Source organism: Toxorhynchites rutilus, chromosome 3, assembly GCF_029784135.1.
Source record: "Toxorhynchites rutilus septentrionalis strain SRP chromosome 3, ASM2978413v1, whole genome shotgun sequence".
In the NCBI taxonomy this organism is placed as follows: Eukaryota; Metazoa; Arthropoda; class Insecta; order Diptera; family Culicidae; genus Toxorhynchites; species Toxorhynchites rutilus.
The window spans coordinates 207,481,602-207,553,690 of NC_073746.1; the positions used below are offsets into that span (position 1 = coordinate 207,481,602).

The following is a 72,089-nucleotide window of genomic DNA, read 5'->3' on the forward strand; positions in this document are numbered from 1 at the left end:
TGTCCCACAGTAACAAACTAGCGTGTCCTGTGGAAGATTCTATAATCGGTATTCCGTGCCCAGTACCCAGCGCTAAATTTACATTGCTCATTTGCCTTTTTCCTGCATTGCTAGGATTTTGGAATTTTTGGTCTGCACCTGTTGAATGAAGATAGAAATGTTTAGCTTACTTCCTTCTCCTATCGATAGAAGATAGTTATTGGAATCACTGGTGTCTCATCGACGTTGAATTGCCTTACTCGTGGAATGTATTTCTGCTGTACGTCTTCCAGTGAATCCTGGCGGAAGTTGCCTGGTACCCGAGTTGAGAGTTGTGGGTGGCGCTTTCTAAAACCAGCCAACTAATCTACTCCGGCTAATCGATTTTGGCTATTGAAAGTGTGATAATACCATTTCTTTCGGCCAAATTAAATATACGCCAGCTTCCGATTTATTTCGTTGTAACACCGTAGAACCGTTGTTCCATAGAGAAAACATAATCTACAAGCTCGTTCTCTTGTTCCGTCGTAAAAAATTACTAAATGATCCGAGCAGCTGGAGCTGCAAAGGACCTGCACAACGTAAATAACGTTTAAGTATTTCTCGCGGGACACAATGCGCTAAGGCTGCATGTCACACTGACGTGTCACACTTCACTGCTTCGATTACCGCGTTCAAGCTGGTCTGTGACCACTTTTTACGATCGGATGTTCTAGTATAATTTCGCACCATGATTCCACATCCAGCTATTTCCAACTTACAAATTTTGACAACTATATTTACAGGTTATGTTGATAAAATACCTGGTCATACTGCCCCAAGCAAGTATGCCCTTTTCGCCCCGCACATTTACGCTCAATAAAAATTAACTGATCTTTTACATGAGACGACAAAGCAGCGCCATAAATCAGTGGAAATGTCAGAAATAATACCAGTACGAATTGATATCACGATCAGAGTCATAATTTTCACTTCCCGCCGGACTTGTCGACTGACTTCTTCGACGCTTTCTGTTTGTTAAAGAATGTACCCTTATTTCCAGACGATTTCGAATCGCTAATCACCTTCGCTTCCTGCATGATCTTCGCCTTGACTGTCAGGACCACTCCAGACCCAACAAACAGTCATTAGCTCTTATTGAACTGGTCAGTTGAATAATAGTCGAACAATAACATTGAGTTCTCAACTAAACGAAACGCTAAACTATACGTTATTTGAAAGATTATTCAGGTCAAATTGAAGCTAATACGACCTCTGAAGTTGGAGACATGTCCCGCTCGCAACTCATCAACGTCATTACCATTGAAACAATTCGACCCTTCGGTCCTTCGATTCTCTCTTTTCCGTTTCCGTTTGCTACAGTTTGTTGTCATTGACGAGAAAAGTTTGTTGTCATTGCCAGTTAGTTGTCATTATTGGAGTCAGAAAAGAATAAAAATCCCCCATGAGATACCGTTCTGAATCATATTTCGGACGCTTAAGGCATATGATGCACAAAACAGACTTAAACTTCATGCGCAGGTATTATTCGGTTGATATTTTTAATAAATTAGTTCAATATGCTTTTTAGCTTTCTACTTTGGTACCTATTTGATTGAAAACATAAAAAAATCATCGAATAAAATGCTTTTCAAATGAAGCGAATAAAAGCGAATAAAAATCAAACAAACACTTAATCAAATTTCGGACAGATTGAATTCAAATTTCGGACACTTTATTTTATAATTTTTTGGACGAAAATTACATTACACTTGATTATATTTTATAGTCAACTGCGAAACACTTACCAAGCAATCACAGTAAACTGTTAACGATGATGAGAACTGATGAAATACGGGAGAAATTTAAATATTTATGAACGGGTAAATTCTACGTGCTCGCGCGAAAGAAACGTCAAACACGAACGATAATGAGTAGTGTTGTAAGATTTCTGCCGATTATGTTATAATTCAAATGTAGTTCTCATGTGAAATATAGTGAAACCAAGGGATTACTCTGAAGTAGCAATTGTGATATTAATTTTATAGTTATATCATCAGTGCATTAAGCATTTCAAGATATTAGAACAAAGTGTCCGAAATATGATGTTGTCTGAAATATGATTCAGATCGGTATGATGGCCCAGAAACCAATTACAAATTGTATGTGAATCAATGGTAATGCGCTGGCTAATTGAGCCAGAAAGGTCTGCATCGTTGAGCTGCCATACGCTGGCAAAACCAGAAGTTGCACTAGAGTAAAATTAGTACCTACTTATATGAAGGGCCATCCTTTGAGACCTAGCAAGTGATTGATTAGAAACTGAGCAAGTGATTGATTTCCAGACAATTTTAATACGTTGCTAAGAAAACAAACGTAGCGCTATAAATAAAAATAACAAAAACGCATTGTTATTAAAATAATAAATTTCCAGTAATCACACTCCTCTCAAAGTGATCATCATCATTCGTGGAACTATCTCGGAAGGTACATTCATGGATCGAAAAGCATCATAACGATCTAACCACTTTTTCAACAGATGAAATGCTTCCTGGTCTAGAAAAAAAAACTGATGAAACTTTGGTTTGAATCGATTTTTATCACATATTTGTACGCTTATATCGCTAAAATTCAAAACGTAATTAACAACAACAAACTGAGCAGTGCAACGAATAAAATTGATTGTAGGATTTTCATTTCTCACGGAGTATCGATTGATTATTTCTTTATGACGAATGACGAAACTAATTTCTTTTCAATAGATATAAATAACATTTGCCTACAGAAAGCCGCCCGATCGAGGAAACATTTTGCGAGAGCACGAAATGATGCAACAGAAAATAAAGATTGTGTTGTATTATTGTCACATTCGCTGCCTCAATTGAATTTTTTGGCTTCACATATGCCAGCACCTAAATTGCAAAAGAGTAGGTTGAAGAATAGGGAACATATTTTTCTTCGAACTTATTATTTACAGATGAATTCGGTAAAAAAAGGCAACAATTTCAATAAAATAAAAGCTTAAGCGATAAGAGGTATACAGAATATTTCCACATATAGATAATAAAAAACACATGTTATTTTATAATGTGCGGATAATAAAAGAAGTTATAAGAGAATATATGTCAGCTGAAGATCAAAACGCAAAAACAGATTACCAAACGTGAAATGTAATCAAAGTCGGTATTTATCAAATATATCAAAATGACCAACAAACAACTTCGGGCAGTTTTTTTTATCATTTTGAATATCTATTTTTTTAAATGTGTGCTTTCGTCATTCCTTATAGTAGTTTTAGCACAGTAATCGGTGGTCCGCGGTCTGAAGATACCGCGGGGTGATTTACCTTTTCAAATGAGTTTAGTTCTTGGGGAACTAAGTGCGGTTAAAATGCGATACATAATTCAATTTAATTACCAAAAAGAGTAACAAAAGTAAAACGGTTGGAAACAATTGCTTGAGCGGTTGCTAGTAAATAATATGAATTCATAACCGTCAAGTTAAAAGCTCATCATTTTTTACTGAATAGTTTTAAAATTATAGTTCTCTTAGATAGATACATGCTTCCTCCAATAATTGAGAATAGTCCTAGTCTGCTAAGAAAAGGGAAGCAATGTCGACATTGAATCGGTTTAGTAGAACTTGAGATATCGTGTACATCAGTTTGAAAAAAACTTGTTGCCGCATTAAAATGACTCTAACTCGATAAATAATAGGATTTTCCAAAATACCCTTCTAGGGTATATTCTTGAATGCATGTACTTCAAAAATATGAAGATTTTTTTTTTATTTTTTTCAAATTTTTAGACCAGAAAACTGCCTTAATGGAAAACCAGTAAGGTTGGACACCTATTAAAAATTACCATCTGCTGGTGATAATTATTTTAGGTGAACTTGTTACAATGGAATGATGAACAGTTGATATTAAACATAGAAAATCGTATGCTTCAGAGCACAAAACAAAATAATATTCAGTGAACAGTTCTATATGTACCGTGAAATCTGACTATACCATACACAAAGGTTACTGGGTTAGCCATATGAATTACAAAAATCTGTCATTGAGCCTCTAAGACTCTAAGACTAGTTGGTTGAGGGTCTTTCGAAAATGAATTATTTTAAATCACGTTTTTGAAATTATTTAGGCATCTGCTTAAGAAAATAGCGGTAGTTTCGTACGTACTCCTGAAACCTCCCTCCAGCTACAAGCTCCGCAGCGAAACGCAACCAGACATAAATGCAAATAATTCCGCCAGTAGTGAACAATTCATCCTCCGACTATGGTAAACGCAAAAAGCCGGTCGTACAGAGATTTGTTTTTCGTCTGGTGGGAAGTCTATGCTCAAATGGTCGGTGTTAAGTCAGAGGGGACCGAGTCGCAAAATTGAAAATTTCGAGTTATTAATTAAATTTGGTTAAGTATCATATAAGCTACATATCACATTTATCTGATTTGGAAAATCACATATACAGCAGGAATAAAGGGATCGAAATTGTTATGATTGTTCAATGAAAACCCCTCATAGTATGCAGTCAGAGCGGACGATGTAGGGGAAAAGGGGGGAATTTGCACCACCTAAGCAAAACGCCTAATATTTCCAAACCAATACGGTCTAAATAAAAAATGTCACATTGTATACTGAGCTACAATATATATATATATATATATATATATATATATATATATATATATATATATATATATATATATATATATATATATATATATATATATATATATATATATATACATATATATATATATATATATATATATATATATATATATATATATATATATATATATATATATATATATATATAAATGAATTTCTGTCTGTCTGTCTGATTCTTATGGTCTAGGAAATTACTGAACCGATCGACACGAAAATTGATATGTAGGGGTTTTTGGGGTCGGGAAAGGTTTTCCTGATAGTTTGAGACCCCTCCCCCCTCTCTAAGGGGGGGCTGCCATACAAATGAAACACAAATTTCAACATTACTCGAGAATTAATCAAGCAAATGCAACCAAATTAGGCATCTGGAGAATTTAGGGTGCAATAAATGATTCTATGGTAGTTAGATACTCCTCCCCCCCTCTCTAAGGGGGGGGGGGTCTGCCGTACAGATGAAATACAAATTTCTGCATTACTCGAGAATTAATCAAGCAAACGAAACCAAATTTGGCATGTGAAGGTTTTAGGGTGCAAGAAATGTTTTTACGGTGGTTAGATACTCCTCCTCCCTCTTTTAAGGGGGGGGAGTCTGTCATACAAACGAAACACAAATTTCTGCATTACTCGAGAATTAATCAAGCAAATTAAACCAAATTCGGCTTGTGAAGGTTTTAGGGTGCTATAAATATTTTTACGGTGGTTAGATACTCCTCCTCCCTCTCTAAGGGGGTGCCGCCATACAAATGAAACACAAATTTCTGCATGACTCGAAAACTAATCAAGAAAATACCAAATTTGGCATGCGAAGGTTTTAGGGGACACAAAACGTTTCTATGGCGAATAGACACTCCTCCCGTCTCTCTGAGGGGTGAGGGGTCACCCATACAAATGAAACACAAATTTCTGCGTAACTCGAGAACCAATCAAGCAAACGAAACCAAATTTGGCATGTGGAGGTTTTAGAGTGGACACTCCTACCCCTCTCTAAAGGGAGAAGAGGGGAGGGGAGAACCATGTTATTTGCAAGTGGTTTAAAAATCTTGAACGAGAAATGTGTCTGAAAATAATCAGATATTATAATAATGAGTTTTGATAGAAGTACTAGGAATTTTTTAGTAAAAGGGAAATTCAACGGGGTCGATTAGAAAATCAATCAATGAACAATTCTGCGATTGGACTCATGAACTTGCTCTTAGTAAGAAAACGTGAATGTTTGGATGTATTGATAACAAAAAAACTCATTTTGGGCGGGACGAAATTTGCCGGTTGGCTAGTATATCATAAAATAAAAGAGATGATTTTTGGACATTAAAATTTGATGCGGGGTGAATTGGACCGTCTGTGGGGTGATTTATGTGTGTGTTTCATTGAAAAAAAAATTCTTATGTTTATGTAAAGTATTTTGGAATAATGTTACAATCAGTAACAGTGTTCTGAGATCGATACCAGGTGTCTTGGCCAGATTCCAGACCAAAAAAATTGGATAGAGACCATCTCGAATTCTGCATGGATCTTTTCACTGTTTCTCGAGCATTTTCAAACACTTTCGATGCTTGGTCAAAGAAAATCCGTTCTCGATGGTCTGAACAGTTGATATTAAACATAGAAAATCGTATGCTTCAGAGCACAAAACAAAATAATATTCAATGAACAGTTCTATATGTACCGTGAAATCTGACTATACCATACACAAAGGTCACTGGGTTAGCCATATGAATTACAAAAATCTGTTATTGAGCCATCTCTAAGACTAGTTGGTTGAGGGTCTTTCGAAAATGAATTATTTTAAATCACGTTTTTGAAATTATTTAGGCATCTGCTTAAGAAAATAGCGGTAGTTTCGTCTGCGTTGCTCTTTCAAACTCTTCCTTCTTCCAGCGTTGTCTGCCCATCCTTTTTTGTAATTCAGCGGCATCTGGAATAAATTGGACCAAAGAAAAGCCTCAAATCTGTAGGACCAATTCTCCCCACAGAAACGTGACCATGTTACCCCACACAACATGCAAAAATTAAAATGCAATTAATTCCATTTATTGTTATCAGACTGACAGTTTCGCTACATAAAATTGTTCCTCTTCTGTAGATAAACAGAACTTTACTGCACAATACGCGAAACGTTTGTTTAGTCAGCGGGAAAAACCTTAAAACCACGATCGTAAAACTCACATTTTTTGACAATCAAAGTGCTTGTTGTGTTCATGCTACCGTTTCCTTCCACCTGTCGAATTTTACCAACGTTTTTTTACGTTAGGTACATACGGTTCAACAATAAAAGGAGATGACATTATAAAAAATCCAAGTTGAGCCATACTTTTTGAGATAAAGGGGTGGTCCAAATCACTCCGTATGTCCAACTCACTCCGTGTTACCCGACCATTTAGCATGGCGAAATGGCTCTATATCATGTGCAGACAGAGTGGACTATGTGTCAATCATTTGTATATTGAATTTAAACAATTTCCAAGCGCCGAATTCAAACCAACAAAACTTTTTCTTGAAACTAATAGGCACCTTGTTGAAATGGTGCATTTTTTTGTTTTTAGGCGCTGAAATTCGCGTTGACTTCACTGAGAGGCAGGGTTGCCATAACAAAACCGGTGTGAATAAAAATTCTCAAAAAATCCGTATATATTTATAAGTTCAATTTTGTAGCACCATTTGAGTCGACGCTAATGGTATCCTCGTAAAACCATACCCACTGTACTAAAAATACAATGCTTCATTGAGGTTTACGGAAGTTCATTCGGTTACCATGATATGCTTGTTTACATTGTGTAACGTAAATATCTATTATATATTTCAGTGCGCTCACCTGGTGACTGTAAGCACGTGGCCGGCATCGTTATAGACTATTTGAAGATTGAATCACCGAAAATATCATAATGTGAATGGTTCGCTACTCCCAAGCGCCATTCAGTGTGATCAATAGAGGAACTACGAACTGTACACTCTATTCAAGCTCAAGCTCAAGCATAAGAAGGCAATAATTCAAAAACTGGAGAACTTTCAGCGCTTGAAAAAGAGATATAAAGTTACTATGAAGCTAATATATAGGATACAGACAGAATTAAACATAATTTTTTGAATGGAAATTGAGTTGATGTTTATATATTAAAATAATGAGTGAATAATGAGCGTGGAAGATTTTACTATCAGAATTCTAGTTTTAGGGTGTGCATGTTATGGATCGTTCAAGAACTAAAGCCTGGCGATCTGCCACAGTGTCGTGTTTTCTGTGAATGAGCTTTTGAAAATCTGGAACAATATTGGTTTTTTATCGTAAAATTGTCTTTATCGATGAAGCACTTTTTTTAGTTAAACGGATATGTTAATAAGCAAAATTATCGCATTTGGTCCGTTGAGGAGCCACGAGCAATACGAGAGCTGCGAATGTATTCCGAAACATATACTGTTTGGTACAGTTTGTGGTCCGGAGGAATCAATGGCCATACTTCTTCAAAAATTAAGCTGAGAACAACGTTGCTGTCAACGGTAATCGCAATCGTGCAATGAGTTCCAATTTTTTACAGAAAATGTAGTTCCAACAATACTGTGCCACATGCCACTAATAAGAAACCGATTGATGAGCATTTCTTCACTCGTTTTGGACCAATGAATTGACCGTCTAGATCAGGGATTCTCAAACTATTTTTGACAAGAGACCACTTTTTCAGAATGAAGTGATACCATCGACCAACCAATTCTTTAAGGGGAGACCCCGGTCTGGAAAATCAAATTTTTGTTTTTGGAATTTTTGAGAACCTTATGTGCTCAGAAATGTTGTCCTAAAATGATTTTTCGATATTTGATTTCGTTGAAAAGTTACAGCCAAAAGTATGAAATCACCTCAAGGGAGGGTATTGTTGTGCGAATTTTCAAACGCATTTTTCTCGAAACCATGTTTATTCAATTGGTGGTATCGATATCTCAGGATCTACTCGACCGATTTGGCTGAAATTTTTTTATCAGCATGTAAAAATCAATTACCTAAAGCGCTGGATAGCCGTATTTGATGTTTAATTTTTCAATTTTTTATGACCATCTAAACAGCGATTTTTCATAAAAAATGACTCGTTTTTAACAAAAATGACCACCATTTTGGTAAGTTTTCGAATTTTCAAAAACCCCTTTGTATTGCTTTAGGTATTGTCCTAATATTTCAAAATATCCATTGGAATTCGTTCTGCGACACCCCGTTGCTTCAGAACCGATACCACCAGCAAGGTACCGATTTTCAGACAGCATCTACGCATCCAGCTGTCAACAGCGTAATAAGCATTATTCGTGCACTCAAAAAGTGGAAAATACATCTTCAAATATACCTTAAATATAACCAAAATACCCGAACCGAGCCCGAAGACAGCATCACACGTCATATTCTATGAAAAGTAACTCAAAACGTAGCCGTGAGCAACATTTGCATGAAATAATCTTTAAACAAATAAATGCTAAGGATTGATTTTTAATCCCAAATAAAAAAATTATATTTTTTACAATTTTCCTGCATTTTTTAGTGAAGTAAAAACCAAACGCTTGAAAAGTAAATTCATTAGAAAATTGCTGAGCAAGATGGGTCAGTCCTACGAATTTTAAATATTCAGAGAACATGAAGTAATTATTCTCATTTAGTTTTTGATAATTTAAATTTGCATTCGGATCTTCGGATCTAAAAACTTAACAGCGGAGCACGAAACTCTCTGCCATCAACGCGAATGTTTTTGCTGTTAGATACACTGTTTTTGTATTTATTATTGTGTAGGTGAGAATCCAAGGCAGTTCCGTTAAGAATATATAACCTCATCATTTGAAAACATTAAAAACATATATCATGTCGAGATTTGGATTGCTGCTAAATGCGCTTTAAGCATCTGATGTACAAATCTGATCGAGCAGATTGCTTATATCAGCGACTAATATCAGTGAGGTATATACCAGGGTAAGGACAAGATAGTGTCTCACTAACTGCATTGAATAGAAAGATTTTTTTTAAAAGATACTCATAATTTCAAACTGTTTTGAGCCACCATTCTCGTAAAATTATAACACAAAAAGTCGTATGGTTTTATGTTTATATGTTCACTATTTAAGTGACCAAAACAGTCAGAGAATAGCTATCCCTGAAAAATCAGGTTAGTTCGCTGATTTTTTTTGAATTGTGCATCGTGATGTTCTACCTGATTCTAAATTTACATTCAGTACAGCTTAACAACATTCCACCGCTAATCGTTACTCTTCTTCTTCTTCTTCTTCTTCTTCAATGGCACTAACGTTCCTAGAGGAACTTCGCCGTCTCAACGTAGTATTACTTGCGTCATTTTTATTAGTACTTAGTTGAGATTTCTATGCCAAATAACACGCCTTGAATGCATTCTGAGTGGCAAGCTCTAGAATACGCGTGATCACAGTGCAAGTCGGAGGAAATTTCTTTGACGAAAAATTCCCCCGACCAGAACGGGAATCGAACCCGAACACCCGGCATGTTAGTTATGACGCTAACCACTCGGCCACGGGAGCACAAATCGTTACTCTAGAACCGTTGATTACCACGCCAAATCCCGATCACCCGATTCTCTAATCCGACGGATTCACATTTCGTTAGAAACTAATATTTCGATCCATGTCGAATTTGTCATTCCCTACTTCGATCGCATTGCTGGTAAGATACAGGGAATGCGATTTGCCAAGTCAATCAAAATATTGCGATTCGATCGAAAAACAGAATCGGGGTGGATATCTTTTCAGTATTGAGGAAGCATGACGCTTCTAAAGGTGTAGAAATGGGTCACTTCTTGGAGGAGTGTGCTGATTCAAAATACTCCTCTATGCCTTATCTTCAACCGATCCTTAAGAAAACGCTGGTTCCCAGAAGCTGAAACTTTGAAATACTCCCGTATAAATCTGACGAAAGTGACATTATCGAAAACTACCGTGAAATTTTTATTATTTACTGTATAGCAAAAGTGTTCGTATAGAGATTGTTACCAATTGAACAACGCAGTACGTCCGCTCACATCAGATGCTCAACGTGAGTTCGTGAGGAACAGGTCACAGAGTTGATATGCTACACAACGTCATTTATGAAGGAAATGGGTGAACATCGCCTAGTTGACTCTTTCTGCTTCGATTTCTCCGAAGCTTCTGACAAGGTCTCTCATTACCTTGCTTTTAAGGAGTTAGACGACATTGAGCTTCCAAGCAAATATGGAAAAGTTCATTCGCTCATTCCTCCACACCTGATTATAAATCACTCTTGTATCGTCTTGGAATAATCATGGTGAAAAGAATTCAGCAAGCAATCGTGAGATTGCACGATGAATCATTTTACACTCCCCGACCATCTTCATTCGGAACTGATAGTGAACATAACAAAACAAAGAGTGAAAAACAACATTCAATAAATGAATACTCCTTTGGAAGGATCACACGAAACAAAATAACGAGTGAGTCAAAATAGACTGAATCTGCGTGTATGTTTAATTTATTTTCCCTTGTACTCTTTTCCTTGTCAGCATTCAAGTGCACATGAATCCACCTTCCCGCTCACCAATAACTTGCCTTGATATGGTCTTTTGTGTTGGATTAGATCGTTTCATACCAGAAACAAAAAAGTCATCGCAATAGGGCACAGAAAACAACTCCATTTCAACTATCTACCTATGTTTTACTGCCGAGATCGAAACTCAATGATTGCTATTTGAGTGAAAAACGAACGATTTTACAGAGACACTCGTTGGCTCAAGCAAAAGTTTCCAATTTGATTCTATCACCATCTAACGTCATTCCGGGAGGCAGATGAGAGAATGCAAAATTCTCTGAGAATAGATGAGCATTATCGAGACAGTATTTTTCCGTTCAAATCGAGAATGAACTTTGCGAAGATGATAGGTGAATGTTTTCTGTCTCAAATAAAGTGAGGCATAAACGGAGAATAGAAGGGTGAGTTTTATCTGTGGGTGAGTGTTTTTGATCGAATTTCGATGCGAATTGGCCAAACCTGCTTCCAAGTAGGATATATCGATTCAGGAGTACCACAGGGCAGTATTCTAGGACCTCTCATTTTCATTTTATCGCCAAATAACCTTATCGAACGCCTGAATTTACAGGGCTATTCACTCAGTATTTGATTGTTGTATTCCGCAGTCGATATGGATAAGGTTAGTGGTTGGTGCTCAGCCAACGGGATTCGCTGAAAAGTGCGGAGACCCATTCAATACGGAAACTGTATGTGATCTTCTTATTATGCGACACAAACATTAAGTATCGAGGAAGTGCAGAGAAGTTTCATCCGCTATGCTCTGAGGGTTCTTCCGGGGAACGATACTTAAAATCTTTCATATTAGAATAGTCGCTGCAGATTGTTGAACGTGAAGACCTAATAGTCAGGAAGACAAGATCCAACGGCTGTTTGTGGTTGATTCATTGATCAGCAGTGGCGTCGAGTGTAGCTTTCGCACCCGATGCGGAGGTATCCTAAATTATTTTTTTGGACACCGTGTTTTCAAACCAGATCGTTTATTTTATTTAACACCAGCTGACCCGGCAAACTTTGTATCGCCCAAAATTTATTTTTCGTTATCACATTCACGTTTTTTTTTACTAAGCGCACTTTCACAGGTCCAAACGCAGAACTGTTCATTGATTGATTTTCTAATCTACCCTTTAAACTTACCTTTTAATATAGAATTCCTAGTACTCCTATCAAAACTCGTCGTTATAATATCAGATTATTTTCAGACACAATTCAAGATTTCTCAACCACTTGCAAATAACATGTTTCTCCTTTACATGGAATAAATGTTTAATACAGAAAATATGATAGAATAAAGACAGCACTAAATCGGACAACTTCTTTCTCGAGTATTGCTCTTATCAACACATTCGGTGATCCATTTTTATTAATATAGATAGAAGAAGATGTAGGATTGCGTTTTACCACATTAAAAAAAATTCAATTGTCATTTTGGTTGAAATATGTGTATTATTTTTACGGGACCCCCTCTCCATTTCAGAGGAGGGAGAAGTGTCATACCATCATAGAAACATTTCTCATATTCAAAAACCTCCATATACCTAATTTGGTTTTATTTGCTTGATTAATTCTCGAGTAATGCAGAAACTTGTGTTTCATTTGTATGGCAGCCCCCCTTAGAGAAGGGGGAGGAATATCTAACCACCATAGAATCATTTATTGTACCCTAAAACCTCCCCATGCCAAATTTGGTTTCATTTGCTTGATTAATTCTCGAGTGATGCAGAAATTTGTGTTTCATTTGTATGGCAGCCCCCCTGAGAGAGGGAGATCGAGTGTCTAACCACCATAAAATCATTTATTGCACCCTAAAACCTCCACGTGCAAAATTTGGTTTCATATGCTTGATTAATTCTCGAGTAATGCAGAAATTTGTGTTTCAATTGTATGCTTCCGCTAAGTTTTTATTTTGTAGAGACAATTTAGGAACCACATTTAGCTTTATGTTGCAAAAGGTTGTTTTCAGTAATTTAAATTTTCAATCTATTTCGATTATTTGGGTTTGATTGAATATTTGGTATTGGTAAATGTAAAATGACAATGGTTGGGCATCGTTAACATATTAGCAAAAAAGTGCTACATAGTTGTTATCTATTAAGAGAATCAGTAATGAATGAAATCATGAAATATCAACCGTTTCCATTATCCTTGTGTCTCTGAGTGCAAAAGTCGCGGGTGAGTGGGTGTATTTTCTGGTGAGAATACTATCTATAAACTTGATGCTGACATTTGACCTCGTGCGCTAACATGCCCGGCTGACATAAGCAAGTGTATACAATTAAGCAATTTTCCTAATTCAGTTTAGGAGAAATTTCTAAATAGACCGCTCGCTGGTTCAACTGTCACATGTGTGCATCTTTTTGTCGTGCACAGCTGTAAGTACACACACAGCAAGAAATCAATTTGTGACTGCTCGGAAATTATTTGGAATGGTGTATATTTAACAAGGATTATAAAAGGAACATACAGCGCGGGTCGTTCTTCAATCGTGAATCGTAATCGACAACGGATTGATCTGTGCTTGATAGTGGTGATTTTGGGCGGTTTTGCGGTTTGCCGGTAGTGAAACACACAGTTTTCCTATATCCTTCTTGAGGATTTTGCGCAAAAGACACGCGGTACGATTGGTTCCTAATTAGGAAGAAGTTAAAAACGATCGGTTGTGTTACTTAACTATTGTAGTTTGAAAGTTTTTCAATATAAGCGCTGAGTTTCTTCCGTGGAATATAAAGATTACCAATTATTAGCAATCTGAAGCGAATCCCTGTTACCGGTACGTATATTGGGAAGTTGAATGTTGCAAATAGTGTACTAGATGGTTTATAATTGATCTTAAGATAGATGTTCGTTGATGATAATCCGATCAAGATTTTGACATTATAATGTCAATGTAATTACAGAGAAATTTGAAAAATTAGCGGAAACTTCGTTGTGTCAAGCGGTTATGTGTTAATCAGTGAAAAATATATTCACTACAATTATCCTGTATTCTGTATTCTCTCTCAGTATGTTGCTCCAGTGTTATAGCCAAATAGTCGTTAGAAATGCTGCAGGAAAGGGATAGAAACAGCCCCAGGACTATCCACCGGCACCGATTTGAGTGTACATTTTTAGTGCGATGATTGATTTTTCGAAGAACTGTGAAGTTGTGTTGATGTTGGGCATATACAATTCAACTCTCTATCCACCGGCACCGATTTGAGTATACATTTTTAGTTTATGTCAGGTGATTAATTGTATTCGGAGTAAAACTAGAATGGTTGTTCAAATTTTACAATTATTTTTTAGTATTTGAAGAATTCTGATAAATAATACCTAGTGCACCAATTTTCGGTTCAGCAAAGAGAAATGATGAAAATGATCATTGCCAATGAATTAAATTGCTCGCATCTTATTCGGGTTACAAATATATTATAAGAAAGATTTTGTAGAGAAATCTCTTGAATCTAAAGTGTGCAAAAATTCTTAGAATTGATTCGATACAGGAATTTGCAACGTCATATAAAATTCACATGGTTAAACACTTCTTCTGGTATGAAATGAGTAGCCGGACAGACTGTTAGTTTATTCGATGGTTATGAATATAATTGATCATCCATCCACTCCCCCGCTTTGAAACTGTGAATTAGATTTACGAATATACTGGAATATTTAATATCAAATGTGAATAAGTAGGGAAACAGTTTGATTCCCTCGTGTCAATATTGTTACATTACATTGTGTTCATCCGCTATGTCAAAAGATAGATAATATACTTGTTTTGGTGTCCTTCTACCTTAGGACCATGAGGTTAATGTGAAATATTATAATTGTTGGTGTAAGTGCATGGGTGAGATACACCAAATTAGGTCCTTGTTCCGTTTTTACAATTTAATTGGGGAATAGCTGAGTGTGGATTAGCGTGGTGTTTCATACCGTCATAACACTCACGACGGTGAGATGACACCGGATATGGATGGATATTTAAAAAAAAACCATGCCCATAGTACGGTTCCAGATAAAAGTTTGTGTTGCATAGTGAAACTCCCTTTTTTAATTACCATAGGGTCGGCTTACGTACGACTATGCGATCAATGAACACTTTCATGTATTGTCACGCGATCTGCGATAAATTTGCTCGAAGTCAGGACTCCGTCCTGTTCTTGGACACACAGATAATTTAAAACTGTCATTGGATATCCCAAAAATAATCAATTCAGTAACATTTGTCTCAGTGCTAAAACTCAAGATCTATTCAGTATTCATTACGTTCACACTTGTACGAGACACCAAGGAAACTAAGCAAAGAATCGACTCAAACTTCAGATAACATAATCCTTACATGAGGAAGAACACATATTTACCTTTGATAAACAATAAACTATTGAAACAATAGGGACCAGCGGTCTTCCTGGCTCTCTGTTGAAAATAGTTTTGGCGGCTCTTTCATCCGGCATTCTGGCCAAATGTCTCACTGTAACCTGCCACGTTGTATTACATTCACTATTTATACTCTATATATATATAAACATGCGAGCTGTATCGCGAGTCATACGTCTGCGCCACACTTCATTTCCAGTTTACCGCCGAGTATTGAATGCAACACTTTACGCTCAAAAACACCTAGCCCTAGTTAACCGGCTTCCTTCAATATCCATGCTTAATGTTCATAAAGGGCAACCGGGAGGATCAGCCTTCTATACAGCACTTGTTTCGTGCGAGTTTGCAGACTCTGGGACTTCAGCTGACTACGTAGTTCGTAGAAAGTTCTGCTAGCAGCTGCAATTCGTCTTTTGACTAAACGACTCACATCGTCGTCACAAGTCACGAGTGTATAGGGATACCATCTGTCCCGATTTAGAAGGACATGTCCTGATTTTGAGATTCTTTTGGGGCATTCTGATTTATTTTTCATATTCATTTGTCCTAATTTTTATATAAAATTCAATTGTTGCCAATAGCGATATGCCCATTTTGTCATTTTGTTGAAACAGAAGTTTTGAATGAACCATTACAGTTAAATTTGATTTGGAAAAGCATATTCAAACACTGAAACATTGCAAGAATCTCCAATTGGGATCCACTCCCAAATCCAGGCTGAATTTTGTGATGTAAAAATAAAATCGCTCAGAGGATTATGGCATCAGAAGGAGCTCTTGTGTTTCATACATCATAGAAGGTTCAAATCCATCGATTGTCTTCGGCACACTATTGCGCAAGATATTTGATGACTCTGAAACCAGCACTCGTACAGAACAGAAGTCATCATCTCCGGATTGATGTGACGGGTATCCTGATTTTTCACTCCGACTAGATGGTATCTCTACGAGCAGTGATGGCATTTTCACTGAAATTTCATGCCTAAACTGAAGATACAGTTACCACCTACCAAAGAGACACCATGCGCTTTTCTCTTTCACCGGCGAATATATAAAAAAACAGTGTGCGCTAGTTGGAAAAAATCTTGGTGCGAGTGAGCTACACTCTCTTCACTCTATTAACTATTGGGAGTTAGAGTGTGCGAAAACCTGTGTTCAGCACTGAAGCGCGCTGATCCGCAATCTGCCACAGTGAGGAGACTACACTGATGCGTAAACTGAAGAGTGCATTATTATTTGACATATAATCCACCTTTTCAGCGAACCACAGCGTTGAGTTAATTGTAAGTAGGCTGGCCAAACGTACCGTTTTTTATCGGACAGTACCGTTTTTTCGATCCTTTTTTATTGTCCCGTCTTTTTGTCAACTTGTACCGTATTTTTAGTATAAAGAAAAAAATAATTATTAATAAAAATTATTAAAAAAAATTAATATATATATATATATATATATATATATATATATATATATATATATATTTATTTATTTCTTTGTCATTATTTTCAATAACACAGTGCTGCAAAAATCATTTTTTTCTTCTTCCAGAAGCTTCTGGTTTTTTCTTCTGTCAGCAGAAGTATTTAATGGACTTCGGCGCAAATCTGGATGTCCTTGAGTTTAAGCCTTCTTCCCCCTAATGGAAAGCGATACATCATTTTGAATTTTTGAAAAATCTGATATGAATCATATGAATCAAAATTCTAGGCTTTCGGGATACCTTATCTGATTGAAGACGTCTAAAGTTGTAGTCATGACTTTCTCATATCTCGATCTAAAGTTTGAGTTTCAGATCATCCTGACACCGTACGAGTTATCCTAATGTGACCAAAATCCTTGAACGGTCACCAATGAACTAATTTTGACAAACCATGAAGTTCGATTGCTCGAATGCTGGGATTTGATTCTGGTCATAAAGTAGTCACTTCTCTCGGAAACCTGATCCGGAACAAATCCGGTTTACGTCAATAAGGTCATATAGGTTTGAATTAATCACGAATAAGCTATTTTTGAAAAATCATGAAGTTTGATACTTCAAATGACGGTTTTTTTGTTGTTTTAGGTTCTGGAATCTATGGCCCCTAAACATGTTGCCGCCATACGAAACTTGCCGTTTCCGAGGAAACTGAGCCGCAACATTGGCTGTCTAGTCAAGCAAAAAAGTTCTATTTCATGGTGCTTTTTTGTTAAATTGATTTTTTTTCACTTGTTTAAATAGTAATTGTAACTATCTGATTACTATTTCAATTCGTAGAGAATCAACTGAGTGTGAATTAAAATGTTTTGTGTCTATTACTATTGTTTTGATTTGTTGAAAATATGTTTCTTTATAATGCTTAAAAATGGAAACGAAAATGCTGTTCAGAAAAGATACCTTCAGAAACCTTCAAAAATATGGTGAGCAGATCCGGTGGATAGCGATGACTACATTGCGACGTTTAGTTTTGAGCCAAACACAAATAAAAGATCATTAAAAAAGCCAGGGGAAAAATTGTGACACCGTGTATTTTTTTTTGGAATTGGAATTTGGGTTTAAATTTCTCTCATTGTATTCGCAGAAATTTTACACAGCTATCATCGACATAAAATCGAATGTTTGATATTGAAAGCTTCGCTGTGACAGTTCCCAAACATTTTCATACACAACTGAAGAGTTGAACAGTAAATAGTATGCCAAATTGCTTGATCATGGTAACACATGATTAAAGCAATTAAGAAATCTTGGATCTTTTCGAGAGGAGGAATGTCCTGCGCAATTATTTTGAAACCCCAGGCGGTGAACTACTACCTAATCTACCAGAGATCAGTTGGTGGCCTTCCAAACATTTATTGCCTTGTTGAAAAAGACGAATCATTGAATGTTCTGTTATTTCTGATGATTTTACATTAGTTTTCTTAATAGTCTAGTTGATTACGATGATACACAAAAAAGTCGCGACTCCATGTTGGACAAAAATTCGATGTGGCAAGTGAAAATTTCTAAAAATCCTGATTTGCTTTGCAAAGTCTCTCCACGATCTGAATATGAACGGATAAAGTCGTAGTAGAGAACAAAGTAGGTAATTCTAAGAATGTTCAATTGTTTGGCTATATTCCATGTTGTATTCACTCATTCATGAAATTCTACAAAAATCGCATTTTTTTGCTAACGTGACCTGTTTTTATTCCTGAACTATTTGGTAAGCCTATAGTAAGTCACTTCTGTTCTTTTACCTGTGCGCATTCTTCATCCAAATGATTATTTTGGACCACACGTAGGGGAAATGGGGGGAATTCTGAAGCAAATAATAATATAATATATATATATATATATATATATATATATATATATATATATATATATATATATATATATATATATATATATACATATTAGGCTGTCAAAAAAGCCCTGCGGTATTTTTTTTTGAATTTTCATTTGTTCATAAAATTAGTTACAATCATCTGTTTTAAGTCAAATATGCGCCGTTTTGTTCGATGACTTGTTCCCAACGAGTGCAAAAGAACCTCCCATCCGAGCTCCCGGAGCTTCTGGCGCGTCACCAAAGAAGTGTGTGGCCTCGCGTTGTCCTGATGGAAGACAATGCGGCCTCTGTTTATCAAAGATGGCCTCTTCTTCATAAGTGCTACCTTCAAGCGGTCCAGTTTTTGGCAGTACAGGTCCGAATTGAGCGTTTGGCCATAGGGAAGCAGCTCATAATAGATTATTCCTTGACACTCCCACCAAACACACAGCAGAACCTTCCTGGCCGTTAATGAGGGCTTGGCCACCGTTTGAGCCGCTTCAGCGAGCTTCGACCACGACCGTTTGCGCTTCACGTCGTCGTAAGTGACCCACTTTTCATCGCCAGTCACCATTCGCTTCAGAAACGGGTCGATTTTGTTGCGATTCAGCAGCGATTCACATGCGTCGATACGGTCAAAGATGTTTTTTTGCGTCAACGTGTATGGCACCCATACATCGAGCTTCTTTGTGAATCCAAGCTTCTTCAAATGGTTAATAACGGTTTGATGACTTATCCCCAGCTCTTGGCCGATGCTACGGCTGCTACTATGCCGGTCTTTCTCTTCTAATTCAGCGATTTTGTCGCAATTTTCGACGACAGGCCTTCCGGAGCGTGGCGCATCTTCGACGACCTCTACACCAGAACGAAAACGTTGAAACCATCGTTGTGCGGTGGAAATGGAAACTGTATCGGGTCCATAAACTGCACAAATTTTATTGGCAGCTTGAGATGCATTTTTGCCTATGTCATAGTAGTACTGTAAAATATGTCGGATTTTCTTTTTATTTTGCTCCATATTTGCGATACTATAACTCACGAACGACTTAACCAAACAAAACACTGTCAAGGACTATATTATAGCGCGCAAAAATACCTTTCCAACAAGCTATAGTATGACTCGATACAATTAATACAACTAGAACTACGCGCTTACAACGACATCTCGCGGAAATACCGTAGGACTTTTTTAACAGTATACTTTTTTTTGTATACTGAGCTACATTTGTTTTCTCTCAATCAATAATGTTGATTCATTATATCAAGCTTCAAATTACCAAATATATCATAAAATGAAAGAGATGGTTTTTGGACATTAAAATTTGATGCGGGGCGATTTGGACCGGCTGTGGGGTGATTTGGTCCAACATACTTATGTTTCTGTAAAGTATTTTGGGATAATGTTACAATCAGTATCAGTGTTTTGGGATCGATACCAGGTGTATTGGCCAGACTCCATACCAGAAAAAATGCATTGAGACCATTTCGAATTCTACATCAATCTTTTCACTGTTGTTCGAGCATTTTTAAACACTTTCGATGCTTGATCAAAGGAAATCCTTCCTTGATGGCCTGTGTTGCTCTTCCAAGCTCCTCCTTCTTCCAACGTTGTTTGCCCATTCTTTTTTGTAACTCACCGGCATCTGGAATCAATTAGACCAAAGAAAAGCTTCAAATCTGTATGATCAATTCACCCCATAGAAACGTGTCCATGTCACTCCACACAACATGCTGAAAATTAAAATGCAAATAATTTAATTTACTGTTATCAAATTTACAGTTTCGCTGCATCAAATTATTCCTCTTCTGTAGGCGAACAGGACTTTACTGCACAATACACGAAAAGCTCTTAAAACCACGATCGGAGAACTCACATTTTCTGACGATCAAAGTGCTTGCTGTGTTCATGCTACAGTTTCATTCCACCTGTCGAATTTTACCAAAGTTTTTTTACGTTAGGTACATACGGTTCAACAAAAGAAGGAGATGACACTATAAAAAATCCAAGTTGAGCCGTACTTTTTGAGATAAAGGGGTGGTCCAAATCACCCCGTATATCCAACTCACTCCGTGTTACCCTATTTACTACCAAAATTTCGTGACTGTGTTGACAAAACGTTTTGCAAGCCTCAAATTGCAAAAATACCACATCCTTCAATGTTATTTTTTTCCAAACTAAGCATGATTGAAATTTCCAATTATACTCGGTATATTAATTTAATGTTTTGTATTATCCCTTGGTCAATTGGTTGGGCTGTTGAATTCGGTGGCAAAAAACATTTATCAGTTCATCATCAGAGAAAATTTCATCTCCAAAATGGTACACCGTTGTATATTAGAAAAACGGCCTTGTGTTGTAGTCTTTTCCGGATCAAAAAGTGACAAACTCCCGCAACAAACTCATTTTGAACCATTCACTTAATAGTTACCGGTTCATTCAGGCATTAGCGGATCCTCGATAGTACACTGGAAGAGACTTACATTTGAAACACCGAGGGTTTTTCGATTTTCCCGGATTCCCGGCTCATTTCACAGTATGAAAGAGAAAGTTGCTCAGTATCACTTATAGATATTGATCCTGAGCTTATGAGAATAGGTATGAGGGGCTTTCCAAAGAAAAACTTGGTATACGCTACAAATCCCAAGTAAGAAAATTCTCCGAGAATACGACTAATCACTTGAGGCGGCAAACAATTTTTCTGCTTAAATTCCATGTTTTGTTCAATAATTCAACGACGAGAGAGGGAGACACATTCGGACACTTTTTTTCCTTGATTTTTCATATTTTTTGTAAACTTAAAAAAAATCTGAATTCATCCTGGTTGTCATTGGGACATCAATGTATCATATGAGCGCGTTAGAGGTGTGCGTTGATGAGATTATGAATGGTTTATTCGAATTTTTGAAAATAGCCTTTTTATCCGAATGTGCCCATCTGTGGGGCAGTTTCGGACAGTCCTGGGGCACTTTCGGACAAGGAGAAAAAAATAATAATTTAATTTTTATCAACAATTACTTCCGTTTCCTCTTATTTCCAGCATATTCTGCATTTTTCTGTTTATCAGTATTTGTCTGAAATGAACATGCTTGCTACGAGAGTCAGTAAAAATTTTCGTGATTTTGCTTTATTCCGTTTCCGAGTGGTGGTTTTCCGCGGTGAAGTTTTTGGAAAAGGTCCAACCTTTCCCAGGGACAAAGTTGCCAAAGTAAAATCTATCTGTGCTGTAGACGCAATGTTTTGCAGCATTGTTGTATTACCCGATGAGTCAGTTGCTACCTCCGCTCCAGTAGGTGAAATCATTTGAGCATTCAAAATCCTTGACCGAAAAAACCTTTTTTGAAAATGGATAGCAACCTGTCATTTTGAATCCAGCTAGGATATTCCTCAGATTGCAAGAAGCATTATAAGCCGATGCAACTATACCTGAAAGGTCGTGTATAGAAATAGTTTTTCCAGGATGGTTGAGTAGCCAATCGTTCTGGGAAACTGAGAGCTTTTGCTTGAAAAGAGCCATAACTGAAACATCCAGCGGTTGTAAGCGATTTGTGACATAAGGTGGAAAAGATACATAAATTGTGCAATTTTCTCGGCAATATTTAATTGTTTCCAAAGTGCAATGACTTTTTGATAGATTTTTGATTTTATGAAATTGATTTGTTTACGTTGCTTTTTGCTACCTTTTTCAAATGTTCCAGAAAATTGAGAAACAGTTTTCCCGTTATGCAACCATTAGTTGGGGGATTAGCAAAGACAATGGACCTAGTTGGACCACCTGTGAGCTAGAATCATGAAAACGTTCTATTTGAATCTAGTTCGATAGCTATTTCCGTCTTATCTTCGTTGATGCTGGTTCTATCGGTTTTCTTTTTGTAGCTTGGAACCATCATTGGTTCTGAGAATCAGACTAAATTTATGTTAGTTAGTAAACAACAATCAGACACAAATTTTATGAGATATTAAACAGTGTCCGAATGTGCCTCGTGAACGATGTCCGAATATGCCCCACCACCATCCGAAGACAAATAATAATAAATTATATCTAATAAATAGACCTTTATTTCCAAGTTGCATGCACGTTTTTTCATTTAATTCGCAAAGGATTTAGGGAAATACTTACAACTTCAAGCTCAAAAGTATCGAAACGTGTATGAAAAAGGGCACTGTGTTGTTTTCGTAAGTAATAAACGACCAGGATATGTCAAACCATATGACAGCTGTTGGTGGCTATTAACTTACTTATATTTTTAATTTCGTTGAAAGTTGTACCACTTAATTTTTACAAGCGCTATCCGAAGCTGCCCCCCTTTCCCCTACATTTTGTATGAGCACATTAATTGGATGAGGACATCGAGGATAAGAGATGATGCGTGGAATGAAGATAGGAGTTGAGTCTTGATCATCTAACTGATATCACGTGTATTTATTCACTTATCAAGAAAACCGAAACATTACAATAAAGAGGACAACTGAATCAAGAGTGAATACTGGACAAAGACGTTTCCAACATGAACTATTTCACATGTTGATATTCTTTGATGTTTTGACCACCATTATTGATAGTTTTATGGGTTTTGTACAATGTACAATTGACCAAAAAACATAATTGGGGGTATTTTCCGCCACTCTGGTTTTTTGCCCACCTATTTTCAATATGACAAGATATAGTCAGATGAAGTAAAGAAAGAAATAATGATAGGGTTATCAGATTAAATTTCCTATTCTAGTGATGGGTTTACCTAATTTGAGTGCTCTGGCAAGAAACCGCATTTGAGAATTCAGCCGATCCCAATCTACGACAGACGCTATATGAGTCATATCTTCATTACATTCAACAGCTCAAGCTCCCTTCCTAACACACGACCTAAGATCACACTAGCTTTCCCATCATTCCGAAGATTACTCGTACTCGAGATATACGGATATGAGTTACTGAGGAATGGTATGTCATCACAAATTAACCCTCAAATTTAAAACTGTCTAAAAAGATCTCCTTTTCTCAAATTTTTTTTTGTTTTAAAAAAAAGATATTGAAATCAGTGATAACCAGTGCTCAGAGATAACTATTTCATTGGTTTATTTTTCTGAAAGTAGTGAACTAACTATAAACATGCTCTGACATCTCCAGAAAACGAAGAATCGAAGTGACTATGACTTGGACAATACTTAGCAAATCACTAACCTTACCTTAAACTCGTTTTAGTAAAAAAAAATATTTCTCGCTTGATCACATCCACACGGTGGCTCAATGAAATTTTTTTACCTATTTAGAGCTTCATGATTAGGGCATAACTCCGTAGATAAAGGGTAGGAAAGTTATTCTCACATTAAAAAATAATAGTAGAACGACAAGAAAAACCGCTTTGTTTGGGGTACGTTGTCACTCCTGTTTCATATGATGTGATGTAAACAATCTTCGGACAACACCCTTTCGGTACATCGAATCACGTGAGTCGTATTGTTTGTACACATCACATCCGACTTGTATTCTATTGTAAAATCTCGTGACTCAGCTTATCTCGCGGCGTTCGAAACCGCTTTTATCAGCTTCGTTACTGGAGCAAGATTTTTTCGTTTCATTTTTTTGCAGATTAGTCACATGCATACCTAGAAATAAGAATAACAAACAAACGAACGTAATGGTGCGTTACAGACCTGTTTAATTTCCATCTAGTGATTCTGTAATCAGTTAATATTAACTAGAACAGTTTACAGAAAGCATTTTTTTTTTATTGTTGATTTTTTTCCAATGGTTTTTTTCCACTTTGGAAAATCACAACAAAAATTAATTTCGAGATTCATTCCAACATTTGTTATAAATCATTTGTTATGAATCAGACGTACATGATAATTATATTGATGGCTCAATTTGCTTAGTATTTTGATAAGTACTGACGTTGGCTTGTCTCGGCTCCATGTATGGCAGGATTTCAGCTCGCCCGCTGATAAGGAAAATGATACTACCATAAGATTAATTCTTTTCTAGGAAACACCGCCCATCTTTTCATCGTCCAAATTAATGGTAGATGGTGCGAACGCTACTGAAAATGGTCTTGATTAAATTCATAGACCTTATGGAGCGAAGATTGAAAATTAAGAACAATTAAAAAAAGTTCTAATTGATCTGCCGAATGAAACGTAGGCAATCTGATAGACGATGTCAGTGGTTGACTGTCTGTGATAATGAAATTTCACTCAGAACTTAGTTGAGCTGATTTGAATCCCAGTGTATATTATAATTTAACAATTATCTGAGTTGAAGCAAAGACATTACTCGGTGCGTCTTGGTTCCGGTTACGATGGACATGGTGTCTATGTAGTTAGATGAGGAAGGGTATCCCCGATAATTACAATAACTCATATGCATATGAAAGTAAAATTCTTTTGTTCACAAGGACGAAGTAACCATGTATTCAGTTCAGTCCGACAACGCTGCTCTCGTCACCTCTCACAGGCTGTTGCACAAGTTTTGACAGTAACATTACACTATTTCCATTAAATCACTCAAATCGTCGACCCGCAACTGACCCGTACACGCCCAACCGCCGCTGGCCGACGGCAATCGTAAAGATTACGTGTAGGGGATGACGAAAGAAGCCACTGCGCGGATCTGCGGCAAAGATGAGGGAGACATATTCAAGAATGTGTAGATGAATGAAGCCGTATGTTTGATTTGAATTAAAGTTTCACCCGCTTTCTTATCACTGTGCCACCCATCACGTGTAAGACTATGTATACACAGCTTCTGCGCCGTATTACAAAGGCGCAATGATCCGTTTTGAAACCGGATCGAACTGAAACGTTTAGTAAATTAATCCAAGCTAGACAGAACTACAGATTGTATCAAATTTGATTGCCGGGACGAAATACGAGTGCGATTAGCCCCTGAGTGATGCGAGTGATGACTGAGCAACTTTCTACGATGTACCAACGTACTCGTGATGTACTGCAATTTGTGGTAAGATGTGATAAATTTAAATACTTGAAACATCACGGTGCAAACTTTCACTTCGAGGGGAGCTTAGGTTTTACTGAGTGCCGAAGGATTCGCGGTATGTCCAAATGTTTTTAGGGGACTTATATTGAACTCATCATCTTCAACTGATCATTATTTCTTTCAAATGTTGACTGTAGCAGCGGATAACATGGCTCATTCTAAAGTTTCAGTTTCGACGACGCGTTCGCGTGGTAGAGTTTGTTTCAAGTTTATTTCAATTTATTCGGTCAATAGCTCGAGTAACGTTTGCATTAAAAAAACCTTTTTTCGGATGATGATAAAAAAATGAGACAGATAATTGAATTTGATAAACTTTCCATGGAAGGTAATTATATTAGCTATAAAGGGGGCCTTTGATTCAGTCTCAATAGAGGTCCTGTCAGACAAATTACACTCTCGGGGTCTGCCGCCTCTATTGAATAATATGTTATATAACTTGCTTTGTGAGAAACATTTGAATTTTTCTCACGGGGATTCGACAGTAAGTCGGGTCTCCTATATGGGACTCCCCCAGGGCTCATGTTTAAGCCCCCTTTTGTACAACTTCTATGTAAGCGACATCGACAATTGCCTTACACAAAATTGCAGCCTAAAACAACTTGCAGATGATGGAGTGGTGTCTGTCGTAGGATCAAACGAATCCGACCTGCAAGGACCCTTACAAGATACTTTGAACAATTTTTCAACCTGGGCCATTGGGCTAGGGATCGAATTCTCCACGGAGAAAACAGAGATGGTGGTTTTTTCTAGGAAGCATAGACCAGCAAAACCAAAGCTTCAACTTTTGGGTAAACCGATCACTCATGCTATGTCATTCAAGTATCTTGGGGTCTGGTTCGACTCCAAATGTACTTGGGGGCCCATATTAGGTATCTGAGTAAAAATGCCAACAAAGAATAAACTTTCTCCGTACAATTACCGGCACCTGGTGGGGAGCCCATCCCGAAGATCTTATAATGTTGTATCGAACAACTATTCTCTCAGTGATGGAGTATGGCAGTTTCTGTTTTCAATCAGCTGCCAAAACACACCTCATTAAACTCGAGCGAATTCAAGATACTGAATTCTCCGTATCGCGTTGGGATGTATGCCCTCAACGCATACCATGAGTCTCGAGGTTTTGGCAGGCCTACTCCCACTAAAAGATCGCTTCAATTTATTATCTCTTCGGTTCCTCATCCGGTGTAAGGTTATGAACCCATTGGTGATCGGAAATTTTGAGCACCTGATCGAGCTAAATTTTCATTCTGGATTCATGAGCTCATATCATGAATTCGTCTCCATGCAGGTTGATCCTATATTCCCAACCGTGTTTGTTTTCCTGACTACATCAATTCCTCTGTACATTTTGATCTGTCCATGAAGCAAGATATCCATGGAATTCCAGATTGTCATCGATCGGGGATCGTTCCTACGATTTTCGAAGCAAAGTATGGGCGTGTCAATTGTGATAATATGTACTTTACTGATGGGTCCTCTATGAATGAGTCCACAGGATTTGGAGGCACCTCACACAGTCTTCAGTATCCTTGCTCAGTGTATATTGCTGAATTGGCAGCAATACACTGGGCGCTGGACAGCGTCGCCTCACGACCTGTTGAACACTATTACATTGTAACCGATAGTCTGAGCTCTGTCGAAGCTATCCGTTCAGTGAGGCCGGAAAAGCACTCGCCGTACTTCCTTGAGAGAATACGAGAAATTTTGAGTGCTTTATCCAGACGCTGTTATGTCATTACCTTTGTCTGGGTCCCTTCACATTGCTCAATTCCGGGTAATGAGAGGGCTGACTCATTAGCAAAGGTAGGTGCAATTGAAGGCGAAAATTATCAGCGTCAAATCGCCTTCAATGAATTTTATTCTTTAGTTCGTAAATATACCATCGCAAACTGGCAACGTAAGTGGAACGAAGATGAATAGGGCCGGTGGCTCCACTCAATTATCTCTAAGGTTAGCCTCAATCCGTGGTTCAAAAGTCTGAACTTGAGTCGGGACTTTATTCGCACCTTCTCCCGACTCATGTCCAATCACTGTTCGTTAGACGCGTTGCTTTTTCGTTTTAATCTTGCCGACAGCAATCTCTGCGGTTGTGGCCATGGTTACCACGACATCGAACACGTTGTTTGGTCGTGCGAGTTGTATCTTGTCGCCAGATTGAATTTAGAAAACTCCCTTCGGGCTGGAGGAAAGCAGTCCAATGTGCCAGTGAGAGATGTGTTGGCTCGGTTAGACCTTGATTACATGTCCCAAATATATGTTTTCCTTAAAGCTATCGATCTTCGAGTGTGATTGTTCATACATCCTTTTCCCCTCCTTTTCGTCCTTCGCGAGCTATCGGTTCCCTTCCTACTAACATTAGAATAAGTTAAATTGTAAATAGATATTAGATGTAAGGATAGTTTTAAGAATTGAGTGTGAAGTGTCAGTGTGAATGAGAATGTGAATGTGAATGTGAATGTGAGTGCGAGTGTAAACACACATCTCCTTACATCCCATCCTTTTCCTAATGAAAATGTGTCACCCTTCTAAACTCGAGTCGACCGCGAGTAATCGGTTTCCTATTTCATTAACCATAGAATTAAGGAAACAACATGTTGATATATGCTAGTTGAAATATAGTTAAGAGTTTGGCTCCATTAAACTTGTGTAACTGAGCCTGTAAAAATAAACGGATTAATAAAAAAAAGACCTTTATGACGATTATCGTCTTTTTCAATCTATATCTATATTTAATCTAATATAGGCATGCAAAAGTACAGTATGGTGTTTTCTCACTAATTTGCCTCCCTTTTATTAATATTCAGTTCGATCAGGAAAGTTATGCTACATCGGATAATGTTTAAATAGGTTCTGCTATCGAAACGTTGACCAATAAATATTTATCAGTATGAAAAATTTCACACAACGCAGTAGCTGATTTCAATACCAATTCGATCAAGTTTTACATTAGACTCTGCAATCAAGTTCTAAAACATTTCAATTTCAATAATTCTTTAATTATCCACATGGCGATAATTGATCCAACTATTGTCATGGAAAGGAAGCATATGTAAATTGTCCCTCTTCTACAAAGTCTTCCAAATATTTACGATCGAAATGATATCCAGGAAGTAGAACAGGAAGAAAAAGCTATGCGAGGAAATCTAGCTTTCAATCGGAGTTTCATCGAATAAGTCGTTAGCGTTGATTGCACGCACGTTCTTTTGGAAGGAAGATACACTCCATGTTAAAGACTGCTTCTACGACTTGATTGAGGTTATCGAAACTGACTCCAAAACTGCCTCAATTGAGACAAATCATAAAAGCAGAACCTTGTAGGATATTCTGCCGACGGAGCTAATAACATGACCGGCCCCAAAAAGTCATTAGGAGCGTATTTAAGGAAAGACTGCACAGACTTGTTAACACTAAAATGTATTTTCCATAGTATGTTACTGTATGCATCATATGTATGTAAACACATGCCTGAGAGAATCGAGCAGCTGTGTAAAGACATATACTCCTATCTAAGCTGTAGTCCTTTACGAATTAGTAAGTTAATATATAGGCTAATATATAGGCTACCGACTCTACATCCAACTTTGGAATTATACTCTGACAACCCTAATTGTATACTGCCTCTTATCGGACTACGAGAACTTCAGACTTGTAAACTTGTACATAGTGTTATTAATGACAATAAATCCCACCACAACCTTGAAATCCCTACAGCAAACCACCGACACAGCACACGACAAGCCCAGAATTTAGTACGAAGTCGAGCAACGACTAGTATAGGCCAGCATCGCATTCTATTCTATGGACCGTCTCGTTTCAATGTATTACCGTCTGAAGTCCGACTTATCACACGCTCTGACCTCTTCAAAAAGAAATTAAAGGAACATCTAAAATCGACAATAAACGCTTTCATAATTTGAACAACGAACAAGCATAACAATTCCTGTAATAACTCTCCATGTTCACAAATTCTTTCTCTAAGTACGAGTGCCAGTTCTATTCATTGTTAATGTTTTCCTAATTATTGATATTATGTTGTGTTGTAATTATACTTGGATCCCTTAAAAGAAATTTATTTTTCACTGGGATCCAAACATCGTCCCTTTTATGTCTTCCCGTTCACCCTTTGGCGTCCCTTTCTTTGTGTGTTTTGTCTTTTTTTTCAATTTAATAAATGGTGCCCAACTCCAGGAAGCTCATAACAGAGTTTCTTCGAGATGGGGGTGAGCGGAGGGAAAAAATAAAAAAAAAAAAAAAAAAAAAAAAAAAAAAAAAATTCAAATGGGTTCTCAAATGGGGATCAACATAGGGTAGGAGCCTGCCTGTTGGTCTCAAATGTTCCTATCTCACGCCTCCACGAAGATCATATGACGACATTTTTAGATCGGGCGTGAACTGGAAACACACACCTGGTCTTGGCTCCGAGAACGGGTGTCGAAAGTGGCTAAGTGAGGGGGTGCGAGCGAGTCAGAGCGCTATATCTCTCCCGGGGAAGGCCTCCCGGGTCATGGAGGCCTTGCCAACCCGCTGTCTCCCGGGCAAAGGAGATACACCCAATAAAATGGAGCTACGATCACGAAGAATAATTAGAATGCGATCACCCGAGGAGGGTCCCCGAACTGGAGCTGGTCCTGGAACGGGCGTAAGAGCGAGCGGCCAGCGGCTGGAGGGCGATGTGCAAGAGCGGGCCACCAGCCGGGTTCAACCCGAAGAGCTACCGCCACACGGAAACAGCAGCCATCGACATCACCCAAGAAACGCTGCGCCTACGAGACGTGTTGCGACTGCCAGACGACAGTCGTCCACACTTGTGGGTACCACTAGGCGCCGGATCATGTGGACACACGAAATGAATGAATTCGTGATCCGCGCCTATTACATCTGCACTGCTTTGGAGACGGACATGAGCGGTCGCCCTCGAATACTAACAATGTTCGAGGAAGCGTATCCAGAGTTCGTCGGGAGGCTTGATCAGAACGCGATGAACGCGAGGCGTAGAGCGATAGTACGCAACAACATGCTCTCCCAAACGCAAATCGACGAGATCAAGCAGCAGGTGCAGAGAGAAATAAGCTCCAGGAACAACAGAGCAAGCGATGTGTCGAGACGAAGTTCAGTACGGCTGAGCAATTCATTCGCGAGTGGGGCACGCGAATCAGCACCAGTGGAGGCCACAGTACTACAACCCCCTGAGCCGGAAGACCCACAGCCAGATCAACAACTACTACGCGATCTGGTCTTCCACTACGACGAGGCGATCTCACAGTTCCGCGACACAGACCCATTGTCGCGCCCCAGGATCCCGAAGTTGCAGCATTCCCGCAGGCTGACAAGTGCAGTAAAGCTCATGAACGAGCACGTTCTTCCGCTGCACTTGGTTGATGCTGAGAACATGGAGGAGCTGCAACTGAAAGTTTACTGTGCTGCTGTGGCGACCGCCAAAAGTTTAGGATACCGTATTAGGCCAAGAGGCGGACTGCTCCAACATCTCCGTGAAAGGCGTGAGCCTCCATGGCGAAGGAGATTGGAGCAACGGATCCTAAACAAGCGCGCCGCAATTGGAAGACTGATGGCGTACAAAAGAGGCAGCAGATCGGCGAAATTATGTCGCCAAGTTGCTGTGATCGTGCGGCCTACTGAACTTCGCCAGCTGGGAGCTCACCAGCTGACGGAAAAACTCGACACACTGGTACAGCAATTGAGCGTCCTAACTAAACGGCTGAAACGTTACTCTGACTCTGCAAAGCGCCAGGAACAAAATCGGATGTTCAGAGATAACGAAAAAGCGTTCTACGACCACATTAGCGACGAGAAGCCCGACTACCGCGAAGGTTTGCCAGATATTAGCGATGTGACGAACTTCTGGGCTGGTATTTGGGAGACCCCAGTACAACATCGCGACGGGCAAATGTGGTTAAGACGGGAGGAGGAGAGTTGTGGTGAAATTGGAGAGATGCCAGCTATCATCGTCGAAGAGAACGATGTCCGCGAAGCCTCGCGGTACCTGAGGAACTGGGCAGCACCGGGCCCCGATGGTGTTCAGAACTTCTGGCACAAGAAGCTGACCGTCGCACATCAAAAGATAGCTGAGTGCTTCAACAAGGTGCTACGTGACCCACACAACCTCCCTGAATTCGCCACCCGTGGCGTCACATTCCTCCTCCCGAAAGACAGCAACACATTGAACCCATCAAAGTACAGGCCGATAACGTGCCTATCGAGTCTGTACAAGATATTAAGCAGCATCATAACCGCCAAAGTTTCTGCCCACTGCGAACAACACCATATCATCGCAGAAGAGCAGAAAGGATGCAGAAAAAATACGCATGGCTGCAAAGACCAGGCCATCATCGACGCAACCATAGTCGGCCAGGCGGTTTATAATCAGCGGAACCTAAGCATGGCCTATATCGATTACAGGAAGGCTTATGACTCCATACCTCACTCGTTTCTCGTCCGGGTATTGGAGCTCTACAAAATTGATCCCGTCGTCGTTAGGTTCCTGCAGCATGCGATGAGGCAGTGGAGCACGTCTCTGCACCTTAGTGATGGGGAAAATGTGTTGCAGTCTAGAACGCTGCAGATAAAGAGGGGGATATTCCAAGGCGACTCTTTCAGCCCGCTTTGGTTTTGTCTGGCACTGAACCCCCTCAGTAGGACGCTCAATAGAAACGGTCATGGCTATAAAATAAGGTATGGCGACGGCGCCCACGAAGAAGTGACCCATACCTTTTACATGGACGATCTCAAGGTCTACGCTGATTCACGTCAGCGTCTAGGTGTAGCTATCCGGGTTGTCGAAGACATAAGCAGGGACATCTGTATGGAGTTCGGCCTCGACAAGTGTCGCTGTGTCCACCTGCTGAAAGGACAACTTACCGAATCCGGAGGCTACGAGGTCTATGACGGCGAGTTTATAAGAGACATGGTTCGTGGCGAATCCTATAAATATCTTGGATTCCGACAGCTCACCGGGATTCGCCACTCCGACATCAAGACGGAGCTGCGAGACAAGTTCTTGAGTCGAGTGAACTGTGTCCTGAGGACTTTCCTCAACGCGGGGAACAAGGTACGCGCGATCAACACATTCGCGGTTCCCCTGCTGACCTTCAGTTTTGGTGTAGTCAAATGGAGCAAAACTGACCTAGAGGACCTTGAGAGGAGGATTAGGAAAGCATTCAAAGAGGCCGGAATGCACCATCCTCAATCGGCACTGGAGAGAGTTTCACTACCACGCAAAGAAGGGGGACTTGGAATCGTCGACATTTCTGCACTGTGTGTTGCCCAGGTACGACAACTGCGCGAGTACTTCGCAGAACGCGCCAACCAAAACGCGCTATACCGGGCTGTCTGCGCCGCCGACAGAGGATACAGCGCTCTGCACTTGGCGCAAGCGGAGTACCAACTCAACTGCAATCTGCAGACAGTGGAGGAGAAGATTGCAGCTTGGAAGCAGAAGGCAGTGCATGGTGCCCACCCCCATCAACTGGATCGGCCACACGTCGACAAGGCCGCATCTAATCTGTGGCTAACGCGTGGTGAACTCTCTTCAGTAGTAGAAGCCGACATGATAGCCATCCAGGACAGGATAATGCCGACGAGAAACTGCAGGCGGTACGTCTGGCATCAAGACGTTGATGACATTTGCCGGATGTGCCATCAACCAGGTGAAAACATAGAACACATTATGGGAGGCTGTCCCGTTTTGGCCAACGCAGCCTACACCGAGCGCCACAACAACGTGGCCCGTATTGTTCATCGACAACTGGCGCTCCAATGTGCTCTACTGGAAGACAACGTACCAAACTACCGGTACCTGCCTGCACCTGTCCTGGAAAATGACCGTTTCAAGCTGTACTGGGATCGCACTGTTCTGACCGACCTCTCGATCCACCACAACCGGCCAGATATAATGGTTTACGACAAGAGCGACCGCAAAGTCACCATCATCGATGTCGCTATTCCACTGAACCAGAATCTGGAGGAGACCCACGGTCGCAAAATCTGCAAGTACCGACCATTGGCCGTGGAGCTCAAGGAACTGTGGGGGCTAAGGGAGGTCCCAAGAATTGTTCCAGTCGTTCTCTCTGGAACTGGAATTGTCCCGAAGACACTTCTGGAAGCGCTAAAGGTGTTGAATATGGAGAAGGAATTGGCCGGCATCCAAAAGTCGGTCATCCTTAGCACCTGCGCGATTGTCCGACAATTTCTCGGTCAGGACTGAAACAGCACGAGCATGCAGATACGTGCATTCCGCAGAGCCTAGTCCCCCTTTGGCATTCAGAAGCCCGGGGGCAGGTGAAAATTCTGGCTAGGTTCGCCTAGTTAAGAAGTGAGATAAGTCTGCCAAAAAAAAAAAAAAGTTGGTGAAATTTAAACTCTCTTTGGATTGAAACCCTCGAAAATGCACCCGTCAGCCACGCGCTGGCTTCCATTAGAAAGTGTTGTTAAAGGGCGAACACGAAATTATTGCGACACCGAAAATGTCATGCCAATTTTTAGGGTAGTTTTATACATATATTTACTTCAAAAATCAAAAGAAAAGTTAATCGATGGAGCCTTGAGTGTAAAATTGAACGCATTTTCGCTTGATGCCCTCCATCAAAGTCTTTACAGTGTCATCCGGTACCAGTTTCTCAGTTTTTTTTTTCCATTTTCTTAACATGTCCTTCTCGTCTTTGTCTGTCTTCATGCTCTTCCGAAGTTCCCGCTTCATTATTGCCCAGTACTGCTCCACCGGGCGCAGCTCCGGACAGTTTGGCGGGTTCCTTTGGAACAAAATGGACAGAATTGGCCTCATACCACTCCAGGACACGTTTAGAATAGTGGCATGATGCCAAATCTGGCCAAAATAGCAGAGCTTCGTCGTGCTGCTGCAAGAACGGCAAAAGGCGCTTCTCGAGGCACTCAGATTTGTAGATCTCGCCATTTACTGTGCCCTTTGTCACGAAAGGCTCACTCCTCAGTCCGCAAGAGCAGATGGCCTGCCAAACGAGATATTTGGAGGCGAACTACGACATTTTCTTCTTCTTAAATTTGTCGGCCACATCGAACTTGCTCTTGCCGGTGAAAAACTCCAACCCCTGAATTTGCTTAAAATCGGCTTTTATATACGTTTCGTCGTCCATCACACAGCAGCCATATTTTGTCAGCATCTTCTCGTAGAGCTTCCGTGCCCGAGTTTTAGCCGTCGATTGTTGCCGCTCATCGCGGTTTGGGAAGTTCTGTACTTTGTATGTATGTAGTCCAGCTCTCTTCTTTGCATTCTGGACGTAGCTCTGCGACATGCCGATCATTTTAGCCAAATCATGGCTTGAGACGTTGGGATTTGCTTTAATCGTCCGCTTCACCTTTCCCTCCGTCTTTTTGTTCTCCGGTCCCGGTTTTCTTCCAGCTCCTTTGCCGTGGTCCAACGTCAACCGCTCCTGGAACCGCTTCAACACTCTGGAGACGGTTGAATGGTGAATGTTCAACACAACTACCGGTGCGACAGGTCAGGAAATTCCAGGTGTTTGGAAAGAATTTGTTCTCTCGACTCGCGTTGGTTCACCTCCATTTTCGTTGAATCGAAAAACACAACAGCATGTAGACAATACACATCAATGAGAAAGTGTGCAAAATTTGGTTGATTTTTACCCAATGGTAAAAAAGTTATGCCCTGTTGAATGTGTCGCAATAATTTCGTGTTCGCTCTTTAAACCTATATTGGAACGTTATGAAGCGCTCAGAATTTAATATGTGGATTTTGAATGGTGATCCGAGTAAGATCGATCTATGACGGTTTATATGACCCTTTCGACGATTATCTATGAACAATATTAACAGTTTTTTTCAAAACGAAATTGCATTCACTTTGCATTCGAACATTTCAAGATTATTCAGAAGATTATTGTACTCTGTAATCAAGTTCTAAAACGATTTTATTTCAATGATCCTTTGATCACCAACATGACGATAATTGATTCAAGTAATGTTATAGAAAGGAATGATATGTCAATTGTTCTCTTTCTACAAAATCATTCAAATATTTGCGATCGTAATTATATTCAGGGTATTGATAATTAATTTAGGATTTCCCAGATTGAAAAAAAAAGTTCAACATTTCTGATTCTGCCGTATTCTTCAGCAACCATTGAACGATTATTTTCAGAATATAATTTGAACAAAATAAAACTAAGTAATAGAACAGGAACAAATACTCTGCGAGTAATTCTAGCTTCCAAACATTATGTAGACATGCACAAAGAAGTCAGAATTATTTAGAATGTCATAAAATGTCATGTCATAAAATAAGTATAAAAGTATAATCTTAAAATGTATGATCACAAACAGAATCTAGAAAAAGAAAAATTACTTATTAACACCAATTTTTTATGAATTTTTTTTTTGTAATAAAATTTATTCGAATGTTAATGTAAGGGGGGGGCGAAGTCCCCATCTAGCGAGAATAAGGAACCAAGGCGGCCCCAACATAAAATGAAGTAATAAATAATGAAATTCATAATGAAAATTACGCTCCGTTGACGTCAATACGCAAGTACCAACGCTACAACTGACACTGTCACTGTATATCCTAATTTTTATTGCAAATATAAACAAAATTTGTTGGCATCTCTGGGAACGCGTGACTAGGTGAAAACAAATTGAAAGAACTTTATCAAAAACGATCACAATAAAAGTATGTCCAGTGGTCACAGTGTATTCAAGGCTCCTTCAGAAAAAGGAGATGCAGCGTCGACATCTCAATTGAATACTACGAACAGTGGTAGAGGATCTTGAGTATTTTGCCTAATGATTTCATGCGATTTTACTCACGAGAATCACAGCTCCAGGTTTACTAACTGTTTTGATTCATGAGAACGAATGAACTCTTGATTTTTTTCAATTCTGATCCTCTGAAATCTTCGCAGATGGAAAATGAAAATTGACGCGAAGATTACTGATGAACTATTCTAGTCAATGATTATTCTAACTGACGTGACTAATAAATACAACTCTGCGGCTTCATTCAACTGACTTCAATCCACACTTCTACTTCCCCCTGACACGAACCTCTTTACCCGCGTACACAATTTTATTTTTACGTCCATATAAAGTGAAACTAAAACTTGATTTTGGATGCAAAAAAAGTAGTTACACCATTAACAGACGGTTTATTGTCCACCCATCGTGAACTCAAACCAACGAACTTAGACAGTTACCAGGTATGCTATAATGGTCCTCGCGTTAGTATTAGAAAATAGCGTGCAGTTTGGGAGGAATTCTAAACAAAATTTTAGTTAACTTTGTCTCCGAGTTCAATTTTTTGAAAAAAAACTTTTGTGAAAAAAATGCAATGAAGCCCATTTGACGGAGAAGAATGAAATGAGATAGTCGAGTCGTGAATACGAAGGGATATTTTTTCATGGTCCCCTGACTATCCTCAATTGAATAGGACTATTCCGAGCCTGTTCACGAGTAAATATTTATGATACGAACATTTCCACAACTGACGAGAACTGATGGACATAACGAAGGTGCTATTATCAGAATAATGTTCGTAAACTCTTGCGGCATTGCGGCATGTCTATAGGAGAACCAATGACATGTCTGCCTACGAATTATTACTGTTCAATCGAACTAAAGCAAAACTAAGCTTCGTGAGAAAATTAATACACTTTCTCAAACTGTCAAACTATCGGAAGATCAACCAGCCAACAACATAGCATTGTAATTTAAAATTGGCTTTTAATTTTTTTCCGAATGATACATGTGGATAATTGTTGTTTTATTTGATTTGGAACATGTTCAAATTTCATAAGAGATGATTACGATTACGAGAAACATAACGTGATGGAAATGTGATGGAAAATTGCGTTTGAAAAACTATTTGTCTGCTTCCAAGATGAGTGGATAATCAAAACGTCATCTCAAAATTTCTGCTGGAAAGATATTAACAAAAGTGCCTCCTGTGTCGTATTTTACAGAAACGTCATTTGTCATCCGGGGAATGGATTTATATTGATGAACCCAAGTGAAGAAAACCATAAGTTGATCCTGACCCATATCGGCTGCAAAACCGAATCGCTTCAGAAAGTGAAGCGCACTTTTTGTGGCATAAAATCGTTGTTATTTATGATGAACTAATCATATCTGATGAAAAGGTTTAATGCGGTCTGCTACCGACAGATAACGACCAATATAAATTTACGCATTGCTCTCAACACGTAAGATCTATCGTGGAACTTATCTTTTGTCATGGCAAAAGTAGTGACGTGAATTGATTTAGTAGCTTTCCTATTAGAATTCGTCTTCATATACTTTATGTATATCACCTGACTCGTATTATCCGTTTGACTCGTGCCGACACGTAACTTTCCTATCATATGCCATAGTACATTGCAAAAGCGGAAGTCATATCAATAATTCGTGTCTAGACATCGCATGATCTTTACCTTCCACTCGTAACATGCGTTACGCGTATATTTATCAGCACTAGTTGCTGCTGCTATCAATCAATTTCTGTAAAATGGAAAATGATTCTACAGAACACACCAGACAGGAAATAGAGCGTCGGGAATTACCTACGCCGCGGAGAATTCCCCAACGATCAGAAACGTGCTGCATGTGCCAACATTTGTGTCGGCATTTTTGCGCTCACTTTGGACTCATGAAAGTCAGTTGACCAGTTGCATCAGAAAGCGTTCGTGCCTTACCCCGCCTCCTACTTGTAAGGTGAGCGAACGTAAATTCACACTTGCCCTAGAAATAATAATTCTCGCTGACAATTATTTAACCGTGAAAATGATGACGTGCGAATTTCTAGCGAAACGTACACTGCGTTATAAATCGTATGATGCAACGGGCAACGAATGGGATCATGCAAATTAATTGACCTTTGAGTGGGAATTCGCAGCCAGCCTGGTAGTGGCGGTGATCCATTATAACTTGTTTTATCGCGTAAAACAGAAACAAATGACATTAACTGGTTTTTTTTTGCAAAGCGTTGTTAAACAATTGTTTCAAGAATCTGTTCATTATAAACTGTCGTCATTTATCACAAATCAACTTCGATTTGCATCATGCACGTGAAATGGGAAACTGCTATCGGAAGTGGTCTTATTAGAATGACGCAACCAGAGAGAGAGAGATCGGTATCGGTTTCAGCAGAATTATTAACAATTTGCTCGATCGGTACAAGACCAGCGTCACGTAGTCATTTCTCGAGGTTGGGAGTGGATGGAACTCTGTCTAGTCGGCATTCTCACACAAAATGATTAATTGAAGCGTAATTAACATGTCCACGATCATGAATAATGTAATATGAAAGGGTTCCTTTTCTGAGAATATTAATTTCTACCAGGAAAAATAATTGCGTAATTTATCTCATGTAGTCCGATTGGTTTACTCTGAAAGCTCAGATACCATCGCTAAGTCATCCACCGTCAGCCATATTCATCACGTTATTGTACTGAGAATATTTTAGACTAGACAATGTTCATGATGAAGTTGACGAGGGAAAATAGTTTGAAAAGTTTTCTCATGATGAGATGATTGGAATAATTCGGTAGTCCTTCAATCAACGATCACTTTTCTAACTGTCTGAAAAAAATTGTGGAACACTTCTTCTCCATCGAATAATGTTCATACAGTTTGCTCTCTGCAATCTCCTATTTGAAATCATTATCTTTAGTCAAACCTTCAAATGTGATTAATAGTAAAATAGTACATTTTCATTCCTCTTGCGATGCACTTATGTGAGCAATGTATTGTCATTAGTTTTCCCGAGTCTTTCCCGAGCGCAAACGAAGTGATCTTGTGTTTAGTATAACTACATGAAGTGGATGGAGCTTTCGTGTTCAAATAATACACAAGTTATTCGAAATTAACATCAGTCAAACAACAGTGCTCTAGAGTCGCTCCATCAATAAGATGCCATTTCTGCTGATTTTACGACAACTTCCGATACTGGAAGGTAACTGGTCCACTGGACCGGATGTGAAACCGGAACAGCTCAAGGATGGATAAATTGGCAGCGGAGACGTGGAAAACCCTGGGAAACTACACGTGAAGAAAACGTTTTCGACGAAGATTTCTGTAATGAAGAAAATTCTCACCTAACGCATGAAGGAAAATGTAGATGTGGAAGAGCACATGTCATAGATGGCGAATTTGTTTGAGAGACTTAACACTGTGGTGCCAAGAAAAAAACTAGGCGAAAATTTGTTGGTGACCTTTTTGTTCAGCGGTCTACGAAACGCTGGTAACTACGACGCTCTTGAAGCTCGGCCGAAGGAGGATTTGACCCTAGACACATAGAAAATTCTTCAGGCTTGCACTGTGGTCACGTGTATTCTAGAGCTTGCCACTCCAAAGTACATTCAATGCGTGTTATTCGGCATAGAAATCTCAACCAAGTACCACAAATTTTCTACAACTGTAGTGTTTTTTTTAAATTAATTGGCTTAATCACGATCACGATTTTCGTGAAAATTGGTAGTTTTGTTCTTTATCACAAAACATTTGACCCGCATTTTTTATGTTTTCATTAGAGTGACCATTTCCATTTTAGGGTTGTCAACTTTTTCCTCTTTTTTTCCAATAATGACTTTTTTCAATAATTCATAACTTTTGAACTACTTGACCGATTCAGATCATCGACATATTAAATCCAATCCAAAAGCCAATCACCTGAAATTTTGGAGAAATATCATACCTTTTTTGAAAAACTACTATACCTGCAGGAAATTCGAATTCTGCACTCGTTATTATTGCTTGCATTCGTTTCTTATTGTTTTCATAGTCTCGGGACCAAAGGCGCTATATTTTTTTATATTTTTTCTGAAAAAAATTTTTTTTCCAGGTAATTGGCTCTAATTTGATATGTCGATCATCTGAATTGGTCTAGTAGTTCAAAAGTTATGGATTTTTGAAAAAAGTCATTTTTGGGAAAAATAAGAAAAAGATGATTTTTTGGACAACCCTAAAATGGAAATGGTCACCCTACTGAAAAAATAAAAAAAAATATGAGTCTAATGTTTTGCGATAAAGAACAAATTTATCCCTTTTCACGAAAATCTGAGAACCACAATATCGGTTTGGCATGCGTATTAGGAGGAAACAAAACAATGTTAAAAATACTTACGGCTTCATGATGTTCTGAGCCAAAATGCTCATGAAATCATTCAACTGTTTTTTTTTTAGTAGATGATAATTGTGTTTTGTGGCTTATTTCCATTATTTAAGTGGTGAAAAGGTCCAGAAAGCAAATGTATTCTTAGTCCTCGAAAGCCGCGTAGCACTTTCAGTGAAATGCTGCTTAATTGCAGACTATTTTGCTATAGCACACACACGTTATACTCATATCCAGCAAGAACTCCTAAAAATGTATGTTTTTAATTGAAAAAAATAGAAAGGTCTGAGCCTAGAGGCACGGACAGAAACATTTTTTGGAATAAAAACTGAACTGAACTCCAAACCCGTTAATAAAAGTTGTAATGGCAGAAATACTCCGGAACCTATAATTATTAAGCCTGTTTATGTTCAATAGTAAACTGTAAAAAAAATATTAGATAGATATATGAAAAACTCGACATTCTCAGGTTTTCTTATCTAGGTGTCCATAAATAACATGAAAATCAAAATTAATAAAACCGTCTCTACAGAAATACTAATCGACCGTTCGTCTGTTTAGCTGAAAAGGATAAGAAGCGATACTTTTTCAGTACATTCTTGAATTTGGTTATTATTTTTATTATTTGTACATCCAACTGGAATACAACAAATATAGGAAACCTCACAGCTATCCATGTCCTGGCATTGATATTGTTAGATTAGATAGGAGATTTTCTAATTTTTAGGATTTTTTTTTCAACACTGGGAAGGAAGAGGTGCCTCTTCTTGAAAAGTCGAAAGTTTTATGTCAAAATATGTTTCTCGCTCGACAATATTGTATGTAATAATTTGATTTGCGCAATTTTGCATATTTTCTGTTCAACCTAGGTTCCATAAAAAATAATGTTTAAAATTAGTTCCATGAGAGAAAAAATCCCATAACGCCATTTTTCAATTTTTACAACAATCCGGTAATGGTTATCACGATAACACATGCTATAGGCCAAGCAATGGATTGAAGTCGACAAAGAAACTTTTTTTCCATTTTGCTCTTCCACTAGAAGATTGTTTGTTTACCTGATTCATGAATTGTCTCAGATTCCTTCGTAATTTTTCTGATATACAGAAATTATATAAGAATAAACTCATGCCTCGGCTGGCCGTTGACACCATCTCAGAACCATCTTGTTGTTAGAAAAACTTTTTCCGTGTAAAAGTGCCCATCTTCTAGAAGACTTGTTAAAAATTGTAAGAGCTACTATACAAGTTTTTTGAGAATTTAAAAAAACATCGTTTTTGAGAAAAATGAGTTTTAATTTTTGAAATATTTTTTTTCATCGATTTTTTTAAATTTATTTGGTACTTTTTCATGAAATTTTGTAGAATTTTGTAGGTATCATATTTTTTCAGTTATATTTTTTGGTATCAAATCAAGAACCTTTTCAAAAAGTAGTCTAATTCTTTTTTGAATATTTCAAATATGCAAAGTTACTTAAAAGACCCAAGCGCCCGTGTGTATGCAAACATGTTGTCTATTGCAGCGCAAACAGCGAATAAAGTCTAGAAAACATATCTACCTTATTCGCTAAATCGTTCACTTGTTTTACTATCTTCACTGTTTGTGCTCAAATAAAAAAAAGTTGAATAAATTTCCTATCTAATGGTATATAGTATAACATATATCGTAATAACGATTTTACCTAATACTTATTTGAAATCTCGTAACTTTTCGTTACATTTTTCGTAGAGTGATCCCCCTATATAGTAGTCAAAGACGTAGTCCTACGTCAAAAAACTTACTGAAAAAGCGGTTTCACATGATTGTAATAGGCAATCGAATTTGAACACAAATATTGACGTCAAGATGTTCGTAAACTCCACTCATTCAAATTATTCTTTTTTGCGAAAATTTCAAATATCACCTCTTTCACCATTCTGATTTTAAGCTCCAAACATTATTTGCTGGTTCGTATCTGGTTCGTTATCACATTCACGTTTTCTTACTAAGCGCACGTTCGTGGGTCCAATCGCAAAACAATTCACTGATTGATCTTCTAGTCTACCCTTTAAAATTACCTTTTACTATAACATTCCTAGTACTTCTACCAAAACTCGTCATTATATTACCAGATTATTTTCAGACAAAATCCTCGTTTCCAACCACTTGCAAATAACATGTTTCTTCGTTACATGGAAGAAAGTTTGATACAAAAAATATGATAGAATAAAGACAGCCCTAAATCGGACAATTCCTTTCTCGAGTCCACTTTTAAACGAAGATCAATTTCGTTACCGCAAACATCGAATGGACTAACAACGCTTGTCAATATGTAATTGTAGAACACATGTGAATTGAATTTTTCGAATTTTCCTATTTTCCTTCAGAGTTTTCCGAAAATTTTCAATTGTCATGTTTGGTTAAAATATGTGTATTATTTTTATGGAACCCCCTCTCCATTCCAGAGAAGGGAGAGGTGTCATACCATCATAGAAACATTTCTCGTACCCAAAAACCTTCACATCCCAAATTTGGCTTCATTTGCTTGATGAGTTCTCGAGTTATGCAGAAATTTGTCTTTCATTTGTATGGCAGCTCCCCATTACAGAGGAGGGTGAAGTGTCTAACCACCGTAAAAACATTTATTGCACCCCAAAACCTCCACATGCCAAATTTGGTTTCATTTGCTTGATTAATTCTCGAGTAGTGCAGAAATTTGTGTTTCGTTTGTATGGTAGCCCTCACTTAGAGAGGGGGATCGAGTGTCTAACCACTATAGAATCATTTATTGCACCCTAAAACTTCCATATGACTAATTTCATTTCATTTGCTTGATTAATTATTGAGTAATGCAGAAATTTGTATTTCATTTGTATGGCAGACACCTCCCCTCCCTTTAGAGAGGGGGAGGAGTGTCTAACCACTATAGAATCATTTATTGCACCCTAAAACTTCCATATGACTAATTTCGTTTCATTTGCTTGATTAATTATCGAATTCTCGAGTTTGAATAAATTTGTGTTTCATTTGTATGGCAGCCCGGAGGAAAATTGATCACCGGGGTGAATTGATCAAATGTACTGATGAAAAATACTGATTTTTTTTAGGATATCATTTAAATAAATTTCAAACTTTTTATATGACACATTCAATAGTCATCTTTAGATTCTTATGGTCAGAGGTTCTCATCAAATCGTTTATCAAATTGTATAAAAATTAAATAAAAATATAAAAATTTATATTTTCGTTTCCATTTTTAAGCATGGTTAGCGTCACACCTAACATGCCGGTGGTTCGATTCCCGTTCTGGTCGGGGAAGTTTTTCGTCAAAGAAATTTCGTCCGACTTGCACTGTGCTCACGCGTATTCTAGAGCTTGCCACTCAGAATGCATTCAAGGCGTGATATTTGGCATAGAAATCTCACCTAAGTACTAATAAAAATGACGCAAGTAATACTACGTTAAGACGGCGAAGTTCCTCTAGGAACGTTTGTGCCATTTAAGAAGAAGAAGAAGATTCTAAAATACAAAACAATACATAACCCGCTATTTGAAGTATTAAACTTCATGATTTATGTAAGCTAGCTTATTTTTGAGGAGTTCAAGCCTATATGACCTTATTATCCTAATTCGGATGTATTCCGAATCAGGTTTCCAAGAGAAGTGAGCGCTCTATGACTAGAACCTAGTTCCATCATGTGACATATCGAACTTCATGGTTTGTCAATACTTGCTCATTGGTAACCATTGCATTGCCATTGGATGAGATGCAGCTCAAACTATTGATTGATATATGAGAAAGGCACGACTACACCCTTAGTTGGATAAAATCAAATTGGTATCCTCAAGTCCTTGAATTGTCATTTATATTACCACAGTGAATTTCTATACATTTTCGTGCATAGTACAGTAGAAAATAAAAAAAAAATTGATTCAAAAATTTCACCCCAAATGATGCTCTACACTTGAAGGTGCAAAGAACAATGAAAAAGGTAACAGTTTGCTAACATTTGAGACATTGAAACGGTAGCACTTGATGTTCAAGTCATCACTTCGATTCAGAAGTGCTTTGATAAAAACTAAAGCATTCGAAGCTGCATATGCACTCTTCCAAAGTTTTATGACTGCAGAAACCTTCCTCAATGCATAGGGACATGAAAATTTATTTAAGCTACATGAGTTAAACTTAACTGTTGTCACAAATTTAGAGTGTACCGCGGCACCGATATGTCTGATATTACCGTACCAGAGCTATTCGGTTCGCCATTAAACCAAACAAGTTTTCAACCGTGTGATTTGCGCAAAGCGTACATGTGAGTCATGGTGCTGCTCTGTGGTATAATCATAATCGTTGTACGAAACGAAGAGGTTTCGGTGGGAGTTGGGGAGGAGTAGATTCAGAGTGTGAGCCGTTGTCGGGTGCATTTGCCGGCTATGAAACCGCAAAGTCAGCTATGCATGTCAAAGCTAACTGCATACATTAGGAACGAATGGTTAAGGAAGACCAATTACAAATTTTGTTTTATTTTGTTTTATTTTGTAATATGGTGCTACCACGGAAATCTTGCCGAAATTGACCATTTTACTGCGTCATGAGATAGGTGATAAGATGCAACGAAGTAGAATCATTATAGTCATATACACATACGGCTGAGTTGTGTGGTAATTCTTTTCAATATTTACTTTTTCGATTCACGCTTTGATTGAGTGATGGTCCATTTCAAGCTGGATTGTGACGATTTTTTCATCTGCCCATTTGAACAGTTTGAGGGGTTTTGTGCTTCCCCTTTACGCCAATGCCTGGATCGCTGGTGGAGAACAAACCATGTTCAACACGATGAATTTCGAACAAGTAATACAAACGAGGGGGATTATAAAGTTTGCTTTCTTGATAGGTCTCTTTGACGGTTCGTTGAAAATTCGAGATGTCTGATTTTGTGGGTGTGGAGTATAGTAGAAGTGCAGGATTATAGATTCATTCTTAAATAATTACAAATACAAACGTAACGTGCCAACCCCATAATGATTATATACATAATGATTTTTTGTTTCTCTAATTATTGCCGCTCATTATTGAGTAATTCTAACCACAAACATATTTGTGAACATCCAGAACAGCTCATCATTAATATCGAGAATAATAAAATAAGTACAAACGATTTAATAAAATAAATATTCCTGTTAAGTATCGTGACGCACACCTATCTTCTACACTACTACATCGCTGTGTGATCGGACCACTCTCCGTAACAGGTGTAGTTATTGCCGGTCTCTGCTAACGTGTACCGGATTAAGCATCAGCTGGTTTTATTCCAGCTTCTCTGCAATAAATCAAGAGGCTCAAGCGGATGATGGATAAGTGGCAAAAGGCAACTCTTAATATACAGTTTGTTGCATAGCAACACAGTTGCGGATTGGATGCTAAAATCAGATTTTGCTGCCAATGGATTTAACCTTTGCATGGCAGGCGGAGTAAGACAGTTTGCGTTGTCATGAAGTTTGACCAATGTATTCTTTTCCAAAACCTGACTACGATTTCAAAGGTAATCTATTCTACCAAAAGATTGAATAAACCAAATAAAGCAATAAACGACCGTTTGGCCACATCACTTTCGAATCACATCGCTTCTCTTACCGCAAGGGTTATTTGATTGGATGTGATTTGCAAAATGAATGGCACAGAAAGAGAGGTAAAATATTTAACCCAAACATCAATCATTTATCTCCACTTTCGCGCATCGCTTGTCCAGGGCTTAGTTGTGTCATATCTTCGAATCGGCTACATTAATCAGTGGTTTGGTGAAAAATTATTGCTTGTCTCAGTGCGCTACATTTTTGGTATGTACATGAACAAAATCCATCAGTGTCCCTTATGTAGAACAATCGATAATCCAGGAATTCCCACAAACACGTCAATGTTATAACACCAAGAAAACCGCGTGATCGCATTTGAACTAGAGAAAAAACGACAAACGCGAAATGATCATTAGAGAATGATCGCGCTCAGGACAAGGCTTGAAACACACATTGGGAAGAGTCGACGACACTCTAGCAGTGCTTTCAACATTTAGGTTAAAGTTGGACACATTCAATCATTGTTATTTCTTCTGCTGCTGTTGCTAAGCAGGATACTGTTAAGATTTTATCTATTTCTTGTTTCCACCATCTGTTCGAACGACGCTCTGATGAGTCATTTGTACGTTGACACGTTGCTTTACTTCGTATTGTCCTTGTTGAAGGTTTCGGGAGTTAGAGAAAAATTCATACTGGAAAAAGAATTAATATAAGGTAAATGATGTTGGTTTGTCCAGTCGAAACTATAATCTTGGTTTATCCACTTCGTGAATGCTCTAGTTCAGGGCACCTGTGTCAAATCAGGTATTCAAACGATTCAAAACATATAAATAAAATAGTCTTTTTCATGATTCACAGTAGTTTTTATATGATATTTTACGGATTCATATATTTTAAAGATTTATAAATACCACCTTCTATTGGTGTCAATGCGCCTTTCATTTGAGCTAACTTTCAATCACAAGATAATTATTTGGTACATATTCGGATCTTTTCTGGATTACAACACTTACAAAAATTGTAAACATCAAGTTTACAAATCATTTGTATCAGATTTATATATCTAAATCATGTAATTAATGAATCTCGATGACCTCAATTCTGATCATGGTTTGTCCGATTCACTGATGGTGGTTTGTCCATATGATTACTATGGCAACCGCTTGGCGCGCTGCAGTTTGTTTGTTTTGTTTTGTTGTCCTTTGTGCGAAGCAAAAATAAAATTTCTCTGTATTGAGTGCTGTTCACCTTTTTTTTTTGAAGTAAGTCTAAATTATGAATGGATCAACATGATGGCAGCAAACTGAAGCAATGCGAAATGAAACATCTACTTGAAAATTCCCGAAATACATTCATACCTAAAGAACACTTTTCGGTTTGAAGAATCACAACTAAAAACGGCAGGAGACAAGAAACGGCAGGGGACAAACGACACAGCACTTAGGTTGTGAATCCACTTAGAAAAAAAGAACTCTTAAGAGATGTTCGGATAAGGGAGTAAAAATCACAATCACTTGAGAAAAATAGGAAAGTACACCAACACATTTAGGAAACGTCTAGAAATTGTCTATGAAAAGATTCTCACTAACTCGTACTAACCTCGATAGCTCCTATATGAAAAGTTTTTCACTTACCAAAGAGAAAATGTACGTCCATCCGATAAACACTGCCAACCAGCATTAGGGTAGCGGAGACCTCCAGACAGTGGTAGTGGATCACTCCGCAGTGAGCAGGATCCAGGAAAAGCAGCGAATATGCCAGAGGTAGTTACCACCAGCAACGGGCACCACCGCGCAAGCCATCAACGGCCGTCACAGCGGTTTGAAAGCCACAGGTGCATGTCTTCCTTCTTCTCTTCTCCTCTCTAAGTGTAGACCGATGAAAATGACACCAGAATACAACGTCTATCTCCCGCAAGTGAGGCCAACGGCGACGGGAAAAAATACCGCTGAGCAACGGCAAAGCAACACCAAAAGGCTATGAGATGATTAACGACGGATAACCAATTTGTAAACTCGAAAACTTGAAAACTTTATTTGTAAACTCTTTTAATGAAAACTTTATTTGTAAACTCTTCATTTGAAAACTCTTTAGAGTGAAGGCATGCCCATCTCAGTCGGATTACCAGAACACAATGATGAAATCTCAAAAAATAACCTAACTACTAAACCTAAACCTCAACCTTAACGCTAATCTACTATGTACAGTTCGCGTACTACCTCGTGCATGGAAGTGGAGCACCTCTCTCCAAATTTGCGAATGAAATCTTCAAACCTTTCATCTAGAGTATCCAGGCAGGCTCTTTCGTGATCCTCCGTTGTTCTCGTCCAGGGGGCAGATTCAGGATGATTTTAAGAAACTCATTCTGGAGACGTTGAAGTCTCAGTTTGTGTGTCCGAGCACAGGTATTCCAGACAGGGTACGCATATTCTAAGGCTGGGTAGATGATCTGTTTATAGACAGTCATCTGATTCTTCAGGCAAAGTTTCGACACAAACTGTTGCCCCAGCGTGTTTGTTTTTTCTATGAGTGTTAACAATAAGCTACCTTCTCTTGAACCTCCAGACGAGAAAGCAAAGGTTCTCTGTTTAAGAACTTCAGTTATGGACCAAAATGGCTTTGAATGAGAAGGAGTTTGACGGAGTTTATCTCTAAATTCTCTACTTCGGAGTTCTAGAATCCTACCCTGGATTACCCTAGTGAGATTGTTAGTAGATATCTTCTTATCTCGGTCGCCAGTACGCTGGTATTGGCGCCGATAAATATTCCGTAAACGGATAAATTGTTTGGTGGTGCTATCAATCTGGAGAGAGGAACTCCTTACATTGTTGTAGCGGGGCCGCACTGTCACAAGCGATGGCAATCGCTTGCTGGAGGGAATGCACCGCCACATCAATATCTTTCGGGGAATCCGTGGTTAAGGCTGTTATCGATGACACGATGGAACTCGACTAAGTTGGCACGATGATAATTTCGCCAATATCGGGTAGCCGTCGTATCGACAGCTGCGTCCAGCTTCAATACCACTGGATATCGATCGGAAGATAATTCCTCAAAGACTAGCGGGTACTCGGAGATGGTCATATTGGTAAGGAAAATGTCCAGTATCGAGTGAACCCCTGATTTGGAAATCCTGGTAGGGGGTCCGGTGCTGAGATATTACAATAGCCGGTCTCCTAGTCCTCCGCAAGGATTATCCCGTCTTCGATTTCTCCACAGCACATGCCGAGCATTCAAGTCACCTGAGACGATGTATTTCGCCTGCCGCTCAAGTGCCAAATCGATTAATGCGAAAATTTCATTAATCGATCAAGAAATGACTGAGCAATAATTGTGTGTACAAGAGGAAATCGTATCTTCGATTTCGACCAATCAGAACGAGTTGTTTCCGTTTGGCGACTTTTCGTTTGTTTGATAGTTAGTTTCATGAACTATATTAACTTATTCTTTGTGATGAATTTTTATAGAGTGCTCAGATCGATTGATGAAAAAACCTCGTAAATCCATCAAGAAAAGACTGAGCTATTATTGTAAGTACATGAACCGCCGCTTGTGTCGTCAGTTTCGACCAATCAGAACTGGGTATTTCCGTTTGGATATGGGTTGAGATTTTTCAATTGTTCGATAGTTATTTTCATGACATATATTATTTTATGTAATTAAATAAAATATGGAGTGTCGAAATCGATTGACGTAAAAATCTCATCAATCCATCATGAAATGACTGAGCAATAAACGTTTGAAATTGGACATTTCACGATGCCATCGATTTTCGTATTCCCGTGTACCCGAAAGACGTAATCCTATGTCAAAAGGAGAACATACAACAATTACCTCCTGTTTTCACCTCGTCGCCAGATTATAGAATCCAATACCATATGCTAGATATACAAAGGATATACAAAGAACATCACTGTAAAATATGCGCAACCGTTCATTACATTCCAAGGAAGTTCAATTCAATTCTTTGTTTTTAAGAGGCTTTAAACTTTGCAGTTCATTCGCCTCTAGCCTCCAAGGAAGAATAATCTCTCCATGTTTATTTCTCCGTTTATAAGTGAGGGGCTTAGAATGAAAGGGGTGTAAGTGATTTGATCGATTTCTCTACATCGACTCTCTCTTTTGGTCATAACTTAGCTGCAAATACATGTGGAAGATAGATCAGAACCTCATCTATCGGACTCTATAGCAATCTTAAATTGGAACGTTTTTGCAGTTGAGTTATTAACTAAAGAAAAAGTTGATGAAGAGAAATCGATCAAGTCACTTACACCCCTTGCATTCTAAGCCCCTCAAGTAATATTGCATATCATGGCTTGCTATAGATCTCTACAATCTGAATACCGGCAAATGTTTTCTCTTCTTCATCAATTACATCCATGGAAGGCCGTAAGCGGCAATCCACGGAATTGTTGTGGTGGTCAAATAGCTGAAAGTGACGCGAAGTACAATAAGTTGAGTTTCCATCGAAGCTGGTGTTACTTACTTTAACACCTCGACATTTTAAAGAGCCGAGTCCTCCCAGTAGCATATGATCAAGTACAAATACTTGATACTCGATAAAGTGGTATTTTGGACTTTTTCAATCCCAGTCCCAAGATTGTGGCTGATATTTAAAGAATTCGCTCATTGTTTTGATTGCTTTTCGGATAATTAATCTCGAAAGTTCGATGGAACCCATATACCACTCATTGTCACAGCTATAAGATAAAATGATGATGATGATGTTGGATTAAAGAGGCTTTAAACTTTTCAGTTCATTCGCCTCTACGTAAGCTACAAGATAAAAAAAAAACATTCACTATAAACTCGAACCGATGCTCGATATCCCTCATAGCCCTAGTCCAACAAGCACACAATACGGTGACCAAATCATGATAGCGGTTTCAATTATTATATCACTTACTTTATTAATCTGATATGGTTTTTGCTGAGATACTGAAGATACTTTTGATCTAGTTTCTCATGAATGATCTTTCGTTCCCACGTATATTCTGCTCATATCTGCAACGTATGAAAGGTGGAGAAGGATAAGAGCATACTATCACTCGATTTATACCCACCATCAATACTCTTCACGAATGTGGCTATATGTACACTGCATCAGTGCCGCACAATTAACTGCGACTTTGACCTTGATCACGTAGAAGCAGGTTTCTGATGTTTCCTTTCCTTCGTCATCCCTTTGAAATTGGAAAGTTTCTCTCTCTCTCGTCACGCTCGCCCTCTAGATCCCTCTAGATCTTGAACCGCCTCTCCTTCACACTCCTGCTGCGTTGGAATAATGAGTTTTCTTATGAACTTTTATCCAATAGGATTTTACCACATGTACACGAGGCTCTACGTGGGATAACTCACGTCCACAAACTAGAACTGTTATCCCGTATACATCGAATTAATCAATTTAGAGACATCAATGAAGTTCTTTGAACTAAATTGCTTAAAATAATTTACATGTATTCCTATCTTCTCGTAAGCGATATTGAATCCAGATCAGCGCCTCATCTAAAATTGAATGAAGTCTCTATTACTATCAAACTTTTGAATACTATAAAATATAACGGACAGGATTGAAAAAAAATATGAATAATGCCTCATAGTGTCAAATACTGTTAATTGGGAGCCCCACTGGCATGGTTTTTTGTGCAATTCTATCACAATGAATTAATATACTGGTCATGGAAGCAGCTAAGTTCTGTTAGGTGATAGGAGTGGGAGACAAAACTAGAAAAAATGGTCTGAAGACGAAAGAATGGGCAGATCACTGCAAGGACTATTCCACTTTTGATGAAAATACGATGAACTTTGTGCTTTCAGTAACATGCAGATCAGTGCACATTTGAGGAGGACCAAACGAATACCAACCATCGAATTCAAATGATATATCTTAACAACGGTAAATGTCCAAATCTCTTTTCTATAATTCTTTGTGAACAGATGCTGAGTTTGGGAATAAATGCAGACAATCTCGAAGTGCACAGATGAGAAAAAAAATTGTAATCTAGGACACGACCGCAGTTTTCGACGTAGAACTACGGAATTATATCATTATTTATAGTTATTTTATTACTTCGGATATTATTTTAGAATGCATCGAATTTTTGACATAACTTTTTAGATATTTATATTTTTTATTACTTCAGAAGACTCGATTCATGCATGCGAATCAGAATCGTGGTTATACTCGCATCAGACTTTCTCCTTCCCACTCAGATATCGATCACGAACTATAAACCCTTTTGCTCCTATATTCCGCTTGAGATGTGATCGAACCCTACAACATGCAACAGTAAGATAACCCTGCTGGAATTTGAAAGCATACTTTCACGAAATATACGTTTATCTAAATATATGCAGGGTATATCTATATTCCAAAATTCTGGATATCCGCACTAGCACTAAAAAATCTCGTGTGCTGCTCTTCTTTGCCGCAGCACACCTCGATATAGAGGGCCTCCTATCCTTGTATCGAGGTGTGTGATATCAGCATTAGGCATGAATGATATCCGCTCGTTGTTTTATGCTAGCTCACTCGCATCTGTGTTTTCATTCCTAACAACTACTTATCACGAAAATCTGAGTTTCTTGTTTCAAACACAGCTTGTATGGATACAGAGACCCCCAAGCGAAAAATTTGATTATTGGAACTTTTGGTGAATTCATGACACCGATAATGACTGCGGTAAAAAGATTACTATCGATAAAACAAAAAGAGAAAGGTGGTTTCATGGTTGCTCACAATACTACTGAAAGCCGAGCCATCAAGTAAGTGAGAATGAAACACAACGACGTATAATGATCGTACAGTCCCCTGGAGCAACCTAGGTCATGTTTGGTATACACCATGTATGACCTTCCCTGACGATGATTCGCAACTCGGTATTGAAGGCGGAGTAAGAGTGCTCTGCTTGCAGTGAACAGGGGGGACGTTTTTTTTTTTTTTTATCTTCGCTTATTTTTCGTCGGCCTATTTCCGCCACTTTTAGTGCCAATCACCGACATCAGGGAGGCGACTCCACCTGTTCCTACCTATCAGACTCAACAACTCATGAGCCGGGCCAACTTCTTTTACTTCCGCTCCGAAGGAAGACGTAACCAGAGATTTTTCGCCTCAGAAAATCCCAACGACGCCAGCTGGGATTGAACCCAGGCCGATCGGATTGTGAGGCTGTTACGCTAACCATACAACCACTGGCGCCGTCAGGGGGGACGTTACCCAAGTGGAATTCGGCTAATATAACGAAACAAGCTTATGCGATCCTAGACCTAGGCTGCAAGTGTCGGGGACATGGAGCGCATTCAGTAAAGATAGTTTTCAATGAAAAATACAGCGATAAAGTGCTTGGAATGGTTTGTCTACTAAATTAAGATGCATTCACGTTCACCCTGAAGTTTCGATCCATTGGTGCCTAGTAGCAAATGTATTCGTTTATAGCAAGTGCTGAATTCATGATATTCGAAGCTTCAAAATCGGATGGGATGCTAAAATTCTTATCCATATTCCATTTTTTTTTATAGATCTGAATCAACCAGTAATTAGATTTTTCCGTCGAGCTATCCTCTATCCTCTATCGTCACGATGGCGTCTCCATCTGTACTCTATTAGAAACACCACGCCGTTATCTTTCTGTCGAACAATGACGTTATCAGAGAATTTCGTCCCAAAAAATTCCAACGACCTCGGCTGGGAAATCTATGGCAGTAATCGAGCGTCTCTTACAATCGCTGCTACTATAAGAAATAAATTATAGATAACTGATTTATTCGAGAAGGCCTATTCTTTTGCCGATAAGTTGGATTTTTTCTTGTACGTTTCCAGGCTAGAGAATGGCTTGATAATCCGCGCTGCCAATGGCCCAATATATTCGCATTTCACTTCCTTTTCTGTTTATATAGATAATGTCAAGCCTCCAGCTTACTGATAAGGTCACGTAAATATCATTTCTTTGTGAATCTGGTGAATTGTTTCAAGGAATTGAAGTACTTCCATCACCCAGAAACCATTATTACAACATGAGTTAACTACAAGTATATTTCGCTATGACGAAAGAGACAATGCTTTTATGAATAACCAATGCATGAACTTCTATCTTCCATAAATTTGGTGATGCACTATATACATTGAGAGAAATAATTAGTAAATATAACGAATTTTTTGGTAAATACTACCAATCTATAGTCATTTTCGACCGTACTAATAAACACATATGTCAAGCAGAACCATGATTCGGAAGCCCAATATCGGCTACATTTTCTCGCCGAAAATGCACGTATCAGTATTATATCCTTATTATACCTCCGTATTGCCTTATGCCTTATTGCCTTATTGCCTTGCTTTTCTCAACAATTTTCAGATATGACAATATCCAAGCTTACTAATGTTATCGAGTAAAATATACTAATCTCTGGTAGGGATGCGGGTTTGTTGACAGTATGTACAAAAAATTTGTACATTCTACTAATTTTGCATTACCAAATGTATTTAGTAGTTTTCGACCGAGGATTTTTCTAAGGGTATGCACACTTTCAAAGGTGAAACAGAAATTATTCGATGGGAACCTGAAGAACACTGCTTTTGAGAAGGAATGGTGAACAAGAAGTTTAAGAAAGCTGATCTGATTAGAACGAATTTCAGTTCATAACTACAGCTACTGTTTTGATGATGATGTTGGATTAAAGAGGCTTTAAACTTTTCAGTTCATTCGCCTCTAAGCTACTGTTAAAAGTTTATTCACCAATAAGTAGAATTTTCATTTCAATCGGACAATGCAAGATACAAGGCCACTAGTATTGGTGATTTTTATCATACGGATACATTGAATTCAGCTCACTCGATATTTGAAATTTATCTATCATTTTGTTTGTTGTTTTGAAATTAATAACTGTCATCACGCACCGTCACTGTTGACTCGCTTTGAATCGCCTGTGGGAACGAGGGGCTTGTAATAGGTCAAATATAGACCAAAATATATCTGGTCGAAATGATGACCAGTAATATATATTGAAAACGACATTGAGCTTATTGGACAGACCTGTAATGCGATACGTTGGACATTTTTACCTCTAATTCGACATTTTTGTAAACATCGAGTTCGGGGCCCAAATTATGGCCCCACATTGATAGTCGCCATCAGACGTCGACACTGTACCGCTCTCATTGCCAATGTCCAATCACAGGGCAAAACCGCCTCAAATGCGTCACTAGGCGGTGCCTCGGCATGTCGCGTTAAATGTGCATTACTGTATTATATTTGTAGTTATTGATTTTTTTTACAATATTCACATTCTCCACATTTACTGGTAACTGGTGTCACAGGTTTTAAAACAAATCTGTTGTAACGTTGCGTTCAAATTAGCTCATTTTGATACCGTATAACCTTTAAAGGCAACGAACTTAGCTCACAGAAAATTATACTGTGAAGGGATCAGTAGCATAATCAATCATATGATCTGCTTTGATCGGCTATGTCCGTGTTTAGAAATTTGTGCAAAATTGTTTACAATTGTTTTATACACAAAATATAGTTTACAAAATAGAATCTAAACTGTTTAGGTATGAGCTATAATGATTCAATCCTAAACTATTGTCACGTCAGTTCCTTTTGAGCAGATCATATTTCCATTTACGTAACATACGAAAGAACGTTTCTATTGCGTTCGTTCATCATCATGGGTCATAAGTCATGGATTGAAAACTTCTAATAATTCTAATCGCACAGTACAATATCGCCCAGAAAAAAAAACATTCCATAATACATGGAAAGAAATGACATAGTTGCGGAGCAGTGCAACACCTACATCATTAAACTCTGTCATGAATGGCACGTGAAAGTCACGCAAAGCGAGGACCCGCTGATCCACTGTAATGTTAAGTCTGGCTGTGTGTTCAACACATGCATCTCCGCACGTTTATAGTGTGCACACACAGATAAAAAAGATTTATCAGCCAATCGTTTATCGTTTCGAGGAACACTCCTCCATCCAACCCATGTACGCACACATGGACACTCATAGATTCAATGTGGCTTGAGAAAACTGAGGTTTTTCAATGGATTGAGAAGACAAAGCGGGAGTGCAAACGCGTGGGGAAAATTATTCATTTGCCGTGACAAGGAGATTAATTTTAATTAACAGTAATCCATGCTACCTCACAATTATGGCCCACTATGTATGGCCCCCCCGAGCAGCTGAAGTGATCCAGACTTTAAGGTGGCCACTTGATTTCAAAACCCGATCCGGCCGGTTTCTATCGCGATTTGTACGGTTGCTGCATATCCCTCCGTTTCGAGCATGCTGCACCAAAGGCAGTAGAATGAAAGGGGAAACTATGTAATTTATGTAACTGCGTCAAGCAATATATTTTTATGATTTCTTCTATTTCTCGTGGCTGTTAGCTGTAAGGAAAAACTCTTTACTGGAAAATTATTTTTAATTCCATTTTTGCAATGATATCAAACGCGAGACGCTGTGCTGACATAGGCAGTAGGAATCGGGCAAACAATAATCGTTTCCCCTTATGTTTGGTTGGTTCGTAAAACTAACGAATCAGCTGCAAAAGTTCAACGACGAGTGTACAAGCGTGAATGCCGGTATGCCGGCGTGGAATCCAAGATCAATTTATGAATGATCGCGTTGAAATGCATGCTCGCGTGTTTCGTATCGAACAAGAGCTAAAGAGTTGGTTGGAGTAAAGAGAGTAAACGCTTTCTGCCCCCGAGAGAAAGAGAGAGAGAGAGACAAAGAGAACTATTGCGAGCAGCCAGCTGGTGAATGTGCGGCCCACGGAGATGGACAAGAAGTGAGTCTCACCACAATAGGCTATATAATGAGGTGTGATTGCAGCGATTAAATCAGTTTTCTTTTTGCTCTTGCATCAGAAACATCTAGCTTGTGACAGTATTTCTTCAGTTGTCTGTTTAAACTTCGGTTGAATAGTGTTTGATACGACGATAAGTTGGGCGATTATCTCAATAGTGCATTGGAAAAGAGCTTGGTGGAACAAATTTATAGAAGAGCGTATTCACAGTACAAATACGAAACTTATCTCTAGCTGAACGACAAAAAACGTTTAACGTCAGCAACAATTGAACGGCCACCTCGTACGATTCAATTAATGTCAGTCAGAGCGAAAAGTTTATCATCGAAAGAGTTTGAAGTTATCATCAAACCTCTGTATTTGAATACAACCGGAAATTAATGCATCCTGATACCAGCTTCACATAAAAAGCAGCCTGTGGTGCGTTCTACGGTCGATTGATTTAAGAGGTCAAAATTGCTCCGATAAGCATATTGAATCGTCTCAGAACTGAGCCTCTTACTGCGTACAGACTCTGCCAGAAGACCAGAATCACGTACACACATATCATCCCGTGCCGCCATATGTTTAATTTCAATCAAAAAGTAAACATACCAGAATCGATGTTGACAAATGTGTTCATAAAACATTTTATAAATTCGAACGTTACATAACCTCCTGCGTGGAACGAATCTTTTGATTCACCAACTTTGTTGTGTGTGGGCACACTCACTGGAAATCGACTTTTTTCTTCGCCACGGAAGCGGTAGATAGCAAAAGGAGCGAATCATCTGTAACAAGTTGATTAATCAGAATTACCGTTGCGTCTATACTGAGGTAGCAAGCAACAGCAGAGGAACTGCATCGCGTTACTAGAGTAGACATAGGAATTGGTAAGTTCGAGGTTAAGTCGTTATTCTTATCAAGTGCAACATATTCTACGCCAGTGTAGAACTCTCTCTCTCTCATTCTCTTTTCGGTTGCGGGACGAAAGTCACGTGAGTCGGTATTGTTTCCTGCATTCGCTCCTATTTACCACCACTCTAGTGGTAACAGACAAACTTCTAAATATATGCCCCTGTCCTCCATTCATTGGTTTCTTCACGAGCGCACATGTTGAAACACGCACACAGTTTTTGGGTAGCTAGAGACAAAAAAAGAGAGATAGAGAAAACTATTCAAACCACGAAGAGAGAACGCAAAGAAGAGATGCCTTAAACTAACTGATGCAATTTCGAAGAAAGATTTCAAATTTGTTATATCTAATTCCAAGAATCATAGAACAAAACAAAAATTATATGGAATAAAGATAAAAAATTAATGTTTGTTCTATTTTCTCCTTCCAGGAATGATGAATCTTAAAATTCTCAGTCTACTGGCCATGCTGGCCATGTTGGCGCCGCTTATCAGCGGTCGGGCTGTGGACCTTGACCAGGACAACTCGCTGTCTGCATCGTCTTCCGGGTCACGTATGCCAAGGCCTAATTTTGTAAAAATTACATCGCCTCCTCCCCTACAAATCACCCAAATTCGCGGAAATACAATCGAGCTCGAATGCGAAGTCATGGGTTCGCCAACTCCATACGTACAGTGGGTGCATGGAAGTGGACAGACGGTAGAAGTAAGTTTTGACCGACAAACAGCGTTTATCAAACGACTAAACTATCTTTTTTTCTCCCTTCCTTCCTCCATCATCAGTGGGATGACGTGAGCATGAATATCGTCAGCGAAAGTAGTGCTACCACGATGGCACGCGTTGTATCGCGGCTAGTATTGGATCACCCATCACATGCCGCTGAGAGTACATACACTTGCATCGGTCGTTCGGGAGGTCAAATCGCGGTAGCTTCGACCACAGTCTATCATGCGGACTCACAGCGCTCCAACTATACCGATCTTCTCAAATCCGGTCATCATATGTTTATGCATCTGAAGCCAGCCCGAGTCACTCTGCACTACAAGGCGCTGTTCGAGTACATGGGTTCGACGGTGATTCTACCATGTAAAACTGTGGGTCGACCAGTACCGGAAGTCACCTGGAGAAACGAAGAAGGCAATGCCGTGAGTAGTATTCAAGATTCACGTTTCCGAGTTCTGCCCTCCGGGGAGTTGATTATCAACGATTTACGATGGGCCGATATGGGGTCCTACACCTGCGTTGCCAAGAACGCAATCTCCAAGGATGAAGCGGAAACTTTCCTGTATCCAATTCGACCGAACTAATGCATTCAAAAGGGTAACGAACCAGAGAGATGAACAGTGAAACACTCTAGGATCATGAACCATAGTTACTATTTTCAACAGTCAGTAAAAGCTTATGCCATTACACTTAAATTAATCACCATCGTGTGTGACAAACCTCATTCAATGTAATTTATTTTTGAGCAAGTATTTCAAAATATCCACGGTCACGATGTTCACTCGTTCTCTGCTTCCCTTTCGGAGGATCGAGAAGATATTCCGAATTGGGTTACAGAAGGGAAATGTTAGTCCGGGGATATTAGTTTATATATAAGGTATATGTTTACGAGTCATCATGCACAACAGAATCATTTAAACTTGTCATTGAATTTGTAAATGTATATAGTTCTAAGTTACGCATAATTATGTATTTCTCAATTGATCTTCAAAGAATCTGAACATAGCACAAAATGAAAAAAAAAGAATAATTCGGAATTTTTATTCAATAAACCTGTTGCTTTATCGTTACGATTCCAGATTTCTGTACTTAGGACTATCCACAAGATACATTTTTTCAAACCTTTTCTGTTATTTCTGACATGGACCATGTTAGAGTTGTAGTTGTACAACGGTATGTTACTTAGTTTGTGATAGATATTAAGTTGATGTAAAGTCTCGTATTTATAATTCTACCAGAGCAAAAAACCAGACAAAGCCGGTGCCATGTATAACAACGGAAAATAAATTGCATTTCAAAAATTTTGTATCTCTTCCGAAAAAAATTAAGAGGAATCTCAGCCAGTACACATTACGGCGCATTTATTTGCCAAGTGTTAAAATAATCTTCAATGAATGTAAACAGTTATGAAACAATCCGATTGAATTGAATAAAATGTACAACTCTATACACAATTGTAATAAATTGTTGCACATTACGAAAAGCCCTCTATCTCTCACCAAAATTATCAGTAAAACGAAGTACTTGCGCATTTATGGTACAGCAAATATAAATCACAGTGGAACATATTAGGTCATGTCGCTACGGTACGGCCCAGATAGGTTTGGTTTGTGATGTCTGCGATAATCACATCATCACGACGTTGGAAAGCTTCGACTTTTATATGATGAACATGTTTTTGTGCTTTTATTTATACAAATCAAAAAATTTCCTGGGAGTTCACTAGATCAAATAAGATTTGTTGCATGTAGATGCCCGGTATCTCTATTTCACATTTGGAATGTTCTATATTTGCGTGGAGCAAGTTAAAATTACTATCTGATTTAAAAAAAAAGTCACAAAAGTCACGATCGCATAGTTGACGAAGGATTCCATTAGTATATCTGTTGCATACTGATTTTGGATATGTTTGAAAAATTACATCGTTTATCTCTTTGATTTGGTGGCCCTGCAAAGAGCCGTTCTGTTTGATTGCTGAATATTGTTTATTCACTCAACCTGTGTTTATAACCGAGTGATGACGACAGAAGGATGATGATTAGTTGTTGGATAGTAGGTATCACGATAGAAGATGCCGAAGTGAAATTAGATATGGTGAAAGCCATCCTCTGTGGTTCTGGAAGAGATGTATTCTGTGTTCTGTATGGATGAAATAGAGAAAAAAACTCATCAATGTAATATAAGATAATTATCATTATCGAACACGATTATCAATTTGTCTCACTACAAAAAAAAAACATATTACTTTATTTTAGAGAAAACATATTTGAAATGGAGGAGGTAGTTTTCTTTTATAATTTTTACTTTCTTAGAGTGTTTTTTCAACACATTATCATATTCTCTTCAAGCTCAATGGCATATGATGCCTCAATGCAAATTTCAATTGGACTAACAACGCCTAATACGATAAGTAGAACAAATGGGGAATCAGTTTTTCGAATATTTCTTCACTTTTCCAATTTTTCTCGCCGCATGAACTTCCATTGGGTGAAGATAAACACAACAAAATATACAGCTTGAATCGGACGACCCGTTCTCGAACCCGATATGTGTTCCGACATTGGTTTTTATTTATGAAAATTGAAAAAAATGTTTCATATACATATACGAGGGCGGTCCGATAAGTACTTAGCTTCATCGCCCGATGGTATCAGTATCGCAAAAGAGATTACTTATCGTGTAGTACATTCTCCTAATCTGCTACTACAAATTTAAGCCGAATCAGACTCGTAGTTTTGTTTTGACCGTGTGTGGAAGTGGGCGTGTCTGCGTATTTCAGAAAAATTAAAAAAAAGGAAATTCCGACGTCGCCATGTCCAAATTAGTCGAATTGGATTAAAGAAGTTGGAGCATCGCTGGGTCAAGTGTATCGAGCTAAAAAGAGACTAGGCTAAGTAATTATCGGATTGCCCTCGTAAATGGATGTTATCTAAGTCCATTCCCAACTGACCGTTCAAAGTATCATTAGTAAAAACTAATGATCCTTGCCAGTTGAAAACCTTTGGGTGCAAATATTCTCAGAAAAGAAAAATGAATTTCTATAGTGTAACTTAGCTTACTTATTATATTTTATGTGTGTCTAGGGTGCAAATCCAATTTAATATTTTGCGATAAGGAACAAAACTACTTATTTTCAAGAAATCTGAAGACGCGTCCACATCACGCCAATCGGCCTTGGTCGCCCGGTAAAGCCGACTAAATGTGGACGTACCGCCCGGGCTTGCCGACGTGCCGAAAACCGACTCGAATCAAACCGAACCCAAACCGAAACAAGTGGGTCCGGTTCGAGAAAGTCGAACCAAAACAAAACGAAGTATATTACCATTGACGACATAGTGCTTCGTGTGTTCGCGATGGCTTCGTGCATGCGATGGGAGTTCGGCTTCGTGCACCCGATGGGCCGTCCACATTACATAACGAACCGAATATGCCGCCTGGTACAGGTCGATCGGCCTCATTCGGCATAATGTGGACGCGCCTTGAGAGCTACTAAATCGGTTCGGCATGGAATGGCTGTATAGGAATGTTTGTATTTTGGAATGTTTGCTGTTTGGTTTTATTCTCGCTTTCATTCACTCAATAAAATTCTTCAAAAAATGGATTTTTGTTTTCTAACGTTTCCCGTTTTTAGTTCGGAACTATTTGGTCAGCATTGTTAGGGAACACATTTCGGTGGAAACAAAAATTCCCCCTACTTGCAATGCTACGTGGGACTACGTCTAACCGGAGTATATGGGGGTGAAATGAAAACTTAAACACCGAACATGCAGGAAAAAATGAAAGATTCCGATTGTTTATAACTCGAACATTTCTTAATAGATCGGAAAGATGTTTGCATCAATTGGAAAGATGTTTGCATCAATTGGTTACCAATATTTCTACGCGTCTATCACAATATAGAAAATTTTTATTTGTTTCAAATAAACAATTGAATAATTGTAAAATATCAGGCATTATCCAAACGCTTTATGTCCCCGGTTTTGATTGGTCCAAATTGTGCTCCTCAAAAGGTACCGACCGAAAAAGGTAACTAGAGTGTAGAGTACAGAATAAGGTGATATAATAATAATAAATAATAAATAAGAAACTCGAGACACTCGCCACACGCCAAAATTATGAACCAATCACATGAAAGGAAACCATAGCCAGGCTATACAAGCACGAGCTATTCGGCAGAGCTTACATTAGTCATTCCACTTCGACCGTCGACAGAGACGGACGTCTTTGGAGCACTATTCATTACCTGATTTTTAAAAAGCCATTTATTTCTCTTTTCAGATTGTCTACCTGCGATTCATCAACCACCGATCTGCCCTTGAGGACTACAATGGGGAAAACCCGGTCAACCGACCCAGGCATACCACATGGCACCAACAAACGTCATCGATCGGACACCGGCAAGGAGCCAATATTAGAAAGAAACCGCTATGCTTTATTGGATGGCCATACCGAAGAGGAACCAACTACCGAGAAAGTAAATGTTGAGAAAAAGGTGAAAGTACCACCTTATTTCACAACATCGAGAGATATAGGAACTTTGAGGTCTGAATTGTTGGCGCTGAAATTGCTGCTAGTTATTAAAATATGCAGCATCGGGATTAAAATCACTAGTTCCAACCTGGAGCAATATAAAATAATTGGATCATACCTGAAATCAAAAAACCATGAGTTTTACACTCACGATACGCCGTCTGAAAAACCATTTAAGGTGGTGTTGCGAGGTCTTCCTGCTATTGAGTTGGAGGATATTAAAAAAGATCTGGAACAATCATACAATATACATCCGTTGGCTGTATATCGGATGACTCGACATAAAACACCAGACAATGGGTATTCCAATGTTTTGTACCTGATCCACTTCAAGAAAGGATCAGCCAACTTAACTCGCCTGAGAGAAATCAGTGAGATCTTCAACATCTCGGTACAATGGGGCCGATACAAACCTCAACATCGGGATGTAACGCAATGTTCGAATTGCCTTGGATTCGGACACGGAACAAGAAACTGTCACATGAAAACTCGTTGTGGCAAGTGTGCTGCTGACCACCTAACAAGCACTTGCAGCCTTCCAGAAAAAGACCCCCGCAAGTGCGTTAACTGTGGCGAAAGTCACCAAGCCACCAGCCGTAGCTGTAAAAAACGTGCGGATTTTAAACGTATCCGGAAACAAGCTACTGAGAAAACACAGAATAAGAAAAAGGTTCCAGAACTTACTGACAAAGAGTTCCCTCCAATTGTTTCTCGTACGATTCCTGTTCTTCCTCCTCTTCCATCCCTACAGGTCGCTCCCAAACGGCCTCTTCTAGCGAGAAGCCAAAAAAAGAGCAACCGAGCTATAGTAAGGTTGCAGCTATTGGTTTACCATCTACACCAAAACCTTCACCTCATTCCTCCACTACTGAGGATCTTTATAGCATGCAAGAACTTGCAACCCTATTTCTTGAACTAGATCGACAGACTAGAAGTTGTCGCAACCAACAGGAACAAGTGCAAGTCATACTACATTTTTACTATAACCATGGATCGGTCATCTCTCAGGCTAATTAATTGGAATGCCTGCTCTCTCAAGAGTAAGGTAATCGAATCCACTGACTTCTTAGTGACAAACAGCATCGACGTAGCTCTCATTACCGAGACGCATCTTAAACCGGATATTAACCTTCGGGTTCCGAATTATCATCTGTTGAGAATGGATCGTACGGGTTCTGGTGGAGGAGGTGTTGCCCTAGCCATCAGAAATAACATCAGATATCGACTTTTGCCGTGTCTGAAACTCAACATCATCGAAGCTATAGGAAATCACAACATCTATTGGGCCTATTATCGTGATTGCGGTCTACTATCCCAAACAGACGTCAATCAGAGATGGCTCAGCGTTGCTTCTTAAAAACAATATCATTAAGCTAACACGAAGGCAGTCGAAATACGTCATCGGCGGGGATATTAATGCTCGACATCAGTCCTGGGGAAACCAAAGAAAGAATAAAAATGGAGTGACTCTAAATGATGATCTACAGTGTGGGCACTACAGGATTCTTAGTCCAGCAACCCCTACTCGCATTTCTCGTTCTGGAGTACATTCCATCATTGATTTCTTCATTACCAACATGGATCGCCACATCGGTGATCCTATTGCCCTTAACGAGTTGAGTTCGGATCACTTCCCAGTGATGGTTGAATTAGGAGTGAATGTCGTTGTCAGGAGGCCACAATGTAGACGGGACTATCATCGTGCGAATTGAGTGGAATTCCAGCAGCTTATCGACAACAATATTGATCTCGATCAGCCTCTTGAATCTCCCGAAGATATCGAAGCAACAGTCAGCTATATTCAAACTGCAGTTATTGAGGCTCGCCAAAACCACATCCCAGAAACGATTCGGGTGAGTAACTCTGTTCAAATTGATCCAATTACTAAACATTTGATTAGACTTCGGAACCTCTATCGAAGGCAGTACCAACGTACTGGTATTCGAGAGAGGAAACGACAGTATAATCAGTTAACCAAGGTTATCCAGGCTAGAATGATTGATCTCCGTAACAAAAAATTCGCAAAAGATATTAGTAAACTTCCGAATAACTCCAAGCCATTTTGGAGGCTCGCTAAAATTCTCAAGACCAAGTCTAATCCTATTCCTCCTCTTCTTCAACCTGACAATTCAGAACGATTGATAACACCTGCCGAAAAGGCTAATGCAATTGACAACCATTTCGCTAGTTCACACAATCTTGGCCAGAACATTACAAGTCCATTTGAAGCTTCGGCGAATGATACTGTAAGGGCAATTGACAATATCCATTCTGTACCTCAAGAGAATGAAATCATCTCGACTGCAGAGGTTATCTCGGTTATACGCTCGTTGAAGAATATGAAGGCCCCCGGCTTCGATAGTATATTTAACATTGAGTTGAAACATCTTAGTAACAACTTATATGAAATTATGACTTCTGTCTTCAACAGATGTCTATCGAGTTGGAAGTTGGCAAAAGTGATCCCGATACTAAAACCCGGAAAAGATCCTTCTTCTTCAAAGAGCTATCGACCAATTAGCCTTCTCCCCAGCATTTTCGAAAGTATTCGAAAAAGTTATATTAACGCGCATTCTTGCTTTTGAGATGAGCACAATATATTTTTGGATGAGCAGTTTGGATTCCGAAAAGGCTACTCTACCATTCACCAGCTTCGTAGAGTATACAACATAATCAGACGAAACAAGTCAGTTTCAAAATCATCTGCCATGGCACTTCTTGATGTTGAAAAAGCATTTGATAATGTTTGGCATAATGGTCTCATCTACAAGCTTCAGAACTTTGGTTTTCCTACATACTTGATAAAAATTATCAAAAATTATCTTTCTGATAGAGCGTTCAATGTTTCTATAAACAATATTTCATCAGAGAAATTCATCGTGAATGCAGGTGTTCCTCAAGGATCCATCTTGGGATCAATTCTTTTAAATATCTACACTTCAGACATTCCCGCACTCCCATCTGATGGGAAACTGCCACTTTTTGCAGATGACACTGCCATCATTTACAAGGGCAGAAGTATCACAGAACTAAGATCTAAACTTCAAAGAGGGTTAGACGCTTTGTCTGGATATTTCAATAATTGGAAAATATGCATAAATGCAGCAAAGACACAAGTCATATTGTTTCCCCACAAGAATACTTCGTCCTCAAAATATGACAGTCAGTCTTAATGGCAATAGTATTGAATGGTCTTCAGAAGTAGTGTATCTGGGTTTAACTTTCGATCAAAAGCTTACCTTCAGAGCACATATTGACAAAACAGACACAAGATGCAACCTTTTAATCAGGTCATTATATCCTCTGATCAATAGGTACTCTCGATTATCTCTAACGAATAAACTTGCAGTATACAAACCAATAATATTTCCAGTTATCGCATATGCGATGCCCGTTTAGGAGTGCTGTGCTCCAACACACAAATTAAAACTTCAACGCATACAAAACAAAATTCTTCGTATGATTCTAAACTCTCCTCCCAGAACGCGAAATTCAGAGATACATCAGCTGGCCGGGATTAAAACCTTGGATGAAATTATCAATAACAATTGTATGAAATTTGAACAGAGTTGCGCTCTCTCAACACACGGAATAATACAAAATCTGTATGATTATGCTATCTGACTTCACAGTCGTTACCTTTCAAGGTAACGGCTTTGGGTTTGGGTAGATATATTTATTTCCAGTTAAATAAGTAGTGTAAGTTGGGATAATTTAAATAATTTGGGGAGGGTATCTTATAAGTTAGATTTAGGTAAAAAAAAAGGTAACAAAAAACTAGAAAAGTTTAGGCATGATTTGAAATCATTACAAGGTTAGGTATGATACAAATCATTACAAAACTTGACATAACAACTTAAAGATGTAGAACCCTAGGTTGATCACTTGAAATGTAGTATTATATTATAATGTAAACCAAATTAAGAAATAAAAAGAATTTAAGTGAAAAAACAGAAAGTGGGTTATATCTATGGTATAACCGCAATGGTGACGTAGGACTATCGTTGATTAAGTGATCCTTTTTTTCCCATTTATTTCTTTAAGGCTCATTATCATTTTAGCTGTAACAGAGCCGAATTTTAATCGTGTACATGTCACATGGTTATCATATCTATAATTAGCACATTACACAGTTGCCATTCCCCAGTATTTCTTCTATACCATTACACATGGTACATTCAGACAGTAGCCATTTAGGCGTAAGAGTATTCTTTCTGTTCTTCCATTATCCAGTTGGACCACCGGACAGCGGAGACAGTGGATTGATCATTGTTGAGTTATTTATAGAACAGCTCTTGCAGAGCAGAGCAGTTGTATGGATGAATCGATCTTATTTCGACCGTGGATCGATCTCCATCGCTGATGATTGTTGCATGGACGTAGCTATTCTGTAACAACACAAAGATGGTCAATGAGGGCCCTGAGTTTTGAACTCACGATCGATCGCTTACTAAGCGAACGCGCAACCAATGTGGCTACGGAGACCCCCTAAGTGATCCTTAGTTTGAAGTTGAATCTGAATCCATTCTGAATGAATGAATAAATGAATATTTGGGGGACTTCGAAAACGAGAGCGTTACGTTGGAGGTACAAGGTTTTATGCATCCAATATTGGATACGAAAATATCCTACTGATGCGTAAAAATAATCTTCAGAAGCTATCCTGTTAATTGCGATTGATAAAAAAATCACAAAACCAAATGTATTTGGTCACAGTGTTACATGGACAGAAAACATTGAAATAAACTCTTTCACATGAATGTATTTTTAAATTCCCAGAGGAACTGGCAGATTATTTTCAGTAACGATTAGATATTTCCACATTTTCCTCGATACTGGAAGCCCACCAGTGGTTAATGCTAACTCGATAACCATCTGTTAATAGCACTTGATTGAAACATATTTGGTCACAGTGTTACATGGATAGAAAACATTCAAATAAACTCTTTCACATGAATGTATATTTAAATTCCCAGAGGAACTGGCAGATTATTTTCCGGATCTTTCTCGATGCTGAATGGCATCCAAACGGAAAGAATTCCGCGTGTGTATGTGTGTGTGTGTGTGTGTGTGTGTAGCGGCTGCTTCGAGATCTTCCCGGGGAACCGTTTGTGGCATCACTCTCCTCCTGATGGATTCATGTCTGGCCTAAGGTGCACAAACAGGCTCTTGGTGACACCGTTCTTCTTCTTTCTTTGTTTTTAAGAGGCTTTAAACTTTTGCAGTCCATTCGCCTCTAAATGACACCGTTCATCCGCGCTTTCATGATAAACGAAGAGCTTCACCACAACAGCGACAACATGCTCCAATCGCTGTTCAATTAGAACTGAGTGGATTTCCGAGCGGCGCTCGCTTATATACCGATTGGTGATTTCAATCGCCTGTTTTGAAAGCAATTTTAAGACTATTGAAACAAGTTTTGGATCAAAAAGTAACAAGTATAGAACGCGTAGACATTTTATCTTTCGAATGAAGTGTTTATCATACCATTTCGTTCAGTTGTTTATGAGCTATTAGCGCTCAAAATCTCGGTCTCCGGCGTAAAGCTTTCGTTTTCGAAACTTTGATTTTACACCCCGGTATAGAAATGAAAGACGTAGCCCTACGTCAAAAAAAAGTACAGAGCTTGCATTCTAACAACGGACGTGACGCGGACAAGAGCTAGCGCGAAATACCGGCAGCAGCGGCAGCAGCGAAATCGAAGCAAACCTAAGCAGCCTGTAATCGAGCTGGACGTCGCATCGGCCTGCTTCAATAGCAGCAGCAGCAGCATCGGACAGTGAAGTTAACGATTCTCTTGCCAACCAACATGGATACAATGCGCTCTCCACTCTGAAACAATCATCATTTGGCATTAGGTAGCCAAACGAGAAGGATCGTCCGATTCCGCTTTGTAAAGAGTTTATAACAAAGTTTTCCGTTATATTATACTGATTGCTATCGAAGGGCCTTTATCAAGGCTAATTATATGTACTAATCAATTTTAATTTTCAGATTCAGTAGAAAAATGAATTATCCATCCATCGTTTTCATCGGTGCTTTCCGTGCATCGGTAAAAAAGACGCGCTCCATGGCGTCCCCGACGCTACTTTTCATCAGTTGGCGAATTATTCTCTCTGTATCGGTCTAAGTAGTGTTAAGTGCTTTGCAGTTCTCTCTATTTTTCCCGAGTGCAGTAGAATCGAAGTTCGCTAATCGATAATTTTTGGGATGTTTTCCAGTGTTTTTTATGTTCTCAGGTGAAATATACGAGAAGGAAGTGAAATAAAACATGACGGCTATGGGCTTTCATGCTTTCGTTCAGTATTGTTTGAGTGTTTTACCCGACCAGTGTGTTTCGAATGATTCCCGGTCGTATAGAAGGAGTGAAAAATCTTCAAGAGTGCTGTGCAAATATTCGCATCGAAAGCGAAAATCGAAAAATGCGCCATATTTTAAGCGTTTTGCACCGATTGGTGAGTTTTTTCATAGGTGGGCTCTACAACAAGTGTTAGCGAATTCCAGGAATATATCCCAAAAGTGAAAATGATCCAGCAACACAAGAGCCAATGGCAACACCAAAGGATCTTTTCAGAACCATCAAAAGTTTCATAAAGAGTAAATTCTTCGAGCCAACTAATCCATTCCCCGAGTAACTTCACGTGCACGTAACTTTATCTTAGTAAATTTAAATTGACAGCTGTTGGGTTAGTCGCACGTCATTCCGGTAATGTCCCCGACATTACCCCCCATCTTTTGACGTAGGACTACGTCTAACCGGAAGATATAAGGGGTGAAATGGAAATCTAGGCACTGAACAAGTAGGAAAAAATGCAAGATTTGGAACGCTTATAACTCGAGCATTTCTCAATAGATCGCAAAGGTTTTTTCATCAATTGATAGGAAATATATCTACGCATCTATCATAATGAATAACATTTCATTTTTCTTGAGATAAATAATTGAATAATTGTGAAATATCAAGCATTGTCCAAATGCACTATGTGCCCATTTTTGATTGGTCCATTTTGTGCTCCTCAAATCGTACCGACCAAAACGGGAAACCACAGCAGCAGCGAAATACAATGAAGCACGATTGGAAAGGAAAAAGAAAAAAAGACGGGTGGGTAATGTCGGGGACATAACCGGAGTGACGTAGGACTATGCAAAGGGGACAGCTTTTGTTAAATATATATTTTAAATATATTGTTTTATTTTCTTCTCCTACGTGAATACCTACCTATCTACCTGAAAAATGGATTAGTTTACTGTTTACTCTTTATGAATATGTTGATGGTTCTGAAAAGAACCTTTGGTGTTGTGTTTTTGTTATCACTCGATATTCCCATCTTGTTCGGTTAAACCTTCCTGTTTAGCTATTGCGTTTGCCACTCGCCACAGCTTTCACAGTTGGAAAATTTCTTCCCATCCAGCTTGTGACATGTTGTACAGTAAATTACATTTAATGCGACGTGCCGGAGAAAGACTTTGCCACTCACTGAAACTAATTGTTGCCTTGATGAGCGCCGAACCGAAGCTGCTCTGTTCTTGATGCGGGTTTTCTGATTGTCGTAAGCAGCTTTGCAAGCTAACTCGAGCACTCCGACAGCCGAAACTCTATAATCGCTGTTAGGTATACTGGTGCTCCGGCACCAATCCGTTCGGCCTAGTTACCCTTGCGGAGCAATCAGTGAATGCGACCAACAGGGAACTGGAGACCTGCACGATTCGAGTGAGACTTTGCCTTTCCCTTAACTTGTCCTCCTTTGTTACGTCCACGATGCCGATGCCGTACAACCACACGGGTATACGGTTTGAAAGAAAATAAGATATTTTGTTGGGGTCCGCGTGTTTTATACTCTAGCGGTACACACTCACAGGATAGAGACAAATCGGCAGACTCAGCCAGAGGGGCGAGTCCAACGAGACGAACGAATGAGCGTTAAAAGGGAGCGATGGCAAAAAAATACATTCATTACGATTTGTTCGCTCGTTGGATTCACATGCAGGCTAAAAAGGGTCATTTTCAGGATCACAAAATTATCTTCAATCTAAAAAGTTTATTGTTTTGTTATTATTCGATATCCCCATCTTGTTCGGCTAAACCTTTCTGTTTAGCGATTGCATTTGCCACTCGCCACAGCTTTCACAGTTGGAAAATTTCTTCCCATCCAGCTTGTGACATATTTTACAGTAAATTACATTCAATGGCACGTAGCATTATCACCACTCAGTATCGGATTGGAGGTAATTTTAACCTGTAATTGATCATTTGCGATGACAGTGGTACAGTGTCGACTTTCAACGTGGGGTCATAATATGGACCCCGAACTCTATGTTTACAAAAATGTCCAACTAAATATGTCGCATTACAGGTCCGTCCAATTAGCTAAATGTCGAGATAAGTGTAAATTACTGTACTTTCAATCTAGAAACAATTTAAGAATTGGTGAAAATCAATAAGCTCAGAACAACTGCCGAATTCACATACTCATCAGATCCTGGCAAACAAATTATGAAAAAATCAATTTGTGTTTTATTATTATTTTGGATAATGTTTTAGAAAGCATTGAACTGTATTTCCTAAACTCTTTTTTGGAAGGTTTAATGGCCCTGAAAAGCGCCTTGTTTTATGGAATGGTTCCAATTTAGAAAACTTAGTACTCATGGTTTTAAGAAAAACCAT

General features: G+C 38.8%; 1 protein-coding gene across 2 annotated transcripts; it reads left to right on the forward strand.

Annotated features, from left to right (window-relative positions):
• The first annotated feature begins 13,648 nt into the window (after window positions 1–13,648).
• LOC129778956 (neural/ectodermal development factor IMP-L2) lies at window positions 13,649–60,341 on the forward strand. 2 transcript variants are annotated; one of them, XM_055786151.1, is made up of 3 exons: window positions 13,649–13,936; window positions 58,602–58,876; window positions 58,954–60,341. In XM_055786151.1, exons 2-3 carry the CDS (start codon window positions 58,604–58,606, stop codon window positions 59,476–59,478), a joined length of 798 nt encoding a protein of 265 aa, XP_055642126.1. In that variant the 5' UTR covers window positions 13,649–13,936; window positions 58,602–58,603; the 3' UTR covers window positions 59,479–60,341. The 2 variants fall into 2 exon arrangements, with proteins under 2 accessions (XP_055642126.1, XP_055642125.1); XM_055786150.1 differs by lacking the exon at window positions 13,649–13,936 and adding an exon at window positions 57,326–58,148.
• Window positions 60,342–72,089: the final 11,748 nt, after the last annotated feature.

Coding starts and splice junctions, on each gene's coding strand:
- LOC129778956 (XM_055786151.1), top strand. CDS start 58,604: ATGATGAATCTTAAAATTCTCAGTCTACTGGCCATGCTGGCCATGTTG. Junction 58,877..58,953: donor GAAGTGGACAGACGGTAGAA/GTAAGTTTTGAC, acceptor CTCCATCATCAG/TGGGATGACGTGAGCATGAA.